Genomic DNA, 72089 nt, shown 5'->3' on the forward strand with positions numbered 1-72089 from the left:
ATGAAATCGCGCACCAGCGTGTAATGGCTCGTCACTTAGAGTCAAGATGTACCTGTTGCGGTGTCTTTAGCCCACTACTACAATCCCACACAGCCACAGCCTGTAGCACCTTTGCCAGAAGTTCCGCCATGGCTTAAGGCACAGGCCAGTGACAACCGACTGTTGACTCGCCTGTGACAGTCCAATCATCAGGTGTTACAGGAACCCGCTCTAACAGCCACCAGCGACTCACTAGAGATGTACGTAGACGCAGCTATCAACGGCTGCGTTTTGCACACCAGCCTCGCATGCCCCGTACTACCCGACAAGCAACAAACATGCTCCTATACTACAGAGGCACAGTTTCCATTCGTATAGGCGCAGTTCGCAGCTATACGGAACCGCTTAGAAACCATGATACCTAAGCTACATTGCTTGTCGCCGAATAGATTGCTTTTATAGACAGACTCCACTGAGGCTGTTCGAGAGCTGCAAAAAGTGACCACAAGGGTATAGGCTTGGGCTGGTTGGTAATACATAATTACACTGGAAGCATAGCGAGGGAAGAAGTGACCGGCTCCCTTGATATAGCTTCAGACATACTACGCTTATCGACTCGTGCACTTGTTCTGTCTGGGTAGTGTAGACCCGTTGGTCTGCACCTGCCCAAGTGGACGCGAATGTCACCTGCCATCCAGTGTAAGTCCATAAACCTGCTGCCTCTACTTCGTCTTTCCCCAAAGGATAGCTCGCTCCTGCACAAAGAATCACTCCGGCGCACCTCGTGCGCACTCATCCCTCCGCGTGGATCGAATCTTCCTGTTGGCTTAACTCGCCGAGAGGAGGTTATGCTCAAGGGGATCCGCGTGGGCGCTGCCTTGACTCCTGCAATCCGGGCACCTCGGACGTCCGGTGTACAGCCTCCCCCACTGGTCTGCCCATATCATATCGTGGAATACACAGCCACCACGTTTATCTCCATTGTCGACCGAGGCAAGCAGTTTCTTAGATTTGGGCTGCGTTTTTTCACTCTCGCAGCTCGTGACCAAACCAACTAGAATATCACCTAACTCGGCGAAAGTATTAAATTTAACCTTGACTTCAAGCTCCGACCTTGTTTCTCCGGTAATACATCTACCATGTACCAGTGATCATGCGCTGCTCACCTTTACTCTTACCGCACCTTCTGTGCAAACTAGCAAAATGAAGAAAACCATACACAATTACAAGAGAGCCAACTTTGACGCCATAAATAACGAGCTACCTGAATTTATTGCAGTCTTTCTTCCCGGTTTTAATGACCGTTCTGTCCAGTCTAACTGGGACATGTTTGCAGCCGAAGTCGAACGGCTAACAGTAAAATACATTCCTGCCCGCACAATAACCTAAAATCATCAGGCACCATGGTATAATAGCCATATCCGACGTCTATCAAACAGGAAAAAACCACCTTTATCGACTAGCCAATCAGTCACCGAGTGAATCACGCTGGGAAAAATATAAAACTGCTTCTGACGAGTATGTAAATGCCTTCAAGGTCGCCAAGTCTAATTTCCAAACTAATCTCCTTCCATCATTGCTAAGCACCAATGTATCCAAATTATGGCGCCTAATTAACCCTTCTGCCGACAATAGCATCACATTGATTGATCCTTCCGGTGAACCTGTTCCTGCTCACTCTTGTGCTTCGGTTTTAAACGCCGAGTTCAACAAAAACTTCGCGCCACTATCTAGCTCCCATTTACCTTTTATGAGTCAGTATAATTACTCAGTCATGGATCCTATCATCATTGATACATCTGGTGTTGCACGACTCATTGATAATTTAAAATATCAGACTGCCCATGTTACGATAATATAAGTACTAAATTTTTGAAGAGCACGTCTACCTACAGTTACATCCTATTAACCAAACTTTTTGAACAATCACTGGACGCATCTACTTTGCCTGTAGAATGGAAAACTGGGAAGGTGGTTCTCATCCACAAATCAGGTGCCAAATCATCTCCTGCTAATTATAAATCAATATCTCTCACCAGCATTTGGTGCAAAATGCTGGAGCACATGATATATAGTCATCTGGCTAATTTTTTCGAAGCAAATTCAGTTTTCGCATCAGCGCAGCCAGGTTTCCAAAGAACTTATTCGTGTGAAACACAGCTCATCTTGCTTACGCACAAGTTACAATACATTCTAGATCAATCCTCATTTGCCGAATGCATTTTCCTAGATTTCTCTAAAGCATTTGATAAGGTATGTCACAACCTATTACTATACAAACTAAGCCTTCTTAATCTTGACTAACCTCTTAAAATGGATAGAATGCTTTTTAACCAATCGTTTTCAGTTCGTCAGTGCTAACGACCATAACTCTGCCTTCACGAAAGTATGCTCAGGTGTAGCACAAGGTTCTGTACTAGGTCCTCTTTTATTTCTGGTCTATATTAACGATCTTTAATGATCGTTAATATAAGTGCAACTGTTGGTCTGGACGTCAACGTTGAAATAGTATCACCATAACCGAAGCTGCAGTTAAGTGGAAGCCTTGATGTCGAGGCCACAAATTGCATTCGATACTTTCTAAATGAGAGCATTGTACGAGCGCGCAGTAAATTCTGGAAAGATGACACAACTTGAAGCAAACGTGCTTTATCTTTGTAGTATTTCACTGTGTTTCCAGAGAAGGACGCACCCGGAAACGAGTCACGTTAGTACACCCTGTCAGCCTCCGCACACCCACGCGTTCGCACTGTCGTCTGGAAGTAACCACGCGGGCGCTGGCATCGAACCCTGCATTGGGGGTTATAAGAGAAGCACCTTAATCGTATGCGTTTTTAGTTAGGCGCGAGGTAATATCTGTCACCATAAAATAAGCTCCTAACATTCTTCATTAGGCATATTATGAGTTGAGCAGCCCACAGCATTTACGATGTCTCGTTAGATGAGGCTGAATTTTCGTTATTCCTCGCCTGCACATACCAGAAACCGCTGCTGTAGAAGCAGCCTCGACGCAATTGGTCAAAGAACATTTTCGAACAGAGAAGACACAGCAGCGCTGCAGTTCTTAAACCCTGCAATACACACGCGGTTGATTGACGGCTAACAATCTTTTGGTACGCTAGTACTCCGATACTCGTTTCCCGGCTGCGTACCGAGAAGGCCGCGAGGAACTTCACCTTTTATCACGTCGCAACGCCGAAGACGCTGCGGAGTGACGTTCCTCTTTTCTGCAGACTCTCGTCATTATTGCAATGTCTGACGTTCGGTCCCGTTGGCATGACGGGTTCGGGAACTGAAGGCGCAGGATAGCTCAAGGACAGACAGCGAGAATGCTGCTAACTTTCGTCCCGCTATTAGTTCGTTTAGTAAGGGATGGCAATGAGTGACGATTCGGTGCAAACGAAGGGCAAACGCATTACACGCCTCCGGTCCAAAAATGCCATTTGCGAAACGGCGGCGCCCGGGTTCAGCGTCAGTCCTTGTCTCATTTCGCGCGTCAAGTTTGCGCGGGCGTTCGGGGAGCCGCGCACGGAGCAGCCACGGTCAGCCTCTGGCGATGCCTCTGTTGCCGGGAAGCGTGGACGCGGGCGGCTGCGTGTCCCGTATCAGAAAGGCGTCCTGCACGAGGGGCGGCGCAATCTCCAGCAGGCCGAACTGCAAGGCCCTGAGCGGGCCATCCGGCCGGTACGCCAGGCGCGGCCTACGCGCCAGCACAGCGGTCTCCATGGCGTCCACCACCTCGTGGATCTCGGTTCGGGACTTGACCAGCTGCCGCCGCAGGTACTGGCGACTCAGCTCGTAGTAGCCCTGGCCGTAGTCGCGCCGCACTTCCTCGCTGGTCTCCTGCCACAGCTTGTCCATGGCCGGCAGAAGTATGCCGTCGGCGGTCAGGTTGGTTCTGTTGCAGGGAAACAGGCAACGCGTGTTATGATTTGAAAATTGAAACAGCGCCAACACACGCATGCACAAAGGAACAAGGACGAGACACATCATTAAAACTTCTTTCTGGACGAGTTGGTGCATACCTGATCCTAAAATTATAACAGCGCTAACATACGCATGTGTTAGCGCTGTTATAATTTTCAAATCAAGTATGCGCCAACTCGCCCAGAAAGTTTTAATGAAGATGTTACGATTCGTGTGACACTCTGTTCGTGCCGTGAAGGAAACTGCCAGTGTTATCACGGCAATACAGCGATCGTGCATAACCTTTGTACCAGCGTTAATCTCGCAGTAGACAGGCATCCATTTTCACACGCTCCCGTGTGTATATGGAGATGCGTGCGGGTACGCGTAAAGGTGCATTAGCAAAGATGGCCACAGCGATTCATCTTTCCCAAGACCAATATTTATTTAGCAGTCCTCGAAACGGTAAAATGTAACTTCGTGCTGACGGAACATTAATTTTTCATTAATTTCTTTATTTCTGAGGCTATCAGCATGTGGCGTAGCTACTTGATTGAATGAACACTAATTTCCTCTCGACTCTTCTTGCGCAAGGCAAAGCGACGATCTAAAACACGGCAATGCGTACATGCACGGATTTTTATTTCCGTGGGAGAGCGGTGCACACTTGAACACATTGGAAGGGCTCATGCATTCTGCGCATGATCCTGCGACAACTTCTGCAGCCTGTGAAGAATAACTTCTGGGAATTGCATGTCCGCCGCACAATTTTCAATCTTTCTTGCTTTTTTAATTCGATACCCGCTATAGTCCCTGTGCACAAAAGACACCACAATTACGATAATGCAAGTCAATTTATTGGAGGTAATGCCTGGCGGCTACCTTGCATGTAAAGTTAATCAAGATATTCAACTCATTTACATTTAACACATCTTCCAAATTCTCGTTCATATCTTTCGTTAAATTATTCGTGACTGTGGTTATGTCAGCATAGCTGCATTAGTGTTCATGTGAGAGAAGACGACCAAAATAACATCTGTCTTCCGTGCATCAGGTTACGCGTTCCCAAATCATCCACAAGGATTATCAAAATTTAGACCTGGAAAACCAGTAGAGTTGCAGAGCAGGTTCCAGCGCGAGTTGAAAGGGCAGGAAGCTGTCCCGGCGCCTTGAAGCCGGACTTCCATAGACATCTGAATGATCTCAAACCTTATAATACAAGGAATCCTGCGGCTATATCAATGCTCGATAGAGACATGGCGGGCGTAGCCTTATATCGCTATCGTTAGGATAGCCGTAATTGCTCTCTTCTTTTGTGTTCAGTACGTATATTCCACAAAGCGTTCTGTACAGTGCAGACGCACTTAAGGTCAGGTGAACAGTAACATCGAATCTACTTACGCATACATGTTGGGCTCAATGGAGACTACACGGACGCCGAACTTTTTCATCTCCCTCCGGAGGCCGTCGGCGAAGAAGCGAGCTGCGCACTTAGACATGGAGTAAGCCACCGAGAAGGGAATGGCGAAGTACCCTGCGTATGGATAGAAGCACAACACTCAAGACCGACCAAGTTCATGAAGTTTTTCAACGTTTAAACTATAGCCTGCTGTTGCAGCTTTATGTTAAAAGGTAAACGTTTTTACACTCATAAAGGCGCTGCTTTGTCGCACGGCTAACACCCTCACCTTAAATGAGTCAGATTCAGTTCTTTATGGGCACAAAAGTGGTTTTCATTTTTGTCTCTAATTTGGGGCAGTTAAAGATGATTATAGCTGCGACATCGACCTGAAAATTGCGTGAAAAATCTTTAATAGCTACCAGGGGCGTAGCCAGGGGGGGGGCTTATGGGGCTTCAGCCCCCCCCGAAATTTTTTCGTGTTGTCCATGCACCGCCGACCAAAGCGACCCCCGGCGCCGGAAATCACCCTGGATTTTGTCTAGAATGTCTTTTTGACGCTCGAAAAGACATTTAACCGCGAAGATTGCAAACTCGGGCTGCATTTCGTGGCGACGCCCATAACCGGGAGTCACATAACGCCAAGCAGTCCCATCCGAGCACTAAGTTTGAAGGGCGCTTTGATGGTGAGCGGGCTCGCCGCGGCATCTCACTGAGGCCACGGAATCTATGGAGCGCATGGATATCTATTGCGAAACTTTATATGTATAAATCTCATAAGCTCTTGATGTGAAAGGTGCATTGACATTTCCAAAGTTGTGCTTTAGATTTTCAATTGCGAAACTTTGTGGGTTTAATGCTGCTATAAATATTTGACGCCAAAGGTGCATTGACTTTTCTAAAGACTTACATCGGAACATACAACGAGACAAGCCAAATCAACACACCAGCAGACGAGTTGACAAAGCAGCCAACGAGGTCCTATGAGACGAAACGTTGGGGTGGTTCATTTGTGCCGTCATGTCACATAAAAAAATATCAACATTTTTTTTAACCTACGCCAGAACATCCATGTCAAGACACTAAAGCCAGCCAAAGTAACTACCTTCTTATTTATTTTTTCTACTTTGACTTTTATTCGCGAGGACACATTGAGCCTCTTCAATTTTTTTTTGTTCTCGCTACCCTACCCGCGGGCTGCCAGAGCCAGCCAGAGCGCAGACGTTTTTGTCGTATGGCCCCGACCACCGTGCGGTGCACCGTACGGTGCACCGTTCGGTTTGCTCTGGCCGAGTGCATTTTCACCTGACATAGTTTTGGACACTTTCTGGCTAGCAGACGAGAAAAAAAAAACAATGGTCGCTCGCCGCCATCAGTGTGGGGACTCGAAGGATTGCATCGCATTCCTTGAGCGGAACCTTTCCGGAAAGTCTTGTTTAGCCGCTGTAGGATACTGAGCATTATGCGTATGGTTCTCAGTGGACCAAGCGTCTCATGTTTCAGCCCCATTAGGTGCCAAGCGTCTCAGCCCCATTAGGTGCCCGAAGTAGGCATTCAATTCTGGCCAACATACTTTCCTATGCGTTTTTTTTTTTCATTTCGGTGCCTCCGCCTCACACAAAAAAAATACATTGTTGCGGCGCAGCGAATTGTCGCATGGTGAAAGTTCGATTTTGATACTTCTTTTGCGGAAAGTAATGGGCGACGGGACGCTTCAGTTGACGGATACGTTTATTATATTATTCCGAAAGCAATTATATGGACACTCCAGGCGCATTCCTGCCGTCGCCGTCGCCCTCACGTTTCGTATAAAGTCCAAGGGTTATGCTGTATGTGCGAGTGAAAGCGTAGGAGGGGAGGTGGGATGGGTGAGCCGACGATGGTGGCTAAGTCTTGTGTGCGCCAAGGAGAAAAGCGGGGAGCAAGCGCGTCGCTTTCCGTCTCGCGCAATGCATCGGGGGGAGTGGATGGAATGGGGGCGGAATCTAGGATTCTGTGAATCTATGATTGTGCAACATGTTTATTTGCCTTGTTTGGCGCATTATATACAGTTACTTCTTCTTACATACATAGACTCATTGGAGACTTAAATGTATACTTAAAGATCTTGTTGCGAGGTTTCGTGTACACATGCAGTGAACTTTGTTTCCAGTGACACTTTTTTGTCCTTTATCAAGCCGTATTTTCGCATTTCTAATGTACGAGGGCGAGTCAAATGAAAGTGAGCCTACCCTAACCACGCAATAATGGTTCGGCTCATTACCTGCGAGGCATGCGCGTAGGAGAACGGCATGTCTCATTTACGAAAGTGACACGCAGGTGTGAAAAATTTTCTTTAATGCTCTCATACACTGGGTTGAATGTGGTTGCGTCACATTATGGACACTTCAAAAGTTGAACAGCTCGGTGTCGCGAAGTTTTTGACAGCTGAAGGTGTTTCCAAAACAGAAATTAATTACCATATGGCTGCCGTGTACGTTGAACACTGCATTTCACTGACCACTGTGAAGCGTTGAAGCAAAGGTTCAAAGGACGTTGCAAAGACATTCTAAGACCGGGCCAAAACCATCGTGCAATCATCCCCCCCCCCCACCATTCCTAAGGTTCATGAGCTGCTGAAACAAGAACGGAGGATAATCATCGATGAACTGGCAGACCGTCTGAACATCAGTCACGGTTCCGTTCACGCCATAATTCATGAGCTTCTCGGTTATTGGCTCTTTGGTGCGCAATGGATCCCCAAGATTTGGATCCATCGCGAGAAGACGGAGAAGTTTCGCGCTGCCTTGACTCATCTGATCGGGTATCACAATTAGGATGACGACTTCTTGTTTGCAACTGTGATCGGGGACCAACCTTGGTGCCACTACTACGAGCCTGAAACACGACGGCAAAGCTTACAATGGAAACATTCGAATTTACCACGCCCAAAGAACGTAAACGCCATCATTTCCGCTGGAAAGGTGTTGTTGACTTTTTTTTTTCGATTGACAGGGTCCATTACTGATAGAATTCGCTAAATCTTGAGAGGCTATCAATTGTTTCCGGTATTGTGAAACGCCAGAACGGCAGCGTGTCGCAATCACGAACGAACAACGTGGAAAATTGACGAATGGGGTCATCTTGTTCCACGACAATGCCTGTCCCCACGTCCCTTATGTGGTTAATAGAAAACTGGCAAAGTTCAAGTGGGAAACGCTGCAACATCCGCCATACAGCTCAGACCTGTCACCTTGCGACTTCTACATTTTGGGGCAACCGAAAGAAACAGCTCAACGGAACCAGATACAGACTTTTTGAAGCAGCAACCCAAGGAGTTTTATAAGACGGGAATCACGCGACTCGTTAGTCAATAGGACAAATGTCTAAATTTTCACGAAGACTACTTTTAAATAAGGTACCCCGTTGTTGGCTCATTCATTTGACTTGCCCTCATATATCTTGCAAAACTCCTGCTTTTTATGCGTGCTCTATGTCGCGACTATAACGTCGGTGCAATTACTCACGATACACGACAAGGGACAGCTACCCCTGCGTAAAACATTAGAACAAACGACAGCGTCATTGAGATTTTTCACTGGCCGTTGCATATATACAAAAATGTAAGCACGGTTCTTGAATGACAAAGTTTCATTAACATATTTGTCCTCAACTTGTTCAGTTCATTGCGTTTTAATTTTTCATATCAGCGGCACGCACTGCTTTCCTGGTTTCGAACTGATATATTTCTAAAGTTCGTGTGATATTTTATTTACTTAATAAATACACCCGCCGTGGTTGCTCAGTGGCTATGGTGTTGGGCTGCTGAGCACGAGGTCGCGGGATCGAATCCGGGCCACGGCGGCCGCATTTTGATGGGGGCGAAATGCGAAAACACCCGTGTGCTTAGATTTAGGTGCACGTTAAAGAACCCCAGGTGGTCAAAATTTCCGGAGTCCTCCACTACGGCGTGCCTCATAATCAGAAAGTGGTTTTGGCACGTAAAACCCCAAATATTATTATTACTTAATAAATAGACAAAAAACATGGAAGCATTGATGCCAGTTATGTTGGGCACAATTTTTGGCACATACGAGCATAATATTTTATGAAAAAATACATATTTTACTTGTATTTACAGTGCGTAGCTTTCAAGAATTCGTTTGCAGCATCTTTGGCAATGACAATGCAGTTATTATTCATGTATTTGATCCCTCGATAAATTGTTTAAGAGGAAGCTTTAGCTCGGGCCCAATCCGACGCGGCCTATTCAAATACTTGTAAAACGCAGAAACGCTTTTCTGAGATAATCCTGCTAATCGCTTTTATTGAAATTGGTTGCATTTGAGAGAGAAAGCTATATCCTAGTGTCTGTTGGAAACAGAACTTCGATTTAGGGCCTGAATTTTGTTTAAAACATTTTGAAAAATTCGAAAGTTTGAAAAAATAGAAGCACGACGTTTACAAATTATTAGCTATACATGAAGAACAGATATTTTGGTTCTGTAAACGGCATTTATTAAAACAGTCAAGGCGGACAAGTTTGCTGTTACAATTTGTATCTTACGTGAATTGGTTACGTTGTGTACAAGGGTTCTGCAAAAGACGTATTTCCACAATACTAAATTTTTTTGAGATTCATGTGTAACATATCTATTTTGTCCACTGTAGATGTACTATTAGATGCAATTCGCAGAATTGTGATATAATTTTTCATTCTTGAGTCACTGAGTTTTAAACTTGATAGGTCCGTTTTCTGAAAATGTTCAATTTTGGCGAATATTTAATAAATAATTGACCACCTAAATGAAGAATTCGAAACCAGTAGTCATTAGAATTTATGTTTTTCTTGCAAATGCAACAAACCTCATCAAATTTGGTGCAGTGGTTGCCGAGAAAAACGAATTCTTCTTTTATATGTGTTTAGATAGGAGCGCCCGAGCTAAAGCTTCCTCTTAAGGAGAAAGCGTGTAGCTAAATATATATATATATATATATATATATATATATATATGTTGGGCCAGTGGCGTAGCCCCCCCCGAACAAAATTTCTGGCTACGCCACTGATAGCTACTGTAGTGGATCCGATTCCGCCGCCGCCGCCGCCGCCGTGAGCCTCTGCGCAACGAGCGGATGTTTATGTTCGCGGCGCCGGCCTCCCCGGCGTGGAAGTCACGTACAATAAAGTTTCAGTTTCACCGGCGCTCGGCTGCTCGCCGGTCGCTCTCAAAGTTGGTTCTCTTCTCTCTGCGCGCGTCTGTCTATAGCGGACGCATCTCGCGCCCCTATAGCTTGGTGACCCAGACGTAGCAAGCTCACGCAATGGACGACGAAATGAACACTACAGTACTCAGCAACGCCGCCCCGGCTCTTCAGCCCCAGTCAACAGTGCCAGGCGACATCCCTGCCCCCAGCGCTGCCATGGACGCCATTTCCAATGCCCAGCTGCGGCTGCCGCCGTTTTGGCCGAAGAATCCCGCCGTGTGGTTCACGCAAGTAGAAGCCCTCTTCGATCTGTGGCGCATCACATCGCAACGTGTGATGTACCTCCATGTCGTCTCAGCACTTTCCTCCGAGGTAGCTGGTGAGTTCGACGACGTCATGAGAGCCCCACATCCGGCCACGCCCTACGACCATTTCAAGGCCATAGTGCTCACACGCAAAACCGTGTCCGAGAGAAGCCGCTTGCAGCAACTCCTCAACGCGGAAGAACTCGGCGATCGCCGACCATCGCAGCTATTACATCGGATGCGACAGCTACTCGGCGACCGTACCCAAGACTCCGAGAGTCCACTATTGCGCGAGCTGTTTCTGCAACGCTTGCCTCAGACACTTGTCGTGGTTTTGGCAGCTGCGGATGATATGCCTCTTGACAAACTGGCAGAGCTCGCGGACCGCGTGAACGACTACTCCGGCGGAATCGGATCCACTACAGGGCTCCCCCGATTCCGCCGCCGCCGCCGCCGCCGCCGCCGCCGTGAGCCTCTGCGCAACGAGCGGATGTTTATGTTCGCGGCGCCGGCCTCCCCGGCGTGGAAGTCACGTACAATAAAGTTTCAGTTTCACCGGCGCTCGGCTGCTCGCCGGTCGCTCTCAAAGTTGGTTCTCTTCTCTCTGCGCGCGTCTGTCTATAGCGGACGCATCTCGCGCCCCTATAGCTACTGTTGTCAAAATCTAGTTTCGGATCTTCCGGTGCACCCCATCTTGTCAGAATTCCCGCATAGTTTTCAACTGCGGCTTGTCTCATCGCAGGTCTAACTTGATCGTGCTATTCTGATTGTAAACCGCATAAAGTGTGAGGGGGTTTATGTGACAAACTAGACCCTTGAAGGGTGGAACAGCATTTACGTATTCAAGAAACAGCACGAAAAATCATGACAAGAAGAAAGTGTCCTGGCTACTTCTTGCGCTCCATTTGCTTTTTCCGCAAGATATGCAACACAGTATCAACCGTAGTTTCTTGAGGCCTTGTAAGGTTATTGAAAGAACAAAGAAAAATCACAGAAAATGCTGCACGCTTGATACATGTCAGTATACCGTCGGGCTTCAGCAAAGCTTGTTATAATCTTACACCGCACGACAAGCAGTGGCGTTTCGACCAGGCTGTGGGAAAATGGCGATGATTAACTAAGGATCAAGAGAGACACCGATGGAACAAACATGATTGGCGAGAACTACTTAGTAGATCAGGCTAATATTCCAGCTAAAGCACCAGAGGGATCTGAAGAAAGAAGCAGACGAATGAAGCAGAACAGACCCACAACAGACAGCTGAGGGCCGAACCGAGGTCGTCCCCAACCTGGCGCCTTATACTTAGGCCTTAGGACCCTGCCCTGTCCGCAGACACTACTTCAATTACAGAATCAATGATGTTTTTCTCACAGCTATGGTCTTGTGTAGCACGATAACTTGTTCACAGTGCCGTCAAGATAGCGAGTGAGAAGTGCGTTCTGTCGCAGAGCGTTCCATGTTGCTTATTTGCCAACGTTGACAGTCTTGAAATCGACGCCGCCATGAATCGCGGAGAAGTGGATCTCATCGCGGAGCTGCTGCTGCTTGCGAAAAATCTGAGCCTCCGCACCATCGTCGAAGACACCGCTTGACGCCTGCCTGCTGGCAGCAGAGTAGACAAGACAAGCTTTCCTTAGAATTGGACGCAGCCGAACGGGCCGGCGTGTGTGGGGACGGCGCAGAGCCCCAGGAGGGAAACCACTGTGACGGCTATACGCTTGTACCGGCTGGGCCTGCTCGCAACTGTGGTCTAGATGTCGGCGGGTGTGTCGGCACTTAGAGAAAGCTATAGGTCGGTCGAGAGCTTGCCTGCATCTAGAATTGCTACATTTAGGTTGTACGCAGGTCGGCGCACCTCTCCTGCATCACATGAAGGATGTGAGGACTGAGCCTATGAAGTGCTCCACCGTAGAGGTGCTCCTTCGGGAGCCGTTTACATCATCGTGCAGAGAGAGGAATAATGTGAGAATGTAAGTGTTGCTCTTGCCGCAGACTGTTCGATCTGGGGGAGCCGCTGCGAGGTCAAAGGAAAGAAAAGACACGTGAGCAGCGCAGGACGGACTCAAAATGACCAGTCGGAACGCGAATCTCGGACTGTCATACAGTGCTAAAAAAATATTAGGACTCTTCATTTTATCACCCGGCACACATGCGATTTTGATAGTAGCTGGGGGAGTCTATTAACTGATCTCCCATCAGACGTTTGCATTTCGTAAACCGAAAATTTGATCTGAAACACAAATTCCCAACTCAGCTTGTTAAAGGCCTTGTCCTCTGCAATTTTTTCTTAGGTGAATCATTTCAAGTAATTGATTGGGGTAACAGTATACAATTAATTGGAGAGCAGCTGTCATGGCTCAGAATTGTTACGGTGACCTCTAGCTCGGAAGTAGGATACCGCATCCTCTAAAGATTCCATCGGAAAAAAATGTTTTTTGGTTGCACCTGCAACCAGTTTTCAACCGCATCAATGACTTCTGCATCAGTTGCAAATCTTCTTCCCCTGAGTGATTCCTTCAATAGTCCAAACATATGAAAATCGCTTGGAGCAAGACCTGGACTGTATGGCGGGTGTCCCAGCAATTCTAACTCCAACTCCTTTATTGTTTCGGCCGGCCGTTTGGCAGATGGCCGAGGGTTATCTTGCTGCAGGATGACACCTTTTCGCAGTTTTCCATGACATTTGGATCTCATAGAAAGTTTCAGTTTAGATCGCAGCACATCACAACAGTTCTCACTGTTCTTAGTTTCTAGTTTCGCCTCTTGGGGTCAAATGAACGGCTACTACACCTTTCATGTTCCAGAATAGTGTTGGATAATCTTACCAGCTGATGGCTGACGTTTAAATTTCTTAACTTCTGTTGAAGAGATTTTCCAAACCATGCTCGCAACCTTACTTTCCGGTTCGTGATGATGTACAGAAGTTTCATCTACAGTAACAATTTGCTGTAAAAAATCAATCACCCTCGAGACGATAACGGGCCAAATGCTTACGAGATGTCCAAGATTTGTGCCTTATGCTGCACTGACAATTCTTTCGGGACCATGCTTGCACACACTTTCCGTAAATTTAGCCTGTCATGTAAGACGGAATACGCTGAACCCTGACTAATATGTAAAGTACTGGCGATTTCGTCAGCAGCGATTCGTCTGTTTTCCATCACCATACCCTCAACGACTTTCAAGTTGTCCTCAGTCGTTGACGTCGATGGCCTGCCCGATCTTTCCTCGTCACATAAAGTTCTTCCCAGTTTGAAACTCTCTATCGATTCGTAGATCTTGTTTCGCGATAAACAACTGTTACCATACTGCGCTTGCACTCGATGAATAATTTCCGCGGGTGTAACACCTTCCGCAAACATAAAGCGAATCGCTGCTCTCATTCCCTGCTTGATGCAGATCGACATTTCAACGATCCATTTCAACGATGCCATTTTCAACGGTTGCTACACTCTAACGAGTAACGTGGTAATAAGAGCGGCACGTTCTATACAAGTGTTGCATACTACACTAATTCAGCGCTGGATACTAGTTGTGATACCAAACCCTAGTGCGAGAAATTGCAACTTTTTTAACTGAACCTTCTTCATTCCTGTACAATTTGGTTTTTGCATTGTAATTTTTTATTCCCATTTTTATGTGTCTTATATACTACCTAAATTTACGTTAAAGTACCTTTTACATTTTCCAGTGCTGCTCACTGCCCAATAGTAATACAGGGGACCGGGCTTAGTCAAGCTGCAATTAAGCGACTTTTTTCCGCCCTTTTCCCTTGTCGACATTAACAAAGTTTGATTGACATTGGTGGCAAAAATAGAAGAAACAGAACGAGAGTTTACATAACTGTCATTTAAATTGCAACCTGTCAGACAAACTCTTCGGCGTCTTCGAAAAATTCGCTTACTTATGCAAAATAACAGCTCTGCATGGCGTTTTGCTGCTTATGTTAGAGAAATCACCGAAATATTCAGAGCTGTATTTACCGTCTGTCACGTACTATGCTATTTAATTTGTTCTATGTTACCTATAGTATGTTACCTACAGTGCACTATAGTGCGCTTATCGGGACCATTTATGTGATTTTATTTAACGCAATGTTACAGCGCGCCATGTTATGGGCAGGCACTAATGTCTTGTCACTAAGTACGTGCAGAAGGTGCAATTGAGAGTTTTACTTCAGGATGAAATTGTACCAGCTGTGTCTCACGTATTCCGTATGCTGGCCAGATATACATATATCACATACAGGCATCATCCCACAGTATATCTGATTCGTCCCCCTCTGTAACGTGTACTGAGTACGGCAAACACAGAAATACATTTTAATTAGGGGGGAGCGAAAAAAGAACTAAACTACAATAAAGGTTTAAAAACACTACGCTCCAAGACTTCCATCTGTTTCCTTGAACTTTCGCTTCAGAAGCTGTTTCTAATGCGCATTTCGTTGCACGAGTTCCTCCGATTAGTCACGGCGCTAGTTTTAGCAGGAGGCACTCTTCCAGCCTTTCACGACGTGTAACCAGATGCGCAAACGCCCACTGTTGGCAACATTGCTTTCTGTTTTTTCCTTTCTGCTATTATCTGAAAGGCGTCTGGGCGACTCAGTCACGCAGGGGTCGCTTTCGCGTGACTCAGTGCCACACATGGCATTGTGTTCACGAACGTTTTCGAGTTTTGCCAGCGACTACAGTGACGTCAATGGCACAGTGCGAGCCCGCATTTCCAAATACACATCAGCACCTGCAAAAGTCGGCAGGCCGCGCGTCCCAAATATATATGGAGCTTTTGTATTACTAAGGCAAGCTGGAAGATGCTGTTAGTCTACTCAATGTCTTAGGCTGAATACATTTTACTGCACAAATAAGAGCCAGTGAATAGGCCACTTGCGTTCGTTCATTGGTTCGCCGCACTTTCCCTCGGGCATGGGTTGACTTAAGGTTAAAAAAACAAACAGATATATATCCCAGACGGTATCTTCCAATCTCACCAACCTTCGGTTTTCCTTTTCATGGAAAATCTACGTCTGGGCCAAAGCTAGGCCAAGGCCACCGCGTGCTCTAGCGGACCGATAATACTCGCGTCGGTATATCTTTCTGTCGCATCGGAAAATCTCAAAAACGAGCGCCGTGGAAGTAAGCGTGACTCAAGTCATTAGAGAGCACGAACAAAAAAAAAAACCATTGGGGCCAATGCATTTTCACCGGTAGAATCAATGATATGCGGATTCTGGAGCATGTATTAGTGACACCTCGTGGACGGCTGGGCTTCCGGGTTTCTCTCGCATTTGCTGCTTTCCCATTAAAAGCACTGCTGGGTGTAGAGGCTGCGGGTCTGTTACTGATTCAGCTGCAGCGTTGGTAAAGCTCGCGGAGAAGCACTCCGAAACGTCGTCTTAAACGCCAGCTTACACGTAGCTGCAAGTTAAAACATAGCCTCGCGTGGACCGCAGCTAATGTCAAGGAATCTTTAGAAGCCCACCATGCGGCAATGGAGCGGTGTTGAATTTTCAGACAGGAGCACAAGAGGGACCTTAGTAAATGTATCAAGGAGAACGAGTCCATCATAGACCACTCGAAAGAAAGGAGTGAATGAGGTTAAAAACGTAAATAAAATGCAATCGGCCCCCTTTCCGGCCTACATATTGCAGCAACACACGCGACTGTCGCAATGATATCCTGTAGATGACGTCCGCACGGGTTCTGATAGCAGGCTGCGCTCGTGGCGGGAAACGCCTGTCCGCGGATGTCGAGAGAACGGAGGGGAAAATGAATCAATAACGGGTAAATATACTGCTCACAGCGGAGTGTATGCGCCCAAGGTGCGGCGTAACGCTGGCTCATAGCCATGGGTCAAGAAAGGTGGGAACGCTGCCTTCGAATAAAGCCAGACACGGGAAGAGGAGAAAACAAGGGTAATAACAAATAAAGTTGGGAAAACGAATTTCCAAGCGCGCTATTTGTGCGATGGCTCACTTTTCGCCGAGTCCGGCTCCCAATCTGCTTATTGCCGCAACAGCATGAATTCGACCCTACCCCCCCCCCCCGCCCCCCACCCCACCGCACAGTGGTCCCGTACGCTGTGGGAGAAGCTGTGAACGAAGAGGCGGTGATGGTGAGGAGGTGGCTCGCTACTGATGACACGCTAAGGTCACAACTGACGCGAGAACGACGGCGTAGTCAACAGCACGGAGGGACCGGAACATTGGCACGAATCGCAATTTAGTTTCATACACACACAGAGTTTCATACAAACAATGAGTACCTTATCCCAACAATAGACGAACTCGAGATGTCACAAGCCGGGACCAACGTTTAGACAATGGAACTTTGCCGAAACACCGGCTCTCTATTGTTATTCAAACACCAGGTGTAATACGACGCGAAGCGACGTGAAATAATACCAAGACAGGAAAGAGCGAGGAACGCTGCAATAAATAAGGACAGATGAGCCTGGAAAAACGTAGTGGTAAGTTCGACCGCTGTTGATATCATCGTGAACCATTACACGATTAGGAGAACTGGATTAGGACACCAGAAAAGGCCGCGATGTGACAACCACAAAAACATAAAGGTAGCTGTAGCACTAGACAAGATACCGCAGCGCAATACTAGCACGAAATCGGGAGATTAATTCGCCCGAAACAGGTAACCGACAAGCGACTTGTGCGCGCGTCGGCGACACGCACTCACCCCACAGGCTGGTGGTGATGACCACGCGGCCTCCCTTCGTCCTGCGCACCATGGGCAGGAAGGCGCGCACGGTCCGGGCAACGCCCACGGCGTTCACTTCGAGCATGCGACGCATGGGCTCCAGCGAGCCCCACTCGAGCTCCGAGGCCCAGATGACGCCCGCGTTGGCCACCACGGCCCACAGCCGGGGGGCCTCGGCGACGCCGTCGTCGCCGTCGGGACGTCCCGCGCCCTGGTCGTCGCCCTCCTTGTCCGTTCGCCCTGCGTACGTCGTGCACACGTGTGTGGGGGCGGCTCATCGGATACAGCGCCGCGCCTTCCTGGAGCCAGTTACGAGCTCGTGGGACGAGGGACTTCAATTCTTCCATTACAGTCAATCGCCCGACTCCTATACGCTTTAAAAAAATCTTGACTAATTTTCACAATTTCTAGACTAATTTCTGTTAGTGGGTAAAAGAAACCATCAGGAAAACGTGAAGACAGAGCACAAGAACTACACGGGGCAATCGCTTGTCCTGTGTAGTTCTCATTTGTCTTTCTGTTTTTCTGATGTTTTCTTTCAGCCACTAATGTAAACCAACGCGCCTCGCAGACAACGTTGCTGTACTAATTCCTAGCTCGAGTCATTTTAATTGAACATGCCTGCCTGAGTAGTAAGGGCTATACAGAGGAAGTAAACTATTCCATATTCTTCATTTTTAACGAACTTGAAACGCACGGTCTGAAATAACTTCAAAACACCAGAGCGAGGCAGCCTGTGTCGTAGTAGTTGATTCCAAATAGAGCCAGAACTACTGCATAAGCACTAAACGTGCTTAAAAGAGCGAAGACGCCGTCCGGCTGCAGCAGAAGGATGTCCTTATGCCACCCAAACATCTGCATCACTGAAGCACAGCTCGTAAGCAAAAGAAAGTTTAGTTTTCTACAAAGCGTAAGACTTTAGGGACTCGCTGCATGTTGCCGTTTCTACGCAAAATCGCAGTAGACATGGCGAGAGATAAACTTTTGAGAAGCCTTCAAAGTCTACCGTTCTGGAGCGTAGAATCAAATTAATGATACATTGAAGAATTAGGCTTTTAGAACGTTCCACACAGCGAATGCATAACCATGGATGGATGCATGGATGTTCTGAGCGTCTCCAGATTAGCGAGGCATTCGCGGCACACTTCGCTACGTTTGCAACATGCCGCACGAGACACACTGTCCGCACCAGCCAAAATATACATCGCGAAATTAAAACACGTATACAGCTGCGATCAAATTTCGAAGTTAGTGAGTACGGTAATCGTCAGTGAATTTTTTGGCTGATAAGTTGTTTGTACCAGACCTAGCATTTTAGCATCAGAGTGACGGTGAACTGATTCAGGTAAAAATGCAGTTCATCCCCAAACGTATTCGCAATGCCTTTAGGTATGTCCCATATTTTACTTTTTACATAACCCCATGCCCTCTCAGTGTTACAATTACTCACTTCTTTTGATCATATACTTCCCCTCAATTTACGAAGCCCTCGGTTTAGCTTTCACGTCCAATTACTCTCCTGCCCACGGAGGGAAAGTGAGTTGCATAGACGCGATAAAGGAAACTCGCTGTTGGTCTAACGAAAGAAAGACCCTTGTCGAAGCATTGGTTCCAGGCAGGGGGGGCCGCTCTTGTTCTAACTATACTAGCGAAGCCCATGCCTAGGTATGATTTATGCATCGCGAGATAAAACGAAAGGACGAGATAAAGACGAGGACACGCGCTTTTTTTACTCGTCATTCCGTGTTGTTTCTCGCTGCACCCCTTATGGAAAACCGATTAGCTCAATGCGCTCCCCCCCCCCCCCCCCCATCCCCACCTCAATGCGTAGGCTTCGCCGGGATGACGCGCAGCCTACCTTGGGCGGCTAGAATTTTGGTGACCTGCTGCACGGCGTCTTCCACCTGGCTGTCGCTCGTGACGTCCATGGGCGCGATCACGTGCACGCTCCCTCTCCCCTCTTCCGACGGAGAGGAGGACAGCGCGCGCAGCTTGTTGGCGCCCAGACTGTCCGGCAGGAGGCAGGCGGCGAACACGCGCATGCCGCGAGAGTGCAGCCGAAGAGCCAACTCCAAGCCGAAGCCGCTGTCGCAGCCTGCGAGAAGGAGTAAAAAAAAAGAATGAATGTACGCCGCGCGAGGAGAGGCCACCAGAGCAACTGATTATGTCACCGGCCACACATAGGTCAAAGCACGAAACGCTCATTCATCTACATACCGCGCGCACGTACACGAGCACTTTGAACCAGAGTTATGAATTGATATACTATGCGCATATCTTCCGAGACGTCAGAGCAAGAACACTGTTCATGAGGAGTATCATGATATTTATAAAAGTGGGCAACTAACACAAGAATATACCAGTTGTTCATTTCAATACATTAACTAATTTTGAAATATCACCTGTGGCAGATAGCATAATTTTGATCCTCGAGCGAGATTGTTAAAATATGCGGACAATATTCCCGCGACAAGCGGAAATGCATAATTGACTAACAAAAATTCACAAATTATTTTTTAACGGGTAAATAGCTTTATGATCACGTGAAAGATTACTAGCACACATTGCCATTTGCAAAGTGTAGCTGGGCAGTTTACAAGTTGTATACACTGGGAACGAATTCCCAGGATGACACCAGTTTGGATATATTAATTCGCGATCTTTTCAAAGAAATACGGTGACGGACGGTTGTTTTTGTCCTTCAATGCATGAAACGGCGTTAAAAAAAAAAAGACGCTGTATAATGACAGTACATTTTAACGGGAAGTTCCTCAGCGCACATTTCGAAAATGGTGCCATCCATTATAAGTGAATATGCCTTACGCGGGGAGCTAGGGGTTTCACAAGTGCACGAAAAATTCCACACATATCAAGTAACAGGTTGCACAAGTCATAGACGAAGGAGTCACGACGATATAAACGTGAAAGTTTCTTTGCACAAACTACGAATTTCCTCATCGCGAAAATTTCATGTTTTCAGCAGTCCATATTTCGCAGGTTCTCGTGTTCCAGCAATATACCGCGCTTTTCTTGTGATAGTATCGTGTTTTGATATCCTTTGAGACTTATATAGCACACCTTGAAATAATGTTCCCATTACGCCGAAAACAGTAAAAGCAGCACCACTCGTTCAACGAGGTAAACGGGATGACATCTCCTGCAGCGGAAATAGCATCTACATTGCTGAAGACGGACAACTCAATTGTTCCACGGAACCAAGAGCTGCTTTCAAGAGGTCTCCCTTTTCCCGCACTGACCAGGAACAATCTGACCAAAACCAGCGTATTCAATGATGTGACTATCAGCAGGCGCTTATCCGTGCTGCTCGCTTGCTGTGTCAAGTGGTCTTGACATACTGGCCCACTATATGAGACACCTCAGCAGGATACTTGTCAGGCATCTTCACCAGGAGGGCAATATTTCACGCTAAGCGACGGAGAGCGATAGTACCACATGGTAACAAAGACGCCATAGCGAAAGCAAATAGAATGGTGCGATTCTGAATGCCCAGTCATCGTCTACCACCATCAAATAGTCTTCGCCGATAACCAGTAAGACTGAGACGACCGGCATATCGGGCGTTCATATAACAGGTGCGTGCACCATCGCGCAGCTGATTCACTGCACCCAACATTGAAATTAGATTGGGAGCGCAGGTAATTCATAACTTTGCGGGTTGATGCAGCAGCTCGCCTACTTGCTCTTTGCCTGTAATCTATTAGTGAGCTGGTATCCAGTGAAAGTGTTTCACATTAACCTATACTCTCATTAGCCGAATGAAAAAGTTGAAGTTTAGCGCACATTTGGCTGTACTCTGCGAAGAGTTCAGTGCAGTTTCAATTTCCGTAATGTGCTCAGGATAGTGCAACAGGGAAAGACATTCTCAAGCGCTTTTTTCTGTGCGTAATGAAATACTGATGCTACTTCTGAGGTTGAGAGGAATCTCTATCGAGAGCGTCCAGTACAACGCACAGAGAGAAATCGCTCGCCGAGTAGCGCGCCAGGCCATCATCCAGGTTGACACTTTCCGCTTCTCATTAAAGCCAGCATCCCTCTCTCGCGCGCGATCTTCTCAAGGATAAAAAGCCGAGTGTAGAGTCAGGTTAATGGCGATATTTGAGCACCAGGTCGACAATTTCCAATTTACAAAATGCTCAAAGCACTACTACGTTTTCCACCATCGACAGGTCGCTGCGTCCGCATTTAGCTGTGTTGCCTAACGTCTTGTGCATCGGGAGCTGTGATGGTTTCTCCGCTTTCTCATCTTTCGATATCACGTTTCCAGAACTCCCATCTGTAGGGTCACAAACAAGACACCGGACTGGTTAACTTCTGCACGTTCATAACTTGCGCCGGGCTGCTCATGGCAAATGCAGAACAACGAGGTTGAAAATGGACGACCACAACACACACGCAACGGCGCGCAGTCAAACAAATATGTCCTGATAAATGATTATTATATAAACGGTCACTCCTACGCAGTCGTTAGAATGTTGTCGTGCCGTTGATGATGTAGTCCTGTTACCGCCGCTGTTGTTTTCCGCCATCTCTCGTCTTTCATTTCTCGTGCACGTGCATGTGTGTGTGTGTTCTATAATGAATAAAAGATGGTGCGTTGCTTGAAGTAACGCAACTTTGTACCAGCCACCTGTGCATTCGGCATGCGCAGCTTTCTTTTATTGTGCTTGCAGACATTGCCCGATTCGAAAGTCGTCAATAAAGAGAGACCGAATTTGCTATGTTTTCTTTTTTATTCGTAAGACTTGTTTGCTGCTGATAGAGTCGTCTTCGCTAAACATGCCTCCTGTGTTGCCCAATTTCTCAGCGAATGTTTTCACGAACCTACGCTTCTTACGTGCGCTCTGTGATACGGGTGCACACACATATCCGATACAGTCAACACGAGAGCACTTAAACGAACGATAGGCGTTTATTTCGCACGCTTTACTTCTCTCATTTAGCTCACTTCACTCAATTATCGTTCATTAAACCATAATTGTTGTAACGCCCCGTTTATCCTTCTCATGCAAGTATGTGTGTGTGTATATATATATATATATATATATATATATATATATATATATATATATATATATATATTTAGTCATATCATAAGAAGCCAACAAACACTGACGCCAAAGACAACATAGGGCAAATTACTTGTGCGTAATAAATGGAATGAAGAAACGATAAATAATGGAAATTAAAGTGGATGAAAAAACAACTTGCCGCAGGTGGGAACGGAACCCACAACCTTCGCATTTCGCGTGCGATGCTCTACCAATTGAGCTACCGCGGCGCTGTTTTCCCATCCACTTTCTTGGGTATTTATGTGTCCTATTAGAACCCTATTAGAACGTCCTGTTAGCCAGCGCCGCCACTCACAGACCTTGGCGGTGGACGTGGAACGTCCTTCATGCCGCAGGCGTCACGAGAACGTGATCTGTTTTGGGCGAAGGCAACTGGTCAATAAACCCACGTAATTTCCATTATTTATCGTTTCATTACTTCACTTATTAAGCACAAGTAATTTCCCCTATGTTGTCCTTGGTGTCAGTGTTTGTTGGCTTCTTATGATATAACTAATAAAAATCGGGCCCCTTTGTTTACCCCCTTTCTTCTCATTGATATTATGATATTATATATTATGATATATATATATATATATATATATATCCATGTAGAAGCACCTGCATGCTTGCCTATAACGAGTGAACATCGCACAGCGAGACGATGTTAAGCAACCGCACGCTTTTGAGTACGCACCGTTAGATTAGCTCCCCGTCACTACGTGCTCCTGCCTCTCGCCGCCACTCCACTTAACGAACAAACGATACCTACCTACGCGAGGCGAGCCTCGGCGGTCGGCAAGATGCACTGCGGAGGCCCACCTTATCCCCCTGAATGTTTTATCACCTACTGGAGCCGCTGTGTCCCCTGCACACATGGGCTGCGTGACTGCTGGCGGCTCTCCGATGAGCCACCGTTTTCTGAAAGCGAAATTTGCCAGACCCCGCGACCTCTACTGGGCGGTGGAAACGTGCATGTTGTGGCACGACGACGTCGCGCTCTCTGAAATGGGTGCGTCGAGTGGGCTGTTGGCTGTGCAAGTTTATTAAGACATCGAAGTTTGACTAAGTTGGTACAATTTCAAAGCTGGACGGGGAAAAGCAATGCTGGCGGAGGACCGCTAACGCTGACAACAGAGTAACGCGGATGAAAAAGAAAAGGCAGGACAAGCGCAGCACTCAGGTTTTTTTCATTTATGTAGGTAAGAAAATGTTGACACCTCGTAAAGGCGCCGGGTGCTCCTCTATACTCCGAAAGCAATAAAAAAAGAGCACCCTCGCTAAACTGAAATTTACAGAGAGGCAGCATCGTACCTTTGTGCGCACTGCACAAACTCCGCGAAACACGAACAGCAAAACCGGAGAAAAAAAAATGCTGCGAAAAGGTTTCAAGAATGAAATTGCGTGGCATGTGACATACCATCACCCCGAGAACATTAAAAAAAATGTGTTTCTTTACGCACGATCGCATGTGCGCCTGGTTAAACCACATATCGACATTCCTCGTCCGCTGACTGGTGCCTGACTTTCTCTGCGCATCGGGAGCTCGAAGCCAGTGCGGTATTAATGCGCGTGTGCGTACTTGAGAGGCGCCAAGGAAATTCGCACCAACCAGATGTCCTTGGCATTCATCGCGTTTTCCTGGAGTGATCAACGCGAAGCGAGCCGACCTTAGCGCCACGACGATGATGATCGAGTGAGAACCGAGGTCGCCCGCATACAAAGGCGCGTGCCAGGAGTGAAAGGAGCCAGCAGGCGACCCTGGACGTATAACCGCCTCCGATATCCTCGAGTTTCGTGACCTGACTTCAAGGCAGTGGCTCTTAAGTGTTTCTTTTTTTTAAGGAATTCAGCTATATAAGTCAAATCGATCATCAAATGCCGAAGAAAAATATGAAGTGAACGTCCTTCCTTTTGATGGTTAGGGTAATGCCCACCTAGCAAATTGCTAAAAAATATGAGCACGAAGACCATATCATGGCCACAACTTTCTTGCCGGTGAATACTCACAACAGCTTATGACTGAACACGCTAGCCCTCTTTCGGACTCGTCACAAAAGTACCTGGTTGAGAAAATAAAAGGGATCCAGGCTTGGCTGGCATAGCAGTTGTACAGAGATTAATGCCAACCTATGCATTTCGATGAGTTACCATTACCCATAAGGAAATAAGGAATAAATCTTTTCTACGCAATATACAGCAAGGAAACTGGGATAAGTCGGGATGAATATATTCAACCGCCAAATTATGTCTATGCATGAACTCACCATATGTTTAAAATTATAGAGTTTCGATCCAGGGCGAGCCTGTTCGCCAATTCTCTAGATTTTTTTTCTAGGAGGTATTATCAAGGGGAATACTTTGTCACATGCACAAATGTTCAGTGTAAATGAAAACGTATGTTATATCTAAGGCAGTAGAATTATGCCATCCCTTTTGCCCGTTTTTATTTGTCTTCGCCCTAGAACACCCACGACAGGTCGGGCCTGGCGATTAAATGTGCAGCATTTAGACAGCTCGCGCAGCAATAAAAATAAAATAATTACTTGAGTAATCTTGTGCACATTTTCGCACGTTACTTGTTTTTGCAACTTTCGCGCAGAAACTTATGTGCAAGGCAGAAACCACAGGCAGTTAATCTGCGGGTGAATGAAACCTGCTCCCCTTCACTCGAGTGAGCACGGCAATGCTAATATATATGACCACATTACTCAAGGCACGACCACCTTTGACGGCATGCACGACGTACTGTGTTCCGAGAGCAACAGCGAAGAATAAGTTTTATTTCATCCTAATGGCTGCACACCATAATGCCCAACTCACGCGCGCGCGTCCTTCAAGTCGCTTCCCAATTATTATTCAATCCCAATCCAATTATTTTTCAGAAAAAGACATTCCGTGACCGAGTGCTCAATAAATCAATATTTGCTCTAATCACTAGGTCTCCCATATAAGTACGCAAGATATCATCGTAACGACTAGACTACCCGAAGAGTCTGCAGCACATTGGAATAAAATTAAGAAACTGGCATATTCATTAATAGTCAATCATAATTTGTGACTGAAGGGAATGATTTCGATAGAACCAATAGACTATCCCCGCCCGACATTCCCGTTTCCCAATGTGAACTGCGTCTTTTGCCAGAATGTTTCCTGACAGGCCCGCTATCGGGTGTTCACCAGTCATAATAGCGACTGGATAGCAGAATGACAACCGCACCGATGAACAGCATAGCGAACAGCATTTATATGTAAGAGCTTTCCCAATACGGGCCCTGGTCCCCCTGATGTGGTGCTCGCTAGGACAACCTCGTAACATCTGTTCATAAATGATGAGCTTCTGATGAGGACATCCCCGTTCCTCGCTTAATATTGTTAAACCTGCCTGCGTTGAGCAAACGTCATTGTTCGATTACGTTACTTAGGATGAAATGATGTCCTATTGAAGCCGTTCGATGTTGAAACGTTCCTTGTCAAGGACTGACCTTGAAAGTTACATTCCTTGCGTACCGGCAGCAAATCTGCCAAAATCTGCGGCTACCGCGTGGAAGCGCCACTGCCGGTGGACGTATGAACAGTAACGCGAAGAGCAGAAGCAATATAAAGATCGCTCTTTTGACCAGGCCAAATTGGTGGCAAGGTTAGTGTAAAAAATAGACCCGCACACTGACCAAAACATTTACGATAGAATGTGTCTATTTAAACAAGAAAAAATGAAAAAGGATTGCCACACCGAGACCGAGCCGCTTCAAAGACATGCGCCCTTCGTTCTTCCTTTCTTCCGTCCTTGCACTTTAGCTGTAACGCAGCACTAGTTAAGAGTGCGAGTGGTATAAGTAAATGTTCACATTCCTCACTGTAGGTTACCGAAATATTTACAAAACTACTGAATTTACTGCGAACACTGTCCAAAAGCAGTTATTAACATGTAGCCATCAATTATTACAACCATATCTCTCTATTCAATGATAATGAACGCTCCTACGTTGTCGCCGTTTCCAAAGACTGCTATTTGTAGACCCGCATCAAAATTTTATTAAAGCGCAGCTACTGTTAGCACTTCTAGTTTCCAACACGGCAGGCGAGCCAACAGAACCTGTGACAAGATCACTAGACCTAGCACACAGCCTAAAGCCGATTCAGGGGCGACACCATAGCCTCCGAGATTCTGCGGCGCGATCTTTCGCCCCATCTCGGAGGCCATTCTTACAGCTCAGAATTCCCGTACTCAACCGCCAGGAAATGTCCTGCAGTCTGCTCTCGACACATGCTTCCAATTTGCTTTGTCTGTTGAGTCATTAATTTTATAAGTGATATAACTACGTTTATTTAGTTTATTGAAATACCCAAAGAGCCAATATTTTGATTCAGGTTGTAGGAGGTGGCATTTCGAACAAATTTACAGAAAAGCATGCAGTTCAGATAATAAGCGAATAACTGCAGAAAGATAAAAGACAGTTACACACGGAAAAGCATTGGTTTCTTCACGCCAGCAGCAGTAACGAAATCACCGGAGAACAAACAAATAATACTACAGAATTCATGAACAGACAACACAAACTGTGAGTGCTAGTATGACTACGGCACGTTCATTTGACCGCCGTATACAAAGGCTCTTATTTACAAAAAGAAAAAAAAATGTACAGAGATAAGGTAACCCAGAAAGGCTTTCTGAGCCACCTTATCCCCGTTTATAACCTTTATACTACAGTGGTTACTCCATCTGTCCATCCCCTTCTTCACTTTGGATATCCATCTACCCTGATACGCTGACTGTTAAGAATGGCCAGCTGCAGTGCAAGATTGCCACCCACGTACGACTATGACGGCAACATCCCGGGAGCGTCGCCGCCAACATAGCCACAGCGTGACTAAATCGACTTTGTGAGGAAATGAGTTCGGCGGGCCAACTATTGTTCCCAAACTCCCCAACGCGCTACCCGGAAAGGCTCCGAGTTCTACGGGGCCCCTCTGACGTCGGTTCCGGACCTTCGAACGTGTGTGCTTTTGTGCGTGTAGACCGTCCTGCGGAGAGGCGGCGAGTTTGCGATCACCAAACGAACGTTCGCGCCGCCTTCGATCGCGGAAGGACCGAGTGTTTAAAAACTGCTGTTGTGCGGATGCTCGACACACTTCTCTTAAGCAGTCATGTTGGACTGACACTTCTCTTAAGCAGTCATGTTAGACTGATATAAATACTGTAAATAAACCCATATTCCTCGTTCTCGATGAGAAGCAGTCCTTCCCTTCATCAACGTCCTCAGCGTGGTTAAGTTGGATGTCGGCATGAGCCAGCTACCTTCTAATTCATGCCCGACTCCAATCTTGACAACGGATCACGAGCGATGGGATTGAGCCCCCAATCCTGACACGACCCAGTGAGCCAAGTTGCCTACCTGCTTGGGCCACTAGGTATGGGCTCGTGGTCGTAATGACGTCGTCGTCGTTTGATTGTCATCATTTCAGCTTCGTGATTTTATATTTCCGTCGTCAGGCCCTCTACTACGACTCAGTGGTCCAAGTTGCCTAATAGCTTGTGCCATGCTTGAATGTTTGGGGTAGTAAGGCCACCGTGGTAGTTGCATCGTCGCCATTCCAGCTTTTTCATTCGACCCTCTTCATGCCGTCCCGATCACGCCATCGTCGCCACACAGTCGTCGTCACGATGTGGTTCTATCATTGCCATCACTTCAGCAACGTCATCTCATTGTCATCACGCCATCGACGCTATACGCCTTTGTCATTCTAACGACGTCATTCCTTGTTCGTCATTTCATCGTCGCTGCGTCGGCGTTGTACAGTCGTCCTCATTCCTCCATGCTCATGGCCGACCTTGGCAAGCGAGTGCCACAACAATGTGGGACGATATCGGAGTACGTCGAATGTAAACAAAGCAAGAAAATTATCAGAATTACCACTACGCGTATTACATTAACGTGAATTTCGAAGTATGGTGTGGCACTACATTGCTCGGTTGCTATTCGCATTACCATCGACATTCATCGTGAGATGAGTTCTGCCGTGATTGTTTTTTTTTTTTCACGTGAGTGGTTACAACTAAGTGCTCATTGACGTTTTACTTACACAGCCTTTTCGTAATTGGTCCTCAACTGTGTGATGGGCCACATGGATCCACACGCTGTCACAGTTAAGTTGTACACAAGTTGTACACAAGTGCAATAAACATTCGTATTATTCTTCTACGACTTTTTCTTCTGCAATAAAATTGCGCGAAGTTCACTTTCTCCGTTGGGGGCGAGCGCTGTTGCGTACCAACAACGCGATAAGACAAAAAAAAAATCAAATAGCACGCTTCGAACCATGCCCCTGCGAACCAGAAGATACAACCTTCAGTTACGAGGAAAAATGGGCGCGTGTCGCCGTATAATTCTGAAACTGAACCAATGTTTTTCCCGGAGAGCACAGGCGAAATGAATTACGACACGCAACTCTTGCTTCGCTGACGTGCGTCTTTGCATTAATGCCACTGCAGTCGATCGTGACGACACCACCTGCTTGCGCGGCTCTTCACTCTTATGCGAAGCGGTAACTCAGGTTATGACTTTGGTGTTGGACCGCGCGTGCAAATCTCGGCCACGGCTGCCACATTTCGATGGAGACGAAATGTAAAAACCCCCTTGTACTTAGATTTAGGGGCACGTTAGAGAATCCCAGGTGGTTAAAATTAATCCGGAGTGCCCCACTGCGGCGTCCCTCATAATCAGATCGAGGTTTTCGCACGTCATCATCACCACCATGATCATTAGCTTATTTTATGTGCGCTGCTGGACGGAGGCCTCTCCCTGCGATATCCAATTACCCCTGTCCTGTGCCAACCGATTCCAACTAGCGCCCTGGAATTTCCTAATTTCATCGCTCCACCTAGTCTTCTGCCGTCGTCGACTGCGTTTCCCTTCTCTCGGTACACATTTTGTAACCCTAATGGTCCAACGGTTAGTTTTTTTTCTCCATTTTTTTCTCTTAATGTCAATTAGGATACACGTTTGCTCTCTGATCCAAACCGCACGTACAACTCCATAAACTAATTTTAAGTTAACTTAGTGGTTATATGGCCTTCTGCTGCTCAGCGCGACATGTGGGACGCTCGTTAAGCGGATTTTGCGGCAGAATGAAGTAGAACACAAAGTACAGGTAATCAAAATTAATCACGACCTGTCACTGCGACGTCATCTTTAGTTAACTCGACAACTTTGGGATGTTAAATAGCAGGTTAGGTTTATTTTATTTTTTTTAACACTTCAATTCTATTACTTCATCAGGATCGAAAACTGAGCAAGTTCTTAAGCATTCGCGTTGGCGCTTCTGCAGCGCTCGCGTAAAAGCGGGCACAACCGTAGAGAAAATGCGCAGGACAGCCGCTGTCCACTAGTCATTTGCACTTGCGCTTGAGATCTCACCGTTTTCACATGGGCGCTGTGTAAACCACAATAAGAATGCATTTCACTTTTTGTTTTGCTGTTTGAGCGCACAATTTACAAATCTCCTCCATTTTAATGGAAATGGCTCGTCCTTGAAAATGAAAATTTAGTCTATCCGAGTTCCTGAACTCTGCCCACACATTAAATCACAAGATAACAAACCAGCACCAAAACGTCGTGCTACGGAGAGCTTGTGAGCTATACTAATCGATGCACACCAAAGAAACAGGACAGATAACCCCACAACTTTAAAAAAATATACGTAGCTCTTCAAAAGCGCCCAGACAGGGCACTAAAGAACCGCGTGGCCGTCAGCTTCATCGAGAAAGCGCGCCGAATTAATTATGCTAATCGTCTGGCTTAATCGGCGACCGCAAAGCTACATTACGCGGGTTAGAACATGTAAAGGCGTCATTCGCGCAGTAAGTTACCTACGTGTCGTCGTGCCAGGAATAAAATCTTACCTATACATGTCAAAACAATTTTTTTTTCTTGTTCTTTCATTTGGAGCTCCCCGAACCTATTCGAACTAGAAAGTGAGGTACTCGTGCTAGTTCTAAAAATTATGCACATTCAACGCACTTCGTGGAATATACGTGAGGCGAAGCTTCCGTGAAGAGGCTGTAATGAAACGCTATAAATGTGCCCATTTCACTCCCGCACCTTTGGCGCGCAGCTAAGTGGGGCGCGCGAGCACGCGTTCTCGCGTAAGCGTGCCGTGCACTGTGACCCACGCGGAGATCATCTCAAAGAACAAGTTGGCGTTGGCACGATAGTAGTATGCACACGATTGCGGCCTATATACAGGCTGTTTCGGCGAACACTTTCAAAAATCTTTAAAAGTTGCCTGTGGCAGACATCACAATTCCAATTTATGAGCTGGTCTATTCGTACCGGCGGACTATACTCGCACGAGAAATTAAGATGCAAAATTTACTCAATAATGAGAATTCACTAAGTAAGTTTCTAACTAATTCCATTTCGGCCCACATTGCAATTTACAAATTCTAACCGTAGAGTTCGCAAGGCGGATCCGCTTGGAACGGATTTGCAAGATGACATCAGTTTCGAGATATCACTTCCCGAACTCTACGGAGAAATGCAATGACGTTCCAGTTAATTTTTAACAAAACGTCGTTTCATGTACAGAAGAACAGAAGTAACTGGAGCGCCAATGCATTTCTCCGCAAAGTTCGGGAATTTATATATCGAAACTGGTGTCGTCCTCAGAATTCCTTCCAAGTGGATTCCGCTTGCGAAGTCCACTGCTTGAATTTGTAAATTGCAATATGGGTCATAAGATAATTAGCTAAAAAGTTTATTAATGAATTCGTATCCGCGACCTGAGACGACCGCCAATATTGTGTTTTTCAAGCAGAGTACTCCAACCACTATGGCATAGCCTATCTTTTTTGTTATAGCGTACGAGTAACGTCGGAATTGGCGGCTCACGAATGACGGTGTGACATGGTCGGAGTATTCTGGCGCATCGTAACAATGAGCGCGGCAGTGCCGTGGTAGGTGCTGTACAGGTTGACGAGTACGCGGTGATTTGGTTTCTTTGACTTGAATTTCGTTCAGTGAATATAGCCTGCAAACAGAAAATTGGACAAGAGGTGGAAGCAAAGCAGCAAGTACTCATGAAGCCACGGGCACGAAGCTCGGAACAATCGCAGCGCCACAGTTCCCTGTGGCAATTTTTGTAGGAAACAATGTACGTTACGCCGACGGAATCAATTCTTGCTTGAGAGCAGCACTGCAGCGGCGTAAAAGTGAGGTAGGGGGGGGGGGGCGGAATCAGATTTGTTATAATTCGGGGACCTTCGTTTGGAAACGAGTCACACGAGCGATAGCACGCTCCAAAGAATAGAAATTTATATTTCCGAATGTACTCTGACTAAGGGTGATCTATTAGCGAAGCTTCTGAATCAGCTCGAATATCAAAAAAGCACCTTGGTTTCTGCAGCAACATAACATACGAATGTTTTGACCACAGGGCACAAGAATTTACAGGAACCGACAAAGTAGACACCACAAACCGCTGTAGGTCCCTGTCAATGTTTTGTGAGCTGCGATCAAATAGACATGCGTAACCAACTAGCCCACCATGGTTCGTCGTGATAAAATACGAAGTTTGTGCGCAGTAGGTTCAATAAAAGAAATCTGCCTTCTACACACTGACACTTGCATGTAATGGCATTTACAAGTAGGCGTCCAAATGACTGAGGAACTTGTAAATGATGAACAGCTGCTTCGTATTAACTGTGGCAACACGGAAATGAAAGAAAACAGCGCGTTAACAGATTCACATGCCGTGCTGTGTTCACTAAAGAAGAAAAGTGCGATGCTACAAAGTATCACACATTGTTTTAGATTGGCTGCAATCCATGGTGAGACTACTCGAATAATACATCTCAACACATTCGTCTTTAGCGTGTAAAAAGCGGGCCATTCTTATAAAATGACTGGAAAATATTGAACAGGTGTGTACCCCGTACAATGTCTCACGAACAGATTCTCATGTGCAATAGCCGCAGCTTTCTTGCAGCGAAATCATTCGTAGCTGTCCTAAGGTCCATCATTCTCTCTCCCTCGAGACTCCAATGGCTGTTTCCCTTCCTTAACTACTCGAAAGAAATTAATATTTGACAACTTCGAATAGTAAATCCTCGCATCGAATAAGAATGAAACACCAAGGACTACAAGATCGGTATTCAAAATTCTGAACATTCGCCACACGCATATTTCTAACAGAGAATGTTGACATATTTAGCTTAAGTTATGGGGTTTTACGAGCCAAAACCACGATTTCATTACCAGGCATGCCGTAGTAGGAGACTCCAGAAATTTGGACTAGCTGGGCTTCTTCAACGTGCACACGGGGTAGACATATTTGCAGTAACTGTAACAAATTGCAATAGCTAAAATGTATGAATTATTCCAAACTAATTAATTACGCACAATACAAAATTCTGGGGGCTTCTTCATTTTGCTGGTAACAAAATCCAGTTGGCTTCACCCGCATAGAATTTTTTGGTTTTTAATGTACCAACGTTCTCAGAACCGTTGACGCTCTTTCCAATATTTATGTATGTCCGGATGTTATCGCTTTCTTTTTCTTTTTTTCTAACCAACTCGGGTCATTGCATACGTGCCACTGGGCATGGGTCGATCGACAGTGAAGGAAATCGCGCGAACGGAGCCCAGCTGCTGTGCAGGCCACGCGCAAGACGCATTTCGGCCGTCGCAATACAATGTGTGTCGCTACGCTGTTTGAACGCTAATTGAATTAACGTTGACAGACGTGCCCAAAAGGTTTCTGCCACATTTTATTTTGGCTTTTGGCTTGGTGCACGATAACTGGTACGAAGCTACGAAATGTACGAAGCTGTGGTCCGGAAGCGTCAGCTGCTGCGTACTTCAGATCCTAGGAGCCTCTGTTAACGCTGCAGTACTGTCAGTGTTTGCAAAGAGGAAAAGGCATTTTTTTTTTTTACAAGAGCACGAGTGATTCTTTAAGTACATCCACGCGTAGTGCATCCGCATAATTCCTGTTAGTACTGACTAAATTATGAGAATCAGAAAGCCGTGCAAAATGCTCGGAGATGCTTTAACATTATACGATTGCACTAAACGATCATCGTAAAAAGAAACACTAACAGTTGCACTCTCACGAGCGGTCTTGAAATTAAGGAACGATCGCACAATTCATTGGCAGCCGAGCACAGCGATCCACGCGTGCCAGTCTACCCGCTAGGACGCCACTAACGTACAGGCTACAGCATGGCGGGTTGGCGAATTAGCCAAAGTAGATAACCAATGACAACATGTTCTTACAAACAAACATCAGCCAGATTGTCGACAAAAGGAAGCTGAACGGTTAACTTTAGGCACTTGAGCAAGTTTGTGAAGTCCCGACAAAACACCGTGTATACGCATCCCCTTCGCAGGCCTGCGAACAATTGCGATTTGCCCTATACGTAAGTGCACACCCAGCTATGCACACGAACCATGCTGAGCTCCAGGCCCTTCTGCAACTCCCACAGCGGGATTAAACTTGCCACCCTTCCTCCCAGGCACACTGTTTCTCAATCGCGTACTTCGACACTGTGATTATTGATCGAAACACAGTCAGACTCTGGACTTCCTCGCTTTGCTATACGTTGACGTGATGCTTCTCGGCTCCTCTGCACCAACGAAAACTACGCGGGCTATATTCGATGTACGGATTCAAATCAAGGTAGTACGTTCCGCCCATAGCAGGAGCTCAAACTGAGACCCCGAACAAAATTAGTAGTCTTGGAAAATGTTCTCTTCGTGTATATCCGCGTTTTTCGCACAACCATCGCCTGATCTCCGCGGAATGAGTTAAACTATGCACGTCGGCAAATTGGCACCGCACATGACTTCCTCTTCTTAATCCGCTTATAAGGAAAACAGGCACAGGAAATCATTAGCTCGCAATGCACAACGGCAAAAGCCACATGTATTTCGAGACGAGAATTACTAGCCAGCGACACCACTAAGGAAAAAGCAGGTACTGAGAGAGAAAATAAGAAGCCAAGGTCGAGCGCTGAATGGAAGCTCTGCCAGCTAGTGAACGAATGTATGTTATCTGAATTGAGTCTTCGGGGTGTGTCCCCTTAAGGGGAGCTTAGGTTATCTGTCTCTAAAATGGAAACTGCTCGCGAGGAGAATGTCAGCACACCAGACCCATAGCGCGATGCTCCACTGGAACGACAAAAAATGAGAGGGAGCTTTATATGACACAAGTGCAGAAATCTTTGTGGAGGAATGCCAAGCAACGAGTCAGCAATCAGACAAAAACGCGTTATCAGAAGGCAGACGCTTTATAGCAAAATGACGGACACAAAATAGAGACGACATAATTACAAAACAACACTCGACGATGGAGTCAAAATACTAAATTTTACAACAGGGGCAAAACCATCAAAAGCGACAAACAGATAGCGTCTCCATGTCGTCACGCATGCCATATTGTAGTTTTGATCGCGGCCTCCATAGCGATGTTGTAGATAAGCTGATCGAGATAACACAGAGGCTTTCTTCGAGCAATGACTGCACAGTATAACGGCATCTTCGATGACGTCAAGGCGCAATCCACATCGCATTATAAACGAACGTTAGGCCAATTAGGCCTCGAACACTAGAAGTCTTGCTGACTTACACAAATGTGATCAAAACGTTCAAGTGTATTGCGCGCGAAATATTGAGCGAGTGTTTACGCGAGCAGGAGGACGCGAAGCATGAGCGCTTGCTTTCACATGTTGATTGTTAAAGCTATTTCTTGCTAGCAGAAGCTACACGTAAGCGCTCTGCTATATGTGTGCGTGCGCCTCTTCCTTTTCTGCTATGTTCACAGCCACAATGTATACTGAACCGACAACCAGAAATACGCCGGCTTCACGCATACGATACACTAAAGCGGGTAAATATACATGCAAAAATATATTCATGCCGAACACCCAATAAGAATGAGTTCCATATAAGATAATAAATAAGAATAGTCGATATTCATGCAAGGGAATATTGTAGTTCACCCGAGTGTTACACGAAGCTACAAAGGAAACCCATACGGGCTTCTCAGAAAGGAAGCTTCGCAATCGAAGAAAATTTGTCCTGGTCCGGGAATCTAACCTGAAACCAAGATCTTTCCCTTCGGTGGTTCGTAGACCTTACTCCACCTTACGGGCTCCAACATACTCGGTAAATATTCCCCTACGCGCTGCGACACCGGCCCCATAAATTTTGATTGAAGCATTCGTTGCATGTCGGTACATCCACTATCCATTTCTTTGTTTCGGATATGCCTTAGTGGCGCTGTACGTCAGGGCAGGACGTGGTTACACTGCGGTGACGGTACACACGCTTGAATGGAGACGCAAAGTGCGGACTTCCACGAGGAAATTGCTACGCATCTTCGATTTGTGGCAGCGCCGTCGGGCTACGAAGACAATGGTGGACCTCGGTAGAACAGAAGAAAGAAAGGAAGAGAACTGCCGGCATTGGGCAGGATAAGCGAAATGGATACGACCTCGCACCCATGCCACTCGCAGTACCGGGAAGTGCTCTACAGTTTTGCTAAAGTAGCATAAATGGTGACGCATTCTTTCCAGACGCTTTGCTTATACTATCCTCTAAGACCTGCGGTAGGTGAATATCGAACGGCGAGAAAATGAGGCACAAAAAAAAAAGACCCCGGCAGTTCAACAACGCCGCTTGGTCTTTTTTTATTATGATTATTATTCTTAAAATTCTCGCGGATGCGCTCCTCCGGAAACTAAACCTATAGAGTACTGCCACGAGATGGTTGCTACGCGTCCCACCCTTTACCAATCCCAATCTTTCTGCGCCGGCACGCGCGTACGCGCGCCTCGCTTTAGCTGAGCGCGCGGCATTCCTGGAGCAACACAGCTTCCGCAGAGGATGAGGCAACGCTTCGGGGTTCAGGACTCCGGCGGCAGCACTAAAGAATGCCACAGCGCGAATAGCTCGCAGGAAGGCAAAATTTTTCAGGCAAGTGTGGCGCGATTACCCGAGACGTTGTCGCACGCCGTGGAACATTACGAGCGCTCGGGGCGCAGGTACGAAACACGAATGCAGAGACGAAGAAAGTGGGCCAGCAGAGCTATTCGGGGCATGTCTCCCCACACACCATCGGTTTGCGCAGCGGCAGACGGTCCTTTTCTTTCGCTTCGGAGGCGAAGTTTTCCTACATTCCGACACGCGATCCCAAGCCGTAACTCGTCTGTGCCCCGCCATCTCCAACCCCACCCCCCTAAAGAAAGAAAAGAAAAAAAAATGGCTTTATAGTTTCACACTTGCGTTGCAACGTGAACAACAACGACATAAACAAAAGCAAGAGAGCGCACCGCCTACGTGACACGCAAGCACCGCAGCACACACCGTGTTTGAGCGCAGAGGTAAACCGAATAAATGAAAACACGCTCGCAACTAGAAACACGTTCCCCTTCCATCATGGCCACTGCCAGGACACTGCTTTTTATGTGTTTACCGACTTGCGTGCGACAGCTCGTTTGTGGCGACCTCGGACGAAAGATACGCTTGTGAAACGCCTACGGTATAGGCGCTGTATACCTTGCGTTTGTTTGCGGCAAGGCGCTTGTTTCGAGTCGCTGCCGTAAGTAAACAGACAAGGTCGTTGCGACTGCCGTCCCTTCACCGGTACGAGTAACCGGTCGCCGCAGCGCCTCATTTCTGTGAATCGCGCAGTGTCCAGGCAACACTGGCGCCAGTTAGCTGTCGCGATAAAATGGGGATTGTTATTGGTAGTTTATTGCTACACCGTCCGTCACGCCGAGTGGCGGACAACCGTGATGACCCAGCTGCTGTTTGATGGCCAATAACGAAGGGCGGCAGAATGTAGAGTCAAGCACAAGAGTTTAAGGACCACGAGATCTCAGAAAACATTCAATTTACGAGCAGCCCGTAACAGTAGTCAGTAAAATCGCACATCACAATGTTGTTCGCGTACACTAGTAGAGGCCGCAAATGCGAATACAACGCTGCGTTGTGAGGCTGCGCAGATAATCAGCTCCTTTCTCAGATTTCGTGTTCCGTAAAATTTCGCGGATGACTGTACATCAAGTGCTGGGACTGCCGAATAACTTGTATTTTGGGTGTGTGTTAAGAGAGAAGCGAAACCAAGCCTTCGCTGAAACGCAACTGAAGTTGTCCTTCGCCGCAGCTCGTGTTCAACGCAATCGGACATCAGCTGGGTCAGGTTGCCGTTGACCTTTCCTCGTTAACAAAGAAAGGGCTTACACCACGTTTCTTTTTCAACTTGGAAACGGCAGACTTTGTATCCGCACAGCCAAATGAAACGTAGGCATGTTCTGCACATTTATCGATACAACGTCCGTGCCAGCATTGGAAATTTCGAATGCGAGTCGAGCAGTCTTTGCTACTGCATTCAATTCGCGAATTCAATATTCGATATAGTCGAACATTAGTTTCTCTTGGTACATCAGGTATAACAACGCACGCTGAATTCTGGCAGAGAGAGATCAATGCCCACGGGGATTGTTCGGAATTATTCTGCTGTAAGTAAGAAAAAGCCGCGATTTTTCTTTTTTTGCTTGCGCACATACCACCAGTTTATGAGCCACCGCACGGGGCAGATAACTTACTCTCAATAATCTATATTCATTACACACACAAAAAAAACGTTTAATTCTTAGGAAGCCTAGATAAGAATTTGCTATCTCGCTTTAGGTTCGTGTTCTTGCAAACGTACATGCCAGTATGCACTGCTCCTTTGTGTCCCCTCCATTTGCGTCGCACAAACCCAGTTTTTAAGAAGTGTGCCAACTAGGCCGTGAACCAACTCGTTTAGCTCGCTCTCTAAATATTTGAATAACTTGCAAGACAATGTGCGGAGTTGTACTCTCACACCTTCTTGCACTTCGCCCCCTTCGAAGTGGGACCTCGTGCTCAGCAGCGCCGCCAGCCCACCGCGCCAGGTGAAGCATTAGCTGCAGCACTGCAAACTGTCACGATTCGCAGAGCCTGATTTTGAATGAGCTGCAATGGGGACAACTGTGTGCGGCAAGTGTTACGCGATGTACAGATACAGTAATTCAAATGACTGAATAATTACGTAATAAAGTGATAGCAGGGTTTTTAATATCAAAGTATGACATAGCCTTTAATAGGATTCTAAAGCTGCATTCTGACTTCTTCATTAATGAGCTTATATGCGTAGTAAATTTTAGGTGCCTAATTTTACTAGCAGGAAGGTAGTATTGTCAGAATCGAATGTTATGTTACTATCAATATGAAAAGATGGAGTTCCAGAAAGGTACCTATTGTGTGAGGCAAAAATAAAATTAGAGTTGTTAGTGTTAATACTTAGTCCATTACTACGGCAGCTGTTCAATACATTGGCGGCGTCATTGTTAATTTTGCATAACAGTAAGTCTATACATGTACCTTCACTTAGTATGATAGCGTTGTCAGCCTAGAGTATAAAATTAGATAAGCTTCAACATAAGGGAATGTTATTGATATAGATTGAGAGAACCAAGAATAGAGCCTTGCGGCACACCAATGTTGGTTATTTGAGGCTGCTAGAAAGTACCAGATTTGTATATATAGTCGGATACAACTTTAGAAAAAAGGGGGCGTTTACTCCTCCGAGGCGGATGCACACGAACATCCACCAATGGGCGCGCACTCTGGAGCGACGTCATGCGCCGGACGGCCGGTGACCCCGCCGTCGGAGAAGATGGCCGCCCGGGCTTCGAACTGGGCCAAGTCGCGTCAGCTGTGTGCGTCAACGCCTTGTCACAGTGAATTCCCAAACTGTTTGTGATTGTCTATCATGCCGGAAATATAACTGCGAGCTTACGATGCGGCATTTATGCCGCGTGCGTTTATTCCAAGCCGTGATCCGGCGAAGAAACATTGCAGCGAGCATTGCTGACGCTGCACTACGCTTTGCCTGAAAACAGGATCCCACGGTGACCGCTGCAAACACGCATCCTGCCTGTTTGTTCCATGTCTGTTTTATAGGAGGGGGGGGGGGGGTTGCATTAATAATAATAATAATATATGGGGTTTTACGTGCCAAAACCACTTTCTGATTATGAGGCACGCCGTAGTGGGGGACTCCGGAAATTTTGACCACCTGGGGTTCTTTAACGTGCACCTAAATCTAAGTACAGGGGGGGGGGGGGGGGGGTTGCATTGCTGCCGGCACGGGAAGGGGCCGAATAGCACTCCGTGACCCGGTGGCCGCTTCAGTCGAGGACACCGCGCAGCCGCGAGGAAACCCGAGCCGTGCACGCAGTCGTGTGCCCGAAGCAGGCACCATGCGGGGATGAATGCTGCCTCCACGGTAGACACACCATAGCACTGGCCTTCCGTCAGGCAAATCCCAGGGCACAAACATAACACCATATACGCTTCGAGAACTCGTTAGTGATCTTCATGACCGTCGGTATCTCGTTGCGGCGAAAGAAATCGTGCACACGACCTCGGCGCGCACAATGTGTGATGCTTCGTGCTGCGTCTTCTTTTCTCCGCATTTCGTGGGCGCTTTCGCGACGGCGTCGACAGTTTGCCACCCGAAATATGCGAAGCTTTGACCTCCTTCCTCACCTTGGACACTGTGCTTTCGCTGACAGCGAGCATCTTGAGTTTGTAATGGTTATGATAAATGCATTGTTTTATATAAGTACTTGTTCAATATCAACTGATTCATTTGAAGCTCGGAACAGGAGTAGTATATTTGCCGTGTACATGTAAACAAGCGCAAAAGCCATGCAGAGCTGCTCTTCCTACTTTGGTCACTTGCAATGAAGCTAAAGAGCAGACGACGGGCAGCGTTGTGGAAGGCACGGGGTTATTTTTCTGTCGCGATCCGGCATGTGCTGTAGCACATGAGAGCCCTACTAAACCAGTCATCAAAATACAAGTCTTTATTTATACCGAGAATTGCACGTTTCAGAAGCACGATTTTTTGAGAGGGATTATTTTAGACGCGGAGGCAATCGGACGTCGCGCTTCGGTCATCTGGGCGGGGCCTCCCCTTTTTTCTAAAGTTGTATCCGACTATAAATTGTTCTCGATCATCTAAGTGCGGAGCAAGCTTAACACTGGACCAGTTCCAATCGCTTCTAACTTCCGAAACAATATGCAGTGAACCATGGAATAGAATAGAATAGAATAGAATAGAATAGAATGGAATAGAGTAGAATAGAATAGAACGCAGCAACAAAACTACCAGCATCTCTTGCAGCTTTGATATCGCCTGTTAAAAATAGTATTGCTAGCACAGTAGAAATGCCTGACGGAAAAACAAATTGACGTGGACCAAGAATGTTAAATTTAGTCAAACAGTTATAGTCAAACAAGTAACAATAACTTTTTCAAGAAATTCGCTGAAGAAAGAAATCATGACGATGGGACGATGGTTCGAGCTGAGGCATTTGTCACATTTCGTAAAAACAGCAATTAGCGCTGCTTTTTTTTTTAATGCTGCAGGGAAGATGCTTGTTTCAATTATTAGGTTGATGATGCGCAAAAACGTGTCGTAGATTAAATGGGCGACTAATTTGACGTAAATGGAGCGAAAGCCCTCCTATACAGCAATAGTGTCTTTCATGCTATGGATGACAATGTGCATTCTCTTCGGGTGAGACAGAATAAAGAAAGGTGTGAGGTCAACGAGGGCATGAGGAATTGACAGGTTTAAAAGAGCCGGCTTCCTTTACCGAAAATGAACTATTGAATACATTTCTAATGTCACATTGGCTATCGTAGGCGCGATCTCGTGAATGAATCTTGACTATGAGACGCACCCCTGCAGAGAAAAGCATTGATTACATTACACTGCTATCTCAGATTGTTGCCTGCGCTTTTAATCTTGTTCTCCCAATAAGTATCTTTAGTATCCTTGTGAAGTTTCCCTAATATGTTAGAATATGTCTTATAGCCATTACGTAAATCAATGCGGAATGGCTGTGTCTTCGTATTTTTTATGAAGGTTTCCTATCTTTTGCAGATAGTTGAATAGGCTAGTAGCTATCCACGGGTTGTATGAAGTCGAAAACTTATGCCTACGGCAACTAATTTAGTGCTTGTAGTGAGGTCATTAGTTACAATGCTCGATAACTTCTGATAAGCAAGCTTCGGATTTAATGCTGCTGTTACTGCTGACCAGTCTGTGCGGCTGATTACATCTATGAATAATGAGTTCTATAGGTTGCTGTTAAAAGGCTGTTTTTAGTTTCAGACAGAATACTTAATTGAGTGAACACAGGATAGTGGTCAGTTATAGACCTTTTCATCGGGCGAGGAGGATAGGGCGCGCAGAGAGCCTTTCCTCCTCTCTGGCTTGGGCGATCCGGCGCGGCGCTGCTTGAAAGTATTGCTGTCGCGTGCTGCGGAACGATTTCGAGATGTTTTAGATCGTACTTTGTGGAATTTACGCCATTCCGTTCATATAAGGTCGCCAGGGCAGGCTTTCGGTGCATCGGCAACTACAGTAGGCGGAAATATCTACTGGGGAGCAAAAATGTGACGCGCTTAATCAGCCACGGTGTACGCACATTATCAGTCGCGGTGCGTGTATGTGTCGTGAACTATTTTGCTTATATCGCTTTTAATGCAACAAAGCAAACCGGTCTCTCTGTATTAGGAGCGTGAAATAGTAAATCTGCTCACTGTCTGATCGCTTGGCGTAGGGAGGAAAACAAAGCATAAGATCGCGTGCTCGTGCACGGCCAACCTAAGGCAACCGCGAAGCATCTAAGCGGCAGGCGCTATCAAATATTTGTGATGCACCAGTATCGTTCTCACGCATATCAAGTCTAGTAGGCTTCAAGTGATCATATGCCTATACGCTAGCCTTCCTGCACGAGGCCGATGGCGTTGCTCAACACAGCGATGACTGCGGTTGGTGAACCAGCACGATACATATGTAAGCTGTGCGCTTCGGCATTGCCTTTTTGGCCTGTATACAGCCATAATATATGAGGGATACCATAAAAAGAATGTGATGGCTATTTCTGAGGACAAAATTTCCGTAATACGTGTGAGTGCGTCGTAGAGAACGGAACGAACACAACCGAAAAGAAAATTCGGTTATCATCCCCTTTCTCGAAAAAGCAAAATAAAACGGGCTAACACCGCAATACGACCTCGCATAGTCACGCCGCACAACGTTTATGAATATATAACCGCTGATTCCGTATGCTTGGACCATGCGGTATATAGAACAAAGATATCTGTAATCCAGCACCTACCACTGCTTACGACGCTCGCGCAGTTCGTAAACGGTCCCTTTGCTGGATAAGCTTAATTCAGACTGTAAGTTATGCTACTATTACTTGCCAAAACTATTTTATTCAGAGGCGGAAACCTCATCCATCGAACCAAGTAGTCACGCAATGTAACCTGCAGCGAACAGTTTGAACGCTTGTCAAAGTATAACATCACAGCTCCTATCGTAGCAGAACGGTACCCACGCTGTTACGATCGTCGAGTATGTTTCATGGCTCCTAAACAGCAGCTTAGAAATAGAAGATAATACCGCAATAAGCTCACATTAATGACTGATGTCATAAATACACAATCGATCTCCGAGGCTGATCGTAGGCTCAAATATGCGCGCACACATCGCGCTGCGTGTTCCGTCAACCTCAGCGCCAGCAGAAATTCCGGCCATGACGCCTTAAACCACTTCAGCACGTCTCACAGAACCGTTTACCACGTAGAAGACGCACGTCATACTAAACAGACCGCACGACGGCGAAAACAAACGCCAGAACCTACCGCCGAGCGTATACCTGCCATGCGAAACACCGATTTCACCCAAGCCAGTATGGAGCTGCTCACAGGCGGCGCCACTGCGTTCACAATATGGCGGCGCCTACGAAAAAGCGGTCTATAGGTGCTTCAATAACACCAGCATTAGGAGGAGTAATAAGATTAGATCATGCGTGGTCAATAATAGTACCTTGTGCGTCTGAAGTGCAACGCATTGGAACAATTAACAGCTATTCATAACCGTATCCGTTGATGCATGTAACATAATCATTGATAGACGTGGTGGACTGTTATAAAAGATTAGACTTTATGTCTCCTAATACAAAGACCACTTTTACAGCGAAGCTGTCTGTAGCTACCCTCCGGCGGTGGTCGATGTCCATCCAACGACGCGTCGCGTTGGCGCGAAAAAATGTTCTTCAGTTTCCCGGGAATGCTCTGCAGCTCTCAATTTAATATGGGTATCTCGGAAAAAAATCATACTGAAATATGCCGCTAAAATGACTGTCATTAGGGCGACACCCATTTACTAGTAATAATTAGTTAGTTCACAGTCAAGTTGTGAACGTTACAGAATTCCCGCCTGCTGTCAATACATGGGCCTCTACGGGAGGGACACGTACAGTCGCATGCTTGTCCGCTAGAATAAAAATCTAGTCCTTCCACGTTTCATTCAGCTAATGAACTAGGAAGCATGCCCCATAGGAAATTACAAACAAACGTGTTTTGTTTCGTGCACTCCTTTGACTCGGTGCATATCGTCCCTCGCGTCGAGGCTCGGTTTAACGGCCACCTGCGTCCTGTACACACTGTTACCACCAGTGGGCGTTGTGTGCTGTGGTTACGTCATAGTCGCCTAGGCGACCTTATCGGCAGTTTCCACGGAGCTCTGGTATGGGCCTGACACGTGTTGTGCGTAATACCTACATGTGCACAGATGCGTCGATGGAAGTAAAACACGACACAGCTTTGCTGCTCGTCCTTCACAGAGTGGAAGGGCGGATGAATTTTTTTTGTTCTAATGATAGCTAATGCAATGTTTCGCCCAAAGCCAAACAAACCATTAACAGAAGATGAGGGTGACCTATAAATGTAAGCTACAACTAAGTTATGTTTATCTTAGGAAATGCGTGATTCATGCAGTTCAATCGAAACGGATTCGCATTTAAAAACGTTAAGCGCCAAGACAAGCCTACCGTGATACTGGGAGTTGGAAGAAATGAAAACTGCGCCACCATGATAGCTTTGGCTGCGGTGACAACACTCTGAGTAATACGAAGGGAAGCTATACAGATTCTTGCTGCTTGCGCATGGCCATGTTTCACTCGATCACACAAATAACGGTGACATAATAACGAATAAATGACAACAGACTATAGTAATATTACCAAGGTATTCACGCAGGCTGAAACACCTGGTATGATGTAACAGTAGCAACGTTTCTTTACATTTCACGTGAAAACTTCGTGCTTTACATGAACCAACCCGCGAACACGCGGTGAAACGATTGGTCACACTGCAAGATGCTTTCTTTGAACTTACATTTTCACTGAAGACAATAGTGAGGTTACAAATATGCCAAATTCATATCTCGGTAAAACTTAATACGTTGATGAGTTTCCAGTCTATGTGCATAAATTTGCATGCGTTCCCACGAGTTAACAGACACCACGCATTAAACGTTTCTCCAATACTACGACTAACGATTTGAAGCACAGGAGTAGTCAAGAACAATGGAGGAAAACACGGCACGAGCCAGGCACGTTCCCAAAGGGGGGGGGGGGGGGTCCCCACCCTTTGACCCCACGCCACCACTCCTCACACACATTCCCCAAGGGCTGCCAAATCACGCTTGATACTTGACAGCTATTCGGCGGTCAACATTTTGCTGCCTCCTTCACTCCTTTCGGATGGTGATAGTTATCGCCATCTCCTGGGGTGTGAAAGGCCAGTTTTCTGATCGATTCGGTGCCCGCGCGATTAACTAGAGAGGCGTTGAGTTGTTACCATCTATTGCAGAGGTAAAGCGCATCGGTGTTCCTTCGTTAGTTCAACCTTCTTTGTTTAGACTCATTTAGGAAAGGGATTCAGTTAAGCTGGTCTGTATGCTCTTGGGTGGAGCTGCGGCCGGAGATAGCGCCAGCTGCGTTTAACTTTTCCTCATTACTTCCTCGAGTGACAGCTCACCGCGGCACTGGCAGATCCTCGGAACCTGTGATATGGTTTAGATAAGGTGGAAATTAAATTAATGCGAATTAGCGTCCATCATCAGACCTTGCAATAACCGTTAAACCCATAAGCAACATGACTGTCACCCGTTACCTCGTCTGGCTTTTCCCTATTTGTATAGCCCTTTTCGTGCAAATTGGCAACTGGAAACAAGAGTCGCAAGGAGTTCAGAAATTACGCGATCAACTAATGGAGAGAGCCGAGGCAAGAGCCAAACAGGAAGGAAAAGTGAAAATTAAGAAACTTAACCGTAAAAGAACTGTGATTGCTCAACAAATATATATTTCTCTAAAATTCTTCCAGACTTATTTAAAAAAAGAACGCTACTAGAAATATTTTTTTTAGACTTTCGGTCGTTTACTTGTTCTTATTGGCAGTGTTTTCCCTGCGTTTCTTTCCTGCGCGAGTGCATTTGATGTCGTTCCTTGTTTGTCCAGTAAATGAGAGGTGCATCTTACAGGTGTACCTGTTAGACATACCTTATTTCATTTCTCTTTTGCCTATTTACGCGTCTTTATGACGAACGGTAGGCAATGTTCACGTTTGTACTAGTAAATATACCCGCCTTATTTTCATGGAAAGGTTACCTTGAGTTGCACAGTGGGTCATAAGGAACGGTGTAGCGGAGGGCCCGGATTGGTTTTCTTTTAACGCTCGCGGTTCCTTAACGTGCACCTCAACGCAAAAAGTTTCGTTGCATTGCACCCCCACCGAAATGGGGCCTCACGCGGCCGGTATTCGAACCCACGGCTTCGCACTCGGCGAGCAGCGGAACGCCGTCCACCGAGCTACCGCGACGGGCAAGCCCTGCACCCTCGACGCCCGCCTGCCAGCCGAGCGTGCGTGCATTTACACCTTCTTCGAGCCGAAAGGGCGAACCTTTCCCGGCGAGAACAGAACGAAAAGCAACGTCACGCGGCGGTGTGCACTTGACGCCGCTCGGCGCCGAACACCTACCCGACTCCTCCCCGACGCTAAAGGACCACTCGCCAATCAGCGATTCCAGCCGACCTCCCACACGGTATCGTCGTCACGCGGCCGCGGAGAAAGTGCGGCACAGCCTGCACTTGCGCGTCTCTTTTTTTCCTCCTGCTGCGCAGCGTTCAAGGCCGGAGCCCTCGCTGAGCGTATCAAGGTGCGCTTCGCGAGGCCGCGATACCAAGGCGGCCGCGCAGGTCGGTCGTCGCGCGCAGTGCACCGCCTCGCTTGAAGTCGCGCCGATACGGGACTGCGCTTTTGTGCGTTCTGGTCACGGCATGAAAGTGCAGCGAATTAGAGCGAATGCCACCTAATCACAATAAAAAAAAGAAAGGAGCACCTCCAATGGTAATCAACTCTGCTTGTGAACTCTCCTTGCGGCATCCTTATATTTATTGGCTTCAATAGCCAATTTTCAGTAGGTCGTTATCTATTAGCTTTTTACTTTCATTACTGTCTGCATATATATATATATATATATATATATATATATATATATATATATATATATATATATATATATATATAGGGTGTTTCCTTTTAGCTGCACAAAATTATAAACCTAGAAAAAATTGAAATCACGGTAACGTTATATTTACCACTCAAGTGTATGGTTTCGAAGCCTGTACATAGCAATTTCCGCACTCACGTGCGTTACGGTAATTAAAGTTACGGTAATTAACTTTCTAGTTATCAACAACTGCTCGAGAGAATTAGTACTCCGGGGCCCGTCCTCGACACTACCTGTCCCAACCATGAAATTTTGAATAGCGGAGTTCATGTGGCAGTTACAAGAGCAATTAGTTCCCCTTGGCAGGCTCCTTGAAACCGAAACCGGCTGGAAAAAGACCGTCTGCGTCATCGATGTCTCCGCCCCCGGTCTTTCTTCACGTCTTCGAGGACGGTCCGGCCCCACGAGCAGTTTGCTTTATCTCCTTGCTAAAAAAAAAAAGAACGCCCCGTATGTATGTAGGTGTGTGTTTTGCTTTCAACGCAAAATATATGTTACAACCGTCGCTTTAGCGCTTCAAGGTAAGCAGTGAGAGGCGGTTGAAGAGAACAAGTTTTAAAGAAGGAGCTCGTGGCAGCCCTGCCTTGGAAATCGTCTTGGTTTCCCCATATCGCAGCAATACGAAGGAACTTACTGCCACGCTTCGAGCCTACCTGCCATCGCAGCTGAAAGCTTCCATTTGCTGCTCAGCGAATATAGCTACAAGTTACCATATGCAGCAGTGCCGCGTGACGAAAGAACAACATTGCATAAGCGGTTTCTCCGAGTTCCTTCATCCCCACCTCAGCCCCTACTGCGAGTTATCTGTAGACAATTCTCCAATCTCCGTGTATATCTACGTGTATGTTATGCCTGTAATTATCAGATGTAGAACCGAGACAGCCGGATAATTTCTCTAAAATTCACTACAGTTAACTGGCTTTCCCTCAAGCCGGGCGGCGTATTGTTGACCGATTACTTCTTTAGTGCGGTGTAGAAACGCCCGTCACGCCGCCTCACTTCGTCGCAAAGGTAATGCATCAGGCTTGTCGGTGGAAGAACGGTGATGGCAGGTGTGTACGAGGAAAAGTTCCACACAAATCTGACTAAGGATGCCGCACCTCTTGTGTCACAGTGGCACATATCCAATGTGGGGAATGGGACAAGATGGACACGCTCAGTGGCACACGGCTTTACCATGCGAAATCAGGGACGGTAGGCGAATAAGGCTTCGCTTTAATATTCGACAGATAACCAGGCGACAGCAGCGTGCAAGATGCCGTTGAAGCAAAGTTCGTGCGATCAGCTCGCAAACATTTGCGCTCGAAGGCATGACTCATCTGCCACCCCCGGAACACAAGTTCAGCCAGAGTGGTCGCAGAAGAACGATAACTCGAGCTATCTCTCCCAGATTCTAGGGCTCTGGGTGATTTCTGAGGTTGATTTAGCATCGTCCATCTAGCCGCTGCTCCAGCTTTGTTTAACACTAATGCGATACCATACACTATCCCACAGCCCTAGTTCTGCATTGGGAAGATTTCGGCCAAGCCATCAGCGTCTGCTTTCAAGACCATAGTTAGCTTGTGTAATTTCCAGTGTTTCTTTTTTCAGCGATGTCTTGTTAGAAATCAACTGTCCTTATCACTTGTGTCATCCCATTCCAGGGCATTAAAGGTTGAGACCGCAGCTGCAGCAGCCACCACCAAAGACTTAAGGTGCTTGTGGGACGCGTGGCAAACGGTCTGAAAGCCTTCGCGTGAGAAAACTAATTGTTAACGCGTTGAACTCGCAGGAGATAGCTTTGACGTGACGTCACGAACGCAGCATGTCACGATGATACTACACGAGTATGGCGGCAACGTTGACGTAAGTGCACCATATTATCATGCGTACACATTCTTTTCATTTTTGACGGAGAACGATTTTCACTTATGGACTTGCCGCTGGGTTCAAGACGCGACTTTCGTGCTGTCGTGGCGTTGCGTTTTTTTTTCTTCTTTGATTACGCATTTTCTCGACTTGTTGGTACCATAAGATGGCGGCTACGATGGCATCAATGCAAAGTATGTATGACTGATTCGGTGCCGTAAGTTCCAGAGAAATGGTATTGAAGGGATCCTTTCTGCCTACGCTTTCAGTGCATGCACATGCCGAACACATTTTCTCTCAAGGTCTTCCTTGCTAACCGTAGACCGAAGCGTACGTGTTAAATGCAACATGCTAATCTGGGCCTGTCGCTTTAATAACATTTCGGCTGCAAGCGCTGGCTCAACCTATGCGAATGCAGCGCACAATGATGTAAGAAGGTGCCATCGCTACCCGCCACAGATCGTCAACTGCAAAGCCGGGAGTTTCCACACTTGCCAGGGGGTAATATGAGCACTTGCTCTACACTCGAGTGTTCCCTTTAGCACTGAACCACACTAAACCTGTGACGCCACGAATTTAAAAGTGCACATATCTGGAAATTATTTCTGTCTCATGTGGTTTTTTTTTTTTATCTGGACATGCCCCGAACAGTGGCCGGCTTCAACGCCATAAGTGCGTCTTGCCGCCATATCAAAGATCAAGTACGTATTTACGCTTGAAGATACGCAACTGAACCACGCTCTTACTGACATGAATATAGAGCCAGAAATTCGTTTGAAAGAACATCAAGTGCTCGCTTAAACTGAAGGCAAATTAAAACATTGCTGTTAGTGCGACAACTGGTCCATCGAATGCTTCAGGCACGTTCTGGTTCTTAATACGTTCTTCAGGAAGCACGTTCTGGTGGCTTAATATCCTCAAGTTTCATTCGTCTTACTATAAGTGTGGAATCATTTAGGCGGTACCGTCCGTTGATTCCATTTCGGCAATACTGGCATCGCACGAGCCCTCTGGAAACAGCGGCCACTCGCCGCCTCACTAGTGCAAGCAAGTTTAGAAATGGCAGAAAACTCGGCGTGAGTCACGCGCACGTACCGGTAATAAGGACGGCCTTTCCCTCGGGGTCCACGTGCTTTCCTCCGGTCAGCGCGTTGAGTTCTTCGGTGATCCGGCGCCCGACCACCGACAGCAACCACAGCGCGCCGGCCGTCTGGGCCAGCGTCCAGAGCCACGGCGCGATCAGCCAGGAGACCAGCGCTAGCGACGCGCACACCGACGGATACACCAGGCCCAGCATCATGGCGTTTAACCCTCAGTCACGGAATACACCTGTTGCTGCACTTGGCTGCACCCGAGTGGACGCTCGCCGATTCCGATGCACTACGCGTATATGTGGCACTCGCGTGGCACCCTCTGCTCTCTCGACGTCTGTTGCCGTTGTGGGGGAGTGGGGGGGTCTCCCCCTTCGCAACTCTCTCGCCGGCTATCGCCGAGGAACCGACCGGTCGCTCCACCCGGAAGAAAAGAATGGGGGGCGGGATGGGGGGTTCCGTTCCTGGCCGCCGCCGATGCAGCGGCCGTTGCCGTCCGTGGCTGCTGCGCCTTCCTCCTCTTCGCAGCCTTGCCGACCGGCTAGGTCATGGAGACGGGAGCTATCACGCAGCACAGGCTGGGTAATCTGAACTCTGCCTGGCTGCTCGGTCCGGCTAACGCTCAGTGACGCGGCTCGCGCCGTGCGGAGGGGGAAAGAGAGGGGAAGGGGGGAAAGCGCGGTTACCCTTCCTAGCCGAGCTCGAGAAAGGGTGAATGTCCAGACCGCCGCGGCGGCGTCCGTCTGGGGCACCAACGGGGCGGCGCGAGAACTTTCGTTACGGCGAGACAAATGTGGACGAGCAGCAACGCTCAGCAGCGGCAGGACAAAAGTCAGGTTTCGCGGCCACGCCGTGAAACGCCAGCACTTTCGAACTATACACTCTTAGGCAAAGTTACACCCTTTGGGGTGTATCTCTGCCACACAACGATAATCGTCATCTGCCTTGCTTGCGTTTCCTTTCTTCAAAACGCCGCGCCCGCTACTTTCCTGTCGGGAATGCGCGCATGCCGTTCGTTACTGGGAAGTACTGGGCTCGCAGCGTTAAAGAAAGGAAATGCGGACAAGACAGATGACGATTATCGTTGTGTGGCAACAGCGTGTAAATTTGCTTAAGAGTGTACGGAAGCGCCTCTACCAAGAGGCAAGCTTAAGCCTATTTGTTTGTATTGCTTTCATGCGACATATAAGACGAGAACTTTTGTTTAGGTAGAACTGCGGCGGCAATAAAGACAGCAGTCTGGATTGAACAAACGTTGTCAGCGTGATGACGCCGGCGATATGCTTTATCGCTGCAGCTCCATTTTGCGGAAGGTTTTCGTACCGGAGCATGGCGAAAACTTGCACAGTGCCCTTCGCTCAGCTTTGCGCAGGCGTGAGACGCATTCATAGTGCGTATTGCCGCGCGCAGTGGTGCGACAGCTTCGTACGACGACAGCGCGAACGTTTTTTCAGTGTTGTCTGCGAGGCCACGGCAAGTACACTTCTTCTGTGTTCCCTCAAAGCACGGGTACAGTGCTCAGCGATTGAACCGCGATACTAGGAGCGCATAGCTGACGGCAACCTTTCTTCGCTCCACCGGTTGGCCTCTGGGGACGCGAGGTTGGGGTATTCTTATATCCCACGAGAGCGAGTGTGACCAAATTTTCCAGCCAGCGCCCAGCGGCGGCGTAGAAAACACCGCGCCGGTCCGAGTATTGCGTTTCAATCGCTGACCATTGTACGTAGTGATGCGCATATTATTTGTACGTAGATATAGTGAACTTATTACGAGCGACAGATATGCTTTGTTTTACGCCATTTACCAGCACGCTACAAAAGAAGCTGTGCTAGAAACTGCAGTGAAGATGTGTACGGATCTGTGAGTGGCAAGATAATGGTGCGGTCCACAGCGGCGTAACGCGAGACACATACACGAACGCGAACGAAAGAGCCAGCAGTATGTAAGCATCGCGAGCACGAGGAGAGCCAGAAAAGAACGAGCGCAGTCATGTTCGATTTATTGCGCATTGTCGTCATCTGGCCCGATGCGTTCTTGCGCAATATTAGTCCAGAGTTTACTAAGGTAGATTTGAAATGAAACCCGAAAATAACATCAAAAGAATGAACTAAGTACTAAGTACTGGCAAATGAATCAAATAGCTAGAAGAAACAATGAAACCAGACGTTCAACAAACATATTATGCGCTTCCCTTTGAACTCAAGAGCCACTAACGACACGAAAACATTGAAGCACACTCAGCTGCACTTCCTCGTAATGAGAAGCAATCTGGGTTTGGTAAAGAACGGTTCGTAAGAATGTCGTGTCACCTCCAGGGAACGGCTAATGCCTTTGCGATGTGTATTGAACTGATGTGGAGTGCAGGGCATGGTGCTGTTTGTGGTTGTTGCAATGCCCACTCAACCAAGCTGGCATCAAAGTTCATTGACCGCAGGAATCTTAGTAACGGGAGTAAGGCCTTCTGCGCTCATGTTCCTTTGGAGCACTGACCTAAAGCTTTTAGTTATGACAGTGGACGATTGTACAACTGGAACACCACACTGTAGAGCACCTGCCTCTCGGCTCTATAGCGCGGTCAGACAGAGATAATGTGTGCGAACGTGTGTCGCACGTGGGGCTGTTGGCCATTCCAAAAAGGAAGGCATAAGAGTTGGCAGATGCAACGCTTAGCCATAGACAGTACAAGCATGGCCTGTTCACGTCGTGGCCGCCCCGGCGGTAGATTCCTCCGCATGTCCGGAGGCAACGAACGCAAACGACACACGGTGAAAACTTCCGAGTCCCACAGGAGCAAAGTACATTCACGCGACATGAATCGCAGCCCGGTTCACGAAAGCCAAATCAATACACATTGACCACTTTCATGCGCAGATCAGGCGACTTCGTCGGCGTGTCCATTCCCGCTGATGTTGCAATGTCCTGGAAGCCAATGAAATATTATTTTGTGTCTCTTGTCATGGCTGACCAATTTCTGACCGTGCCTTACTCGGGAGCATCCACGTTAGAATTTCTGGAAGTCGGGCGAGGTAACATGAAGCCACGCATGGATCGAAGCGCACAGGCCTCTTGCTACCTGGGAGGGGTTGGCTCAGGTAGCGGAACGCGAGGCGGACGTTTCGTGATGGAAAACACGAAGGGAAAGAGAGCAGACGAAGAGCACGTGCACATGGCGCACCACGCGGAAAGCCGCGCGGCTGCAAGGGAGCCGGGCGTCCTTGTCGTCCGCTGTACCGCTCGGTGCGGGGACGAGAGAGGCGCGACGCGATAGCCAGATGCGAGCTATTAGCGCTTGCCACAGCGCGGAAGGTCGTCGACATCGGCGACGCGCAAACAACGCGGCATCCGGGGAAACGCGAGGCTTGGCTTGATTAGTCGCTGCTCGTAAAGAAAACCGAAAGACGTGGTCGGGAAACGACGGCAGCTATCGAAAGATAATCGAGTGCATGCTTCAGCGTAGTGTGCGGGGTCACACACCGCTCGCAGTCAACGGGGCTCTGCATTGAAGGGCGCCATATTTTTTTATGTTTTCGATAAGGCTTTATTCATAGCGCGTTCAACTCGGCTGTTAAAGCGACAGAAATGGTAAGCGTACTCGCGGTCCACTTACCTCGTCTCGGTAGTGAAGGGAAGGTTACGCTAACTGACGAAGTATGGCGGAAATAATGTCCCCAGGGTCGGAAGCAGTTGCACTTATCGGCTTCGAGGGGCTGGCAAGCAAATCATCATAGGGAGTGGTCAGGAAATAATTGAGCTAGAACTGTAACTCACTCCACAGATGCTCTACCTTACGGGCCACGTTTTTACAAAACTGAGAACACTTGTCTCTGGTTCTAGGTTACTGCTCCCAGTTGGCCGAGGGATTGAGACCGCCTTGTCACCTCTTCATGCAATTCACTGCATCAATATGCTGTGCCAGGCACGTACCCAGGGGGGGGGGGGGCCCGGGGGGCCGGGCCCCCCCCCCCCCGACATCAAGTGGCCTACCTCCCCCCCCCCCCCCCCCCTCCCCACCCACGCCACCACTCCTCACACATTCCTAAAGCGCCGCCAGATTAATGTTGAGACTTGGCAGCTGTTCATCGGTCAGCCTTATGCTGCCTTTTTCATTCCTTTTAGATGGCGGCAGTTATCGGCATCTCTTGTAATGTGAAGGACAGTTTTCTCATAGATTCCGCACCCGCGCGATTAACTCGAGATGCGTTCAGTTGTCAAAATCTATTCAACCGTCACTCGCATAGCTGTTGCTTTTGTTAGTTCAACCTTCTTTGTTTAGGATGATCCTGGGACCAGGAGAGGGATGCGGCTGTTACTCAGCTGGTCTGTACTCTCATGGAACGAGTTGCGGCCGGAGAAAACGCCAATTGCGTTTAACTTTTCCCTTTGCTTCATTATTTCCTTGAGTTACGGCTCGCCGCGACGCTGGCAGATGCCCGGAACCATATGCACGTGATATGAGTTAGATAAGGTGGGAAATAAAATGATGTGAAAGAGCGTCCATCATGAAACCCTGCAATAACCCTTAAACCCATAAGCAAGATGACTGTCGCCCGTTACCTCGTCTGTTTTCCTTAATTGTATAGCACTTTTCGTGCAAAATTGGAAACTGGAAACAAAAATCGCAAGGAGTTGAGAAATTAAGCGATCTACTAAGGGAGAGAGCCAACGCAACAACCAAACTGCAAGCAAAAGCGAATAATAAAAATGTTAACCGTTGTTTATGAGAATATTTATGGATCAACATCATTTTATTTAAAAAGGAAGTAGAGAAAACGCCGCCGGAAGTGGAGAATAATTACTTGCTTTGAACGACGCTTCTACAGTTATCGGTCGAACCACCTCACGTAGCCACTTCTCTGCTGTGCTTATGTGGGTGTTTTTCTAACCTTTCTCGGTGAGCGCAGTACGTCTAGAATCGCAGAGTCCTGCGCTCTACGTGGTTGCATGGGACTGGTGGCCGCACAGCGTTACGCAATTCGCGGAACTGTCAAAACTGATCCACAAGGCGAAAATAACTGATATTCGAAACTATAACATGAGAAAGACTGAAGAAGCCGGAAAAAAATGAACACAGCCTGAAATCAGTAAAAAAGAAACCTGGCGTAGGACAAACCATGATGTATGCACTAAAAGATAAGAGGGATAATATCATAAGCAATCTCGAAGGTACAGTAAAAGCAGCGGAAAAATTCTAAGCTGACCTGTATACAGTACCCAGAGGAGTCACGATACCTCACTTAGACCCAGTAATGAACAGCATACAGAAACTCTCCTATAACTAGCGATGAGGTCAGAAGGGCCCTGCAAGATATGAAACGATGAAGAGCGGGGGGAGAAGGTGGAGTAACAGTCCATTTAATCAAAGATGGAGAAGACATAATGTTTGGAAAACTGGCGGCTCTTTATACGAAGTGTATATCGACTGCAAGGGTCCCAGAAAACTGGAAGAATGCAGACATTATACTAATCCACAAAAAAGGAGACGTTAAGGAATTGAAAAATTATAGGACCATTAGTTTGCTCCCAGTATTATATAAGATATTTACCAAAATATTCTCCTATAAGATAAGGGCAACACTGGATTTTGTCAACCAAGGGAACAGGCTGGCTTCAGGAAGAGATACCTTACAATGGATCACATCCATGTCATCAATCAGGTTATCGCGAAATCTGCAGAGTACAATAAGCCTCTCTATGTGGTTTATATAGATTACAAAAATGCATTTAATTCAGTAGAGATACCGGCAGTCTAGAGGCACTACGTAATCAAGGACTAAAGAACGCTTACGTAAAAAGCTTGAAAAATATTGCTACATGCGTGTGGTATTTGTTTGTTTGAACGAGGTGCGTGGGCGCCATCACTCCAGAAAAGAGGAGGAAGAACGAACTGGGCTCGCGCTGTGAATCTAACCGGTCAGCGCTGCAACCATTGTTGTAAATATAATCTGTAAATAGTTTCTCGTCTTACTGGCTCGTCCTTCGCGTAAGAATATATACAGAGGTTCTACAGCTACCTTAATTCTATACAAGAAAAGCAGGGAGATACCTATAGGGAAATGGGTCAGACAGGGAGACACAATTTGTTCAAAGCTATTCACTGCGTGCTTAGATGAATTCAAGCTATAAACTGGGAAGGCTTAGGAGTAAAGATCGACGGCAAATATCTCAGCAACCTTCGGTTTGCCGATGACATTGTTCTATTCAACAACAATGCAGACGAGTTACAACAAATGATTGGAGACCTTAACAGAACAGAGAGAGTGTAACAGTGGGGTTGAATATTAATATGCAGAAGATGACGATAATGATAAATAGCCGGGCAAAGGAACAAGAGATCAGGATCGCCAGTCGGCCACTAGAGACTGTGAAGGAGTACGTTTACCTAGGTCAATTAATCACAGGGAACCCTGATCATGAGAAGGAATTTCACAGAAGAATAAAAATAGGTTGGATCGCATACGGCAGACATTGCCAGCTCCTGACTGGAAGCTTACCATTATTATTGAAAAGTAAGGTGTGCAATCAGTGCATTTTGCCAGTGCTGACATATGGGGCAGAGACTTCAGAATGAGTTAAGGACCGCGCAAAGAGCGATCGAACGAAGATTGCTAGGCATAACGTTAAGAGAGAGAAAGAGAGCGGTTTGGATCAGAGAGCGAACGGGTATAGACGATATTCTAATTGACATCAAGAGGAAAAAATGTAGCTGGGCAGGTCATGTAATGCGCCGGTTAGATAACCGTTGGACCATTAGGGTTACAGAATAGGTACCAAGAGAAGGAAAACGCAATCGAGGACGAGAAAACACTAAGTGGAGCGATGAAATTAGGAAATTCGCGGGCGCTAGTTGGAATCGGTTGGCGCAGGACAGGGGTAAATGGAGATCGCAGGGAGAGGCCTTCGTCCTGCAGTGGACATAAAACATGATGATGATGATGATGATGATGATGATGATGGAGGTGGTGCCCCCCCCCCCCCCGAAAAAAAATCCTGGGTACGTTCCTGTGCTGTGCGTTCATATGTCCATCTGTGTGCAGATGCAGGTGGTGCTGATGTGGTCGCCTGGGTCGTACGCGTTCGCCGGCAAGCCTGCTGGGTCCCACCTTCGTGCATGATTTACAATCTTCTGCCTTTATTTTTATTTCTTTTATATTTCTCTTTCGCTTTCCCCTATGCTTGGCAGCAAACGGGACCCGTTCTCCAGTGCACTTTTCTGTCTTCCTCCTTTCTCCCTGTCATAAAGGATGTTGCATACGGAAAGCTTGCAGTGGAGAAAAAAAAGCTGAGATGAAGAACTCGACGAGACGACCTGCGTAGCTAACAACATGAAAGAGTCGCAAAAAGGGAGCACGTTTTAAGAGTACAGTTCCCACAGGGTTCACTTGTCTTCTGTATAAAAAGTTTCCTAACACTTTAATTGCAGGTGTGCACTATTGAGAGTAAATTTACGTGCCCCAAGGTTCGGCAAGAGCTCTTTAGAAAAGTAACTTCCATGGCGGTGCAAGTCCAACTCGTCCGGATGGCTTAAGAAGCCGCCGGGGCCCAAGGGCTCCAGCAAGTTTTGGCGGGAACGTCGGGGAATGAAAATTCCTCAGGCGCGGCGAAGGTCACAGATGGTGCGTCAACTGCGCCGGAGAAGAAGAGAGAGGGAGGAGGAGCGCCGAGGAGGAGACTGCCGCCGCTTCCCAGAGACGACCTTAAGATAGTCCTTCGGCCGAGGGGACTAGCTGTTAAAAGCCTGCAGACGCACCAGGTGGCGCGAGCGGTGGTTGCTGCCACCAAGCAAGGATGTAAGGCGGAAGACCTCATCATCCGACTGCGCAACGGATCAAATATCATCATCATCAGCACCGACAACGAAGAGGCGGCCCAGACGATCAGGCGCATCACGCAGCTGAGCTTCGGGGGCAAGAACTACGCCGTCAACGCCCACGTGGCGGCGCCGGAAGGCACGTTGCGCGGGGTCATCCACGGCGTGGACCAGGGGACCTCGCCGGAAGAACTCAAGACCAACCTCAGAGTCCGCACGCAAGGCGTGAAGGTCCTTGCAGCCAGAATGCTTGGGAGATCCAGCACGGCCGTCATCACCTTCGACGGACCCATCCTCCCGAAGCAGGTGCTGTACTACGGTGGGGAGATGTGGTGCTACCCGTATCGGCCAACGAGGCAGGTGTGCTACGCCTGCGGCCAACAGGGGCACCGCATGGACGTCTGCCCGAACCCGGAAACCAGGACCTGCAGGCAGTGCGGCTGCCAAAACCCGGAGGAGGTGCACCAGTGCACGCCCAAGTGCCTGCTATGCGGCGGCGACCACGCGGTGGGTACGAGAGACTGCAAACAACGCCTCAAGTCAGCGAGCGAGCTGCGATGGGGCACCCAGCAGCAGCTACGGCGCAGCAGAAGCCGAAGCCGAGGAAGAAGACCACGATGGTTCCGGGACGAGAGCCAGGGCCCGGGCCGGAGCGGATCGCGGAGCCGCAGCCGCGGCAGGAGCCGAAGCCGAAGCCGAAGCCGAAGCCGAGGGTCCGTCCGGGACGAGTCATACCCAACCCTGGGCAACACCGACAAGAAGCAGCTGCAGCAGAAACAGCAGCAAAAGAAGAGCGGCGAAGGAGTTAAGGTGAGCTGGGGAGACGGCCCTCCCAAATCGCTTTTTGCACCGCACTCGAACAACACACAAACAACACAAGACAGGCAAATAATTGAAGAAATCAAAAGTCTCAGGCGCGAACTCGAGCAAAGTCGCGAGGAATCGAGACAATTAAAAAAACAGCTAAACGACTTAATCAGGGAAAAACAAGAAATGAGGGCAGGTTACACATCGACCAGCACACCTTCTCCGCGACCCCAGACCATGGAGCTGGCACTACAAAACAACGAGAAGAGGAACCCCATTGACGACCTCCGAAGTCTCATAATGAATCTACAGAGCCAGATGCAAAGTCAAATGCAACAGATGCAAAGCGAAATACAGCAAACACAACAAAAGTTTGCCCTGCAAGAGCAGAGTTTCCGAAATTACGTAAAGAATCAGAATACGCAAAGAACCACCAACGACGCCAGAGACAGACTATACAACGAACGTAGGTTCGGCGCAGAAACCCCCAACGCAATCAACAATAATCAGACATGGCAGAACGGAAACAACAACACTTAGAAATCTGGCAATGGAACTGCAGGGGGTACAAGCGCAAGCAGGGCCTCCTACAGCAATTCATATACACCAGAGGAACCCCACCAGATGTAATCATGTTGCAAGAAACAAACAGCACCCCAACGCTCAGGGGCTACACATGTCAAGAGAGCGGCCGCACCGCGACCCTCATAAGCAAACAAATAGTAGCCATAGCACACAGAGAGATAGAGGATACCCAAATAGAGCACGTAATCACGGAGATAATTCCCAAAAAGAAAAGAAAAGCCAAGGGCACCTACATCGTAAATCTATATAGCCCACCCAGACAAACAAAGGGGAACTTTATTAGGCTCTTTGCGGAGGCGAAAAAGTTAGCGGGGCAGAATACTCTAATCATTGCGGGCGACTTTAACGCCAGGAGTCCGAGATGGGGCTATACTAACGAGGACAAAAAGGGGCGCGGCATCTGCACGGCGGCAGAGAACGTAGGGTGCGAGCTGCTAACCGACGAGAACCAACCGACCAGGCAGGGGAATAGCGTCAGTCCAGACACGAGTCCCGATCTAACCTTTATCAGGGGCGCCAAACAAGCGGAATGGGAAAACCTGCTCGAGAACCTTGGGAGCGACCATCACATAATAAGGATCAGCACGGTGGCGGACAACGTCCGGAGGAAGATTGGCACGGCTCGGCTGACGGACTGGGATGCCTTTAGAGCGCACTGCAAGCAGATCGAAGGCAGCATCGTTTCGGCGGAAGAGTGGAGCCAACAACTCAGGCGAATCCAAGACCTATACACGAAGGAAGTAGACAGGACGGAACAGACGCCGGAGGTGGACAAGCGGCTCCTCAGGCTATGGGAGGCGAGACGCGGGCTCACCAAGAGGTGGAAGCGCCAGAAACTCAACAGAAAGCTAAAAAAGAAAATTGCGGACATCACCAAGAAAACGGAGGAGTACGCGACGCAGCTGGCCAGACAGGGGTGGCAGCAATTTAGCAATTCGCTAAACGGCACCCTCAGTACGGCCAGAACGTGGCAGATCCTCAAGGCCCTCATGGACCCGAGCAAAAACAAATCCGAAGGCAGCAAGTCGATACAGAGGCTAGTCCACCAGTACGAAGGCACAGACGAGCAACTCCTTGAGGAAGTCCGAGTCAAATGCTACGGCAAGGAGCAGGTCGAGAGCTACAAGGAAGAATACCGCGGCGAAGAAAACCCTACTACGGACCGACCCATCATGAGAGAAGAGGTCGTCGAGGCGATAAGATCGGCCACCAAGAACACGGCGGCGGGGGCGGACAAAATCCGGAACTCGCTAATCAGAAATGTCGGGGACGAGGCCATCGACCAACTGACGGCCTACCTCAACAAGCTCTGGCAAGAAGGAAGAGTTCCGGCGGAGTGGAAACACGCCGTCGTTGTAATGATTCAGAAGCCAGGGAAGAAACTCCAAATAGAAAATCTCAGGCCGATATCCCTAACGTCGTGCCTGGGCAAGCTGTACGAGAAAGTGATCACGAAGAGAATCCAGTCGCACTTGGAAAACGAGCGATGGTACCCGGACAGCATGTACGGTTTCAGAGCCAACCTCTCAACGCAAGACGTGCTGCTCCAACTCAAGGAGGAAGTGCTCGAGACGATGCCGAAAACGGGCGAAAACGTCGTCATGGCCCTCGACATAAAGGGGGCCTTCGACAACGTGAGCCACGCGGCCATCATGGAGGGCATCAACAACACCAACTGCGGGAAGAGAGTGCACGATTACGTCAGGGACTTCCTGAGCAACAGAACGGCGACGGTGGGGCTGGGCGAGCTGAGAAGCAACGTCTTCCCCACGCCGTGCAAGGGCACACCCCAAGGATCTGTCATATCGCCCGTCCTCTTCAACGTGGCAATGATTGGCCTGGCAAGAAAACTTAAGGAGATCCGAGGCATCCAGCACGCGATATACGCCGACGACGTCACAATCTGGGTCACCCAAGGATCCCTCGGAGAGAAGCAAGAAAAACTGCAGGAAGCGGCGACCTGCGTAGAAAACTACACCAGAGAAAGGGGACTGCGATGCTCCACTGAGAAGTCGGAGCTCCTCAGGGTCGGCAAGCACCCAACGCAAGCGACACTGGACGTGACCCTCGAGGGACACAACATCCCGGAGAAGAACATGATTAGGATCCTGGGCATGTGGCTACAAGGCAGCCGGAAGTGCAGCCACACCATTAGCCTGCTGAGCAAGGTGGCGGAACAGGTGGGCCGCATGATCAATAGGGTGTCCCAAAAGAGATACGGAATGAAAGAAGAGGACACTCTGAAGCTAGTCAACAGCCTAATTGTCAGCCGAGTCACGTACTCCCTGCCGTACCACGTGACGACCAAGGCAGAAAGAGAGCAAGCAGACACCATCCTCAGGAAGGCGTACAAGACGGCTCTGTGTCTACCGAGAAACACGTCGAACGAGAAGTTGCTCCAGCTGGGCATCAGCAACACCTTCAGCGAGCTCGCCGAGGCTCTGCTGGGTACGCAAACCGCGAGACTCAGAGGCAACCCTACGGGACAAGCGCTCCTGAGGAGGTTGGGTCGGGATACGAGCGGACTGGCAGACAGATACGCGGACGTACCGGACCACCTCAGAAAAACCATTAATGTGGGACCACTGCCAAAAAATATGGATCCCAACTTACACGAAAACAGGCGAAAAGCTAGGGCCGAATATGTTGAGAGAACGCTAGCCCAGCTAGACAATACAGTATACACGGACGCCGCCGTATATCCACACGGAAGAGAACGCGTAGCCGCGACGGTAGTGGTTAATTGGGAAGGAAACCCGATCACGTATGCCACAGCAAAGGTCGCTGGCACAGCGGAGGCCGAGGAGATTGCCGTAGCGCTGGCGGCAGCGGAAGGTTATAGAACAGGCCGATCTCTCAACATACTGACGGACTCAAAAGAGGTGTGCAGAAACTACACGAGAGGCAGAATCAGCAAAACTGCCCTCAGAATACTCAGCGGAGCCACCTCCGCCGAGAAGGAAAAGCCCCGACACAAACTAATCTGGATCCCGGGTCACGTAGGCATAGTGGGGAACGAAAGGGCAGACAGCCTAGCTCGAGGTGAAGCGTTCCGAGCTGGGTGGTCGAATGCCCCGGAGACCCACCTACAGGCTTGCGAGGGGGGATACGCAGAGACCCTAAACTTACATAGAGGAACTAGAATTAGATATCCGCCACCACACAAAGACCTCTCAAAGGAGGAAGCGACCAGCTGGCGCAGACTACAGACAAACTCCTTCCCCAACTTACACGTGCTTAATAAGATGTTTCCGACGCAATACAGGGCCACCTGCCCTTGGTGCGGTGCCAAACCTACACTTTACCACATCACCTGGGAGTGCGAACGCAACAAAGCATTCCACAAACACGAACACCCGAGTGCGGAGCAATGGGAGAGTCGGCTCACCAGCAGCGAGCTCACGGCCCAAAGGGCCCTAGTGCAGCACGCGAGCGATGCAGCGCGACTCAGTGGAGCCCTGGAATAGGGGCCCACCCTTGCTGAAGAGAAGTCTCCAGTCGCCAGCGCCAAGAAGATGAAGACGACGGAGACCTCATAACCGCGAAACTCTCGAAAGACTCAAAAGTTTTCCCTCCCTCCCTCCCAAGGGCTCCAGGCTGCCGCATAAAGGGGGAAGAAGACAGAAGAGGATAGGATCTCCCTCCTCTTCCCCTTCCCTTGAACCCATCCCGGGCAAACAATAATGTTGTTCTCTCTCTCTCTCTTCCATGGTGGGGGTCAAAGCTTATTATACCTGCTGTTTTCTCTGACTGAAAAACATATTTTTCAATACGGCCTAAACACTCTGAAGGGGAATCATTGTTTTGCAAAGCATTGTACTGGTTATTTCTTTTTTCTTAGAAGGTGAATGCTCCTCAAGAGGTGGAAAAGACAGAAGTTAAACAAGAAATTAAAGAAGCGAATTGCCCTCCTCACCGAGCAAGCACAGGCATACGCGGAGAGATTAGGAAGACAGAACTGGCACGCATTTTGCGGCAAACTCCAGGGAACCCTGAGCTCAAAAAGGACGTGGCATCTCCTGCGCGCCCTATTAGACAACGGCCCTACGAAGACGCAGCAGTGACAGAACCTCTGTAGGCTCGTGCACAACCACGCCGGATCGGAAGAGAACCTCCTCCGAGAAATTCAGAAGAAACTGTGCGGCGACCCACCCGTTAATACGACGGCATATGACAAAGTTTACCGTGGGAAACCAAACCCCGGCCTTGACCAACCCTTCACGCAAGCTGAACTCTCTGCAGCACTATCGACGCTCACCAGAAACACCAGCCCGGACAAAGATCTGATCATGAACAAGCATCTTCGGAACTTTCCGCAGCAGGCTACCGCAGCCCTGCTCCAGTACTTCAATGCATGCTGAGGGAAAGGTAAGCTACCGGCTGCCTGGAAGCGCTCGGAAATTAGCATGATCCCCAAACCAAATAAACAGCTCATCATCGAGAATTTGCGCCCAATTTCCCTTACCTCGTGCGTAGGGATACTTTTCGAGCATATGATTCACAGCCGGCTAACCTCGTACCGCGAAGACAACGGATATTTTCCGAACACTATGTTCGGTTTCAGGCAGAACCTGTCAACGCAAGATGTCTTCCTTCTACTCCAGGAAGACCTCATCGACCACCTGAGTACCAGAATCGAATCATCGATCTTAGCCATAGACGTAAAGGGAGCTTTTGACAACGTCAGTCACGAAGCTATCCTCTGCAACCTCGAAGACCTGGGCTGCGGTTCTCGAACATACGACTATGTCAGGAATTTCCTCATGGGCCGCACGGCCACAGTTGGAATATATAACCTGCGCAGGGACAGCTTCCGACTACCGAGCAAAGGCACCCCGCAGGGTTCGGTCATATCGCCGTTGCTCTTCAACGTCGCAATGATCAAACTACCCAGCCTCCTTGACGCGATACCAGACGTAAGACACGCTTTCTATGCAGATTATATCACGTTATGGACAAGGGCCTCAAACAATGGAACAAAAGAAACACGCCTACAGGAAGGAGTAGATACCATCAAGGGCTACTTGCACAAATGCGGCCTCCGCTGCGCTCCCGAGAAGTCCGAGCACCTCGTCCTCAAGTCAAGAATGAGAGGCAGACCACCCGGCTGCGATGAACCCGATCCTAACGTCACCCTCAATGGAACGCCCATTCCAAAAGTGGAAACCCTACGAGTTCTAGGGCTACACATACACAAAGACGGGTCCAGGGCGGCCACTCTTCCGCGACTACAGCGAACACTATCACGGCTCACGCATCTCGCCAGGAGAGTTGCAAGCCATAGAAGCGGACTTAAAGAACAAGACATGCTACGCGTGATGCAAGCACTCCTCACCAGTCGAATAACATACGGCACGCCCTACCTCGCGCTGAAGAATGTAGAGGTAGAAAAAATTAACATTAAAATACGGAAAGCCATCAAAATCGCCATGGGCCTACCATCTACGGCTTCGACTACGAGACTTCTCAAGATGGGCGTACACAACACCTGGCAAGAACTAGCTGAAGCTCACAAAGCCAGTCAATTACAACGACTGAAGCTCACGCCCACCGGAAGATCAGTGCTGAAACGGCTGAGGTACGGTGAAACTTTTATAGCCACCACGGACCGAAAAGAAAGAATTCCTGCAAACATCCGCGAATCCCTGCGCATACCCAACATGCACCCCACGTACCACAAGGAAAGAAGACAAGCCCGAGTGGATGCTCTAGGGCGAAGACACAGGCAAGATCCGGACGCCAGATACACTGACGCAACCAAATACCCGCAAAGAAACGCTTACACCCTGAGCGTCGTAGATTCTCAGGGCAGAGAGCTAGCGTCTGCCACAGTTCGTGCACAAAACCCCGAGACGGCAGAAGAGACGGCGATCGCCCTAGCAACTACCACGTGCAAGGAAGCAGCTGTCATTTTCTCCGATTCACAACCAGCCGTCAGGAACTACGCTAAGGGTCGCGTGTCGACAGAAGCACTGAAGATGTCGAAGCACCGCAGTACTCCGATCCCCTACACCTGCGTGACATGGGTTCCTGGGCACGAGGGGCTGGAGGGGAACGAAGCGGCACATGCCGCGGCCCGAGGCCACACCTGCCGGGCCAACCCTTCTTACTCTCGAGAATGCCGGTCTGCGTCAGCGGAGGCAAAGACTGTACCCATCCCGAACTCAGAGATCCTTCAACATTACAGGCTGTAACGCAGGTTGTACCCACCACGTCACCCAAAGCTCAACAAAGAAGAAAGCACTACACTCAGAAGACTGCAAAGTAACACTTACATCCACGGAATCATCATGCATAGACTGCACCCAACGCTACAAGGATATCACTGCCCAATGTGCGGCGTACCGGACACCTTAGCGCACCTGATCATCGAATGTCCATGGCATCTAGACAAAGACGCATTGCCTTCACTGAGAGACTGTTGCAACGCCAGACAAAGCGAAGACCTCATAGAAACGTGGGAGGCCAAGCTCGTGTCCGAGGACCTGGAACAACAACGACGCCTCGTCGCCAGGGCCAAGGAAGCAGCGAAGGCCAGAGGGTTCCTGGAATGAGGAGACCTCTCGCCGAGAGTAGAACTGGGGCTCACCCCGGAATACTGTTTCCAAAAAAAAGGTTATTCCTCCTCCTTCTTTTAGAAGGTCCAAGATCTTTAAAAATTGCTTATGGCCGATGGCACAATCCTAACTTTTGATCTAAATTAAATTACTGGATCAGGTGGCCCTTACTTCTACGAGAAATCAAAACGTCTTATTAAATAATTAACATAATTACTTTAACTAACTTCCTATCTAATCTATTTGCAGCACACATTGATATCTACAAATTATAGCCGATAAGTTCGCAAAGCGTATCCACTTGGAACAAATTTTCAGGACTGCACCAGTCTCGAGACAATAAATTTCAATGTGTCCTATGAAATGCATGGGTTTTCCAGTTACATTTGTGGTTCAATGCATTTAACAGCGTTTTCTTAAAGTAAATAACTGGAGCACCGATGCATTTCGTTGGACACAATGTCTGATGCAGTTCAAGGAACTCGTTCCAATTGGATACGCCTTGCGGACTCAGCAGCCATAGTTCATAGATTTAAATATATGCCATCAAATAAATAATTTAAAAGCTAATTGGCCTTATTGCGTCAGTTGTGTTAACTGTTTAATTAATTATTTTTATTTCTAGTATAACTAATGGCGGCGTGATCGAGTAATTCAGATTAAGGGTTACAATTCTGCTATCCGCCACAGGCAATTCTTAAAAAATTTGGACCATCTAAAGAGTAACGCCCGGTATAGTGGTGGCTCCTTATTTGCACGATTGCAACGCTAAACGTTGTTGCTTATCTACACCCGTCAGATTAGGGTGACGCTGCCTATCTCTGGCTCTTCTGGCGCATGACGCAGAAGTAGGGCTCGGCTTCTACGGTCGACACGCGTTCGCAGTCCGAGAGAAGCAGCAGCTGTTGACGGTGGCGAACAGTGCCCGGTGTCCAATCATCGCAGTGAGTGCGCGCCTCTGCACCGGTTGCGCGCCAGTTGAGCGGTGACTTCGAACATTCTAGCGCATGACGTGGCCTTCGTGCCCAGAGGAGGACGCAAAGCCCCCACTATGTTGTGCGGTCACGTTACTCACCCTAAATGAACCCTTACTCCGTACGTATTGCAGATTGACTATTTTTAAACTCTTATGTTAGCGTCTCCCTTCACACTCCTCACAGAACCCGAAAAGAAAACAAAGGTCCCTTTCATTTGATTCTTTGAGTTAGGCCTAACCGTCCCCACGTGGGAGCGGCCCACGGTGTAGCCCTAAGGAGCGGCGCTTCTCGGTATCTCTTTAGGAAAGTTCTTCGTATCCGTATCCGTATTTGATTATTTGAATAAAAATATGCAGTAGCGAGCTGACTACTCATATCCTCATGATGTTTGGATAATAGAGACATCATTAGCTATAGCTTAAGACTGCAGTATCCTTTTGCCTGATTTCTTAGCGGAAGATTTATTTTTAAGGTAAGCCAATAAGTTTAAAATGATTTTGCGAGACGTTGCTGACAGGTTCCTTTATAATGATTCGCGTTAAAACAGAACTCCTGAGGTCTACCTCAGGAGTTTCATTTTAGTCCTCGAGTAGAATTACTCGAACAGGTGCATCTGCATGAGAAATCAAAATGTGTAATCGACTAATGAATCCAATTTCACTGTATCTAATTACGCTGTGACATATATTGCAATTTATGAATTATTGCTAGGGATACTTTTCTTCTTTTGTATCTGTCTGCCTTTCTTTCCTTCCATCTTCCTTTCTTTCTTTCCTTCTTTCTTTGTTAATCTTTCCATAAGAAATAGAGGAGGTAAAGGAAGAAGGCCACAGGAGCGGCTTGAAGGAACTCTAACCGCCGACAAGGCATTACCCGTCGGAACAAATTCTCGGATGACTCCAGTTTCCAAGTACTCATTCCTGAAATGAGTTATGTAATGCAGTTTCGCATAAAATATTTTGTGCTTGAATGTATAAAAGAATGTTTTGCGAAACAATAAGTGCGACAGTGCATATTTACCGCAAGCGAGATATGCACCATAAAGGTGCATATCTCGAAACTGGTGTCATGCTTAGAAGTCGCATCTTTGGTTGGCGGAGCGAGGATCTGCAAGGGGAGTGAGGGAAGTGCTCTTTCTCGTCACTTCTCTTACTTCCCATGCAGATCGTCGCGCTGCTAACCAAAGATGCGACGTTGTCAGCGTGCCCGTTCACCCATCCTCAGAAGTCGTTGCGAGTATATATGCCTTGCAAGCTCATCGGGTACAATGCGTAAATTTCAATGTGCCACGAACTAATTAGTTAGAAACTTATTCAGTGAAATTTTGTTAGTTCGTCAATTCTGCATTTCGATTTATTGTGGACGTAATGGCCGCCTCACCGAGCCACCCAGTTCAACAATTACAATTGTGCTATCTGACGTAGGCAATTTTTGAAAATCCTGAATAATCTTTAAAAAAAAAAGCACTTGATACACAATCAAACCGTCCGGCTGTTTCACTTAACAACCATATAAAACAAAGAAAAAACAACATGGTGGCGCTTGGATTATTTGGAGACACTTGACGACAGTAATGCGACTAGCAATATCTTTGTGATAGTTTTGTAATTAGTGATATGGTTTGTATGGTGTGATAATTAGGATGACGATTATTGTATCCCCATTGCATGTCCTCGGGCCATCTGTGAATCCGGAATCCTTATGGGCACATCAGCAGACACACGATTTGGCTATCTCTCTGCAAACCACAATGCCGAATGACACCATGACACAGTGTGATGTTGTAGTCATTGCACCATATAGTTGGAACTCCGCAGAAACCCGACTATATTTATTATCCTGGCTCCCACTTCGTTGCTATGGCTCTCCATCACGGAGGTATAAAAGAGTACGCATTTGAAAATGCTACTCCAAGCCATAGACGGACTAGAACGGTGCAGTCACGTCGTGAAAGCTCGGGCGGAATACGGAGCTGTAAAGTAGGGTCCAGGGTATGAAGGCGTGCACTTGTGAACTCGGATAAATTCCATTGAGCTAATGTCAGGTCACGCGCAAGTGCGGAAAGGTTTTTCGCTGCGTCGGCTCTCAAAAGAGGAATGGCAACGCAGTTGACGCCGTCATGGGCAGATCGGGCAGCTGCGTCCGCTTGATCATTGCCATGTATGCCACAGTGACTAGGCAACCACTGATATATTATATAGTGTCCTTCGTCAACTATGCGATGGTGGACTTCTCTTATCTCTGTGACGATCTACTCACGTGATCCATGGCGCAGTGCTGAGAGTACACTCTGTATAGGGTTGCCTTGGAATCACAGAAGGCTTGCTAGGCTCAGGTCGCTCTCTGACGTTGCTGGCTACCACGCTACGAACGTCCAACTCTAACGCAGGGAACTCAACTTCCGAATCTAACGCCGGGAACTCGTCACTTCCAGGTATCCGCTTCTCAGTAGGTTGTGGTTTGGGACCACTAATGAAGGACACTCGGCGGTGTAAGGCGCTTACACGGAAGGGGCAGCCACCAAAACTCGCTGGATGGTCGCCACCACAATTAGCGCAAGCAAAATCTGCCTTGCAGGCTTTGTAATCGTGGGCGCCACCGCATCGTTTGCAACGTAGATCTTTGATGCAAACTTTAGCTACATGCCCAAAGCGTTGGCACCTAAAGCATCGGGGAGGAGGTTCAACGAATTCTTTGACTGCATGCTTGGTGGGTGAGTGAGTGAGTGAGTGAGGTGGGTGAGTCGGTTGTTCGATCTGCTGCAGCAAAAAGTGTCCAAGTTTCTCAGCGACCAGACTTGACAGCCAGACAGCCGGACAAGTTTCACAGCCAGACTCGACAACATGGAGGACATTCCCTCGCCTCAAAAGAGATGAAGACACCAGCTGAAGTGGCCAAGAGTGGGTCCAAGTCCGCAACCTTTGTTGAAGTTGTGAGGAAGTGCGTACAGCAAAATAAGGAGCTCAAAAATCAGGAACTGTCCGACCTTCTGCGAGTTTTGTTTGAAGTCCTGCGTTCATATGTTCAAGTGATGCAGACTGGCACCCTGAAGAACTTTCTACAGCTCGTTCTTTCCTTTGAGCCCATGATTACCACCTTCGCAGCGACCTTCACCTTATAATATGGCTAGTCTTCTTCAACCTCGTGCAACAAAAAATCACCGAAAAGTGCCATTTATTATGCAATGGAACTGCGCTGGGATTATAAGTCGATTAGCAGAACTTAAATTATTTCTGAAAGATACGTGCGTTCCAGTTTTAGCCCTCTCGGAGGCTGGCCTACCAAGCGGGAGATCTTTAACTGGATATGTCGCCCATAAGAATTGCAGCATAAAGTCATTTCCCGCGGGAAGCGCTGCCCTTTACATACGAAGAGAGATTCCTCATGTGGCTTTGAACGTCACCGATCTTTGCACCGATAGTATTGAGGTAGCGGCTGTGAGGATACGTCTTGGCTTCCGAACTCTTTCTATTGCATCCGTATACGTGTCTCCGCGGAAGAAGGTAGCAATGGACTTGTTTCTGCAGCAGCTTTGTGACCGTTGCCCAGCGCCCCGAATTATCTGCGGGGACTTCAACGCCCATCACTCTCTCTGGGGTGACAGGAACACAGATTCCCGCGGACGCAAACTTGTAGAAGTTATCGATAGTTTGGACTTGTGCGTGGCCAATGACGGAAGTCCCACTTTCTTCCGGCCTCCAGCCTCAGCCACATCAATAGACCTAACCTTGCATTCATCTGACGTCCGCGTGAAGTGGTCAACTGCACCTGACCGCATGGGAAGTGATCACTATCCAATTTTTGTGTTTACTGCCGACTTCCATTTGCGCGACTCTAAAATTAGCCATGTTGTTAATTGGGACAAATACAGGGAGCAACTTGCCTGTGTTTCTGGTGATGTGATTGACAAAATGATTTCTGGTAAGATGGCTGCTACCACAGCGGTCAAGTTGCCTACTCATTTTCCGACTCCGGATTTAAAACTCAGGAACCTTTGCGCCGCGCGCAGAAGGGCGGAGCGACAACTGATGCGGAAGAAGGATGACAGATCCTTGAAGACGACCTTCAATAGGCTTAACTCTGCCATTCGACGCCATACGAACAAGCTCTGTAGGTCGCAGTGGGCGTCCTTCTGCGCTAGCTTGACGGTTTTCTCACCGATAACGAGGATTTGGCGAGTCATTGGCAGTCTTGCTGGTGATTCTCGACCTAGTAGACCTTTTGAAGCGCTTGCACTGCGCAAGCAGAAACCTCTCGTGTGCTTGGCAGAGGAATTTGCAGATGCATTTGTAAGTGCAAGTTCAGGAATTCCTCCCTGCACTCCACCTGCAACATCTACGTCTGTGATGGACGCCCCGTTTACACTTCGAGAGCTACAGACAGCACTCAGCGGCCTGCGGCGTCGATGTGCACCAGGTCCGGACGGCATCACCAACCAGATGATGCAGAACCTACCTCTGGAACACCGAAAGATGCTTCTAAGCTATCTCAATCGAGTGTGGGAGACTGGCGACGTTCCTCCTTCATGGAAAGTGGCTCGCGTTGTCCCAGTGCTGAAGCCCGGCAAAGAAATGACAGACTTGGCCTCGTATCGTCCTGTATCACTGACGTCGTGCGTGGCTAAGCTTATGGAGAAGCTGGCAAGTAAGCGTTTATCTTGGTGGCTCGAAGATAGAAGGGCTCTGCCAACATGCATGACTGGATTCCGAACAGGTTTAAGCGCGCAAGACAGCGTCTTGGACTTGATAAGCCATATTGAACATCATAGAGCTTTCGGCCTTTCAACACTAGTTATTTTCCTAGACGTATCAAAGGCTTATGATACCATCCTTCAGAGCTCAATACTAAATAGTTTGCAGGCCATGGGCGTACAGGGTTATCTTCTGCGCTTCATTCACTCATTTATCAGTGATCGGAAAATTCAAGTGCAGTTAGGAAGTACCACAAGCACCGAAAGGGTGGTATCGCGAGGTGTACCTCAAGGAAGTGTTCTTTCCCCAACGCTCTTTAACGTTGCAATGGCTGGTCTTCCCGCTGAAGTGCAAAAACATTGCAGGCATGTCCATATGTCGATATACGCGGACGACATCTGTCTTTGGTTAACCGGATATCAACACAAGCGTTTAGCTCTGATAGCTCGACAGGCATTACTTTCAGTTCAAAATTACCTTCAAGGTGTGGGGTTGACTCTCTCGGTGGAAAAATCTGGCTTCATAATGTTTCCAGGTAGAGGAAGAAGGTATGCGCGGCTGAAGATAGACCTTAATCAATCTTGTCTTCGACAATTTAAACACAAGCGCTTTTTGGGCGTCATTATCGACTACCGCCTACAGTGGCGACGAGCTGTGGACTCGGTTGTGACATCGATATCTTCGCGTCTCAATGTAATCCGT

General features: G+C 47.8%; 1 protein-coding gene across 1 annotated transcript; it reads right to left on the reverse strand.

The window, feature by feature from the left end:
* Positions 1-2612: 2612 nt before the first annotated feature.
* Positions 2613-50871, reverse strand: LOC135901518 (short-chain dehydrogenase/reductase family 9C member 7-like). Its single transcript, XM_065431313.2, has 5 exons — positions 49968-50871; positions 19343-19579; positions 17464-17724; positions 5287-5419; positions 2613-3877 (listed from the first exon to the last, which is right to left on the reverse strand). Exons 1-5 carry the CDS (start codon positions 50170-50172, stop codon positions 3523-3525), a joined length of 1191 nt encoding a protein of 396 aa, XP_065287385.2. The 5' UTR covers positions 50173-50871; the 3' UTR covers positions 2613-3522.
* Positions 50872-72089: the final 21218 nt, after the last annotated feature.

Source organism: Dermacentor albipictus, chromosome 8 (genome assembly GCF_038994185.2).
Source record: "Dermacentor albipictus isolate Rhodes 1998 colony chromosome 8, USDA_Dalb.pri_finalv2, whole genome shotgun sequence".
NCBI lineage: Eukaryota > Metazoa > Arthropoda > Arachnida > Ixodida > Ixodidae > Dermacentor > Dermacentor albipictus.

What these genes read in the sequence shown, in the direction of transcription:
- LOC135901518 (XM_065431313.2), bottom strand. Translation starts at nt 50,172, where the DNA reads ATGATGCTGGGCCTGGTGTATCCGTCGGTGTGCGCGTCGCTAGCGCTG. An exon ending in CAAAATTCTAGCCGCCCAAG is followed by an intron (nt 17,725 to 19,342) that starts GTAGGCTGCGCG and finishes CGACGTACGCAG; the next exon opens with GGCGAACGGACAAGGAGGGC. An exon ending in CATCACCACCAGCCTGTGGG is followed by an intron (nt 5,420 to 17,463) that starts GTGAGTGCGTGT and finishes ATCCATACGCAG; the next exon opens with GGTACTTCGCCATTCCCTTC.